The sequence below is a fragment of the Capsicum annuum genome, chromosome 12 (genome assembly GCF_002878395.1).
Source record: "Capsicum annuum cultivar UCD-10X-F1 chromosome 12, UCD10Xv1.1, whole genome shotgun sequence".
NCBI classification, from domain to species: Eukaryota; Viridiplantae; Streptophyta; class Magnoliopsida; order Solanales; family Solanaceae; genus Capsicum; species Capsicum annuum.
In genome coordinates, this window is record NC_061122.1 from 119,149,229 (window position 1) to 119,221,317 (window position 72,089).

The window sequence follows — 72,089 nt, forward strand, 5'->3', positions numbered from 1 at the left end:
TGTCTGTGACTTTTTAAACCTGATCGAGGAATTTCTATGGGTCTTCTTCTGACTTAGATCCTGAGAATAAGGAAGGATTCATCCGAGTGAAGTCTCAAATCCTGGCTGCAGCAGTATTGGTCACTGGGTTGGCCTGAACAGCAGTTGGCCATTCATTCTGGGCTGCTATGGAGTTGGCTAGGGTAGTGAATACAGCTCTGAATTTTGCATAAGAGAAATGCTCTTCCAGGGGATCTGCCTGAACGAGCTAAGGTGCTGACTGATTTATGGTTCCCTCTTCGTTAGTCCTTTTGGGAGGTATGTTCTGCAAAGGAAAAAAAGGAAATGGATTAGACTGAGAGTTTAACTTGAGCTCATGCTCACTCGCACGACATGAATACTAAAAGAAGGAAAATTATTTCCTAAAATATCTCATAGCCTCCTGTCCATAAGTGTGGAGCGCTATACACCCATGCACAAGACTCTACTAGATGCAGTTTTCAGATATTCTAGGACACTGTTGAACATTAGGCTCTGATACCAAGTTTGTAATACCCCGAGTTTATACCCTGATATGGTGCTTACGACCCCGAAGGACTACAAGCTAACCCATGACTGATATCAGTTGTAAGCACTGAAATATGATATTGTAATAAATACCGAAAAATAGGCTGAAATACCATAAGGTTTAAAATCTATAAATACTGATAAAGTGTATCAACTGAAATAACAATCTGTAAAACTGAACACTATTTGAAAACTAGTCTGAAAAGCCTCTAACTAAAACTGTCTGAAAGTAAAGTTGATAGGACAATCCCTTAACTAACTCCATCTATTGAAATTCTGAGTAAACCAAAATAACAAAATAAAAAAACATCCTCGAATGATAAGAACTCACTGCTAATCTACTGCTGCTGGCTGAATTTGAATCTATCTATGCGCGGTTGGGAACCTGAGCGTCCGAACCTATGATATGAGACATCATAGAGGAAATAAATAGTATGCATCAGTACGTAGAATATACGGGTATGCTAGATGGGGTAAAGCTGAATGCAAGGGTTCATATGCATGAACAATAACTGCCTGCATGATATAGAGTAACTGAACATGAGAATACATGGATAACTGATATTGCTTATGCACTAATGTGCGTATAAATAAATATTGTGACTAAGCTTGTCTGAAGCTAAGTCCTGAATTCAGATACTGAGTAACTGATATCTGAAGTTACTGATAACTGATTTACTGATAATGGTTGACTGTATCTGATAGTCCTGATTTTGTAGAACTGGACTGAGTTCTTTTCTGAAGACTGAAACTGAGACTGTGGGAGGTAATCATCTAACCGACATATCCCAAATAAGATAACTGAGTTGGGGTCTAACCTGTCACCCCAGTTGGAAGGGTGTTAGTACCGTGTCATGAGTAAAGACACTGAAGAGTTACCCTCATCTGGTAGGTACTCTAATGAGAATGGTGGAACCCTCATCTGACAGGTTAAAACACCTCATCAACCCTCAACTAGCAGGTTTGACATCTCAACCTACGCTGGCTACGTAGTTCTGGAATGTAAGGATAGCTTCTAAGGATCACACCCTATACTGGTAGGTGATCCCCCATCCATGGGTTCACTCGGTGCAGAATACTACTCCCAACTGAAAGACACTGAACTGAGTATACTGATCTGAACTGGACCGATACTGAGCTTACTGAGTTTTCCTGAGTTTGGTAACTGACTGAGTTCTACTGAGTTCTATAACTGACTGAGAGTACTATTGATCGTGACATGACTAAGATTCTGTAACTGACACTGGATCTAGGCACACGGCTAAATTATTGGATAATAAATACCCCCAATACTCGATAGCACAAAAAATAAAGCATAATATACTCTTGAAAATCATAACAATGTATACTTGTCCATAGTTCACTCATAGAGGCATTTAATCAAACACTTGTAATTCATCTACTTATACATGAATGGGGAATACATGCTATCATGTTATAATGGCACTATTGCAGTCACATAGGCATTTTATCAAACACATGGGGAGCATGCTTAGGTTATACAATAATCAAAACATATAGTTATCATGGCTGCATCAATCAACTTACAAATTGAAGGGTTTATCATGAAGATCATGTAATTCAACACATACAACGATTAATTTCATAAAAGCAAGCAATTTAATCATGGACTGAAACCTAACAATAACATGAACATGAATTCAATTCAATTCAAACATGGAAGTTCATAATTCTACAATCTTGTATTTTGAAAATGGATTTGTGGACTCTATGGGTGAAAGGAACCCATAGATGAACATCTAACATACCTTAATTTGTGAGTTTCTTGAAGTTCTTGGTGAATCCTTTGAGATTGCTTTTGGTTTCTTGAAGCTAGGGTTTAGCCCATTTTGAGAGAGAATGACTTAATCTTTGAATGAAGTGAATAAATGATGAGATAATGGGTTATTTAGGGGTAAATTTCACGTTTAGACTAATTAGGGCCGTGGAAAAATATCCATTTACCCCTGAGAATGACTTAAAAATTCATACTGAAAAACCCAATTTTTTGTCCTGGCACGACGCGTAGCTATCGCGTCAAGCCACTGAAAAATGACAACTGAGAATGTGGCTGGTGGCGCGACGCGGTGGAATCGCGTTGCAATACTTGATGGGGCCTGAAAGCTCGGCGCGACACGGTACAATCGTATTGGCTCACTAAAAATTGACAAATGTAAAAATGAGCTTTGGTGCGACGCACCAATATCACGGTACCTTACTGAAAATTGACAATTGTCATTTTGGCTTACTCCGTGGCGCGCTACTGTCCTTAATTACGGTGTTTACCGATTGAAAATAGTCATAACTTTTTACCCGATTATTGGATTTAGGTAAATTTTATATTGTTGGAAAGATAATTCAATTTCCTACGCAATGGCAGGATTTAAATTGAAAAATACTGAGCATTTCAAATTTTTTATATTGGATAACTCATGAACTGAGAGTTAAGTTAAGCTTGAGGAATACGGGGTATTATATGAACCCAACTCTAGTTTTTAACTTTTCACCACTCAATTACTCCTTATATTTGAGTGATTGCATTATACATAAAGTTTTGTTTTTAAATTTAGGGAGTTGGGTCAAATTTACCCTTCTACTTTGAAAAATTTGCTAAATATATTTTTTTCATACTTTGAGATTAAATTTACCCTCGTTGTCATATTTTGGGGCTAAATTTACCTCTCTACTTTGGAAAATTCGCTAAATATCTCCTTCATCATACTTTGGGATCAACTTTACCCTTGATTTCATACTTTGGGGCCAATCTACCATCATTTTTAATAAACTTGTCAGTCATACTCTTCCTTTAACAAAAAAATCCCAAATCAATATTAAATTACCCATTTTAAAAAAAATAAATCCCACCCTAATCTAATTCGCCTGATTCGATCCATAAAAAATACACAAAGGAATATACTCCTCCCTTCATTCTGTTAATCAAAATTTTTTAATGAACAAAAACATTTCTCTTTCAACATGCAATATTGGTAGGTTATTTACAAATGAACAAAAAGTAAAATGGAATATGATAAACTCTGGTCTTGTTCAATTATGTTCAAATTTCAAATTTTGATATGCAATTCTCTGTGCATTTAAATTCTAGAATCAGTGATAAGTTTTCGGGCCAAATAACATGATAAAAAATTTGTGTAGATCTAAATTATATATAAAGGCATATAATGAAGAGATGTCACTATTGACACATATGAAGACCTCTTAACTCAATCATCTAGAGAAATATCCAATGAATTTAATCTGTTGTTTGGACCGTCAAGTGTCTTTTTTCATGAGTTCTACACTGGTGCAAATGCATGAACTGAAACAGGGTATATTTCTTTGTATTTGCATTGAAGCAAATTAATTTTTCATGAGCGGTGTACTGATAAATATTCAATGGCTTAATGTTGTTGATAAAACTTAACCAATAGAACTTAAGGGGTTATATTTATTTGTGTCTTTTTTGTGGGTTGAGTCGGATCGGACGAATTACATTAGAGTGTATCTTATTTTTAAAAATAGAGCATTTGACATTGATTTGAGTTTTTCTGCTAAATCAAGGGTAAATGTGAAAAGTTTCTTAACAACGAAGGTAAATTTGACCCCAATATATGATATCGAGGATAAATTTAGCCTCAAAGTATGATGAAGGAGATATTTAAATAATTTTTCAAAGTAGAGGGTCAATTTGGCCTCAAAATATGACATCAAGGTAAATTTGACCCCAAAGTTTGACGAAGTGTATATTTAGCTAATTTTTTAAAGTTGAGGGATAAATTTGACCCTTTTTTCTTAAATTTATAAGATGTTTAGGTACAAAGGTTAAATATATTATGAACAAATAACGTACAAAGACATATTTCCAACAGTTCATAGCCAACTTTGACTCGAAGTACTTCCTCAGTAAATCGGGCCGTTTGGTAGATTGTATAAGAATAATGTTTAATATAGTATATTAGTAATGCTTGTATCAGTAATACTGGTGTTAGTTATGCTTGCATTAGTTATGTTGGTATTATTTTTTATACATTATTTGATTTGATGTATTAAAAATAATATGTTATATTATTTTTATAAATAAAATATTTGTCTATAAAAGTACTCTCTACACTATTTAGTTTTATACACTTTCTAGCAAAACATTGAGCTATCAGTAATCTTTCCGACAATCTTTTGCGAATCAATTGCCTCCCCTACCGTCCGTTGTTGATTCGCATGGAGTATTTTTCTGCGTAGTAGAAGATTGCGGTAATACAGTGTGTCAAAACATTCTCTTGGTTCCTCATAGTCCATCTTGACTGTTGGCTCCTCCACTGGGGACTGGGGTGGATAATAATTAAACCACATAAAATGATAGTGAAGGTGATGTTGAAATTAGTTGGGACGACGGTCATGATTTTGATGTTGGTGACATCAAAGAGGTTGCAGTAGTGTTACATTTTGACCTCAAGAAACAGAGAAATTACGAGTTCATAGAAGGGCAAGGTTGTCATTAACTAAGTTAATGCTCGTGTTGAAACTTTTTGTATCATGAATACATAAAAAATAGTAGTATTATTAGTGCATACTTCAACACACAAAAAAATGTCATTAATTATACATAAAATAAAAAATATATCAAATAAGATACTAATAAAATATTAAAATGACACATGCATTAATATTTAAGTCCTACAAAATTTAAAGGACTTTTTGTATGTAAGTTAAAGAGAAGTTAACTATGTTCAAATTATAAAAATTATCTTAAATAAGTGCTGTCAAAGCATATGATTAAGATAAAAAATTGAAAAATATTTAAATAGTAGTATTCGAATAGAAGAAAAAAAGTAGAGTAGTAATATTTTTGAAGGTAAACGCAAAGCTGGTCTCAAGATTTTTTTAAAAAGACATATTTATTGCAAAAGTAATTACCCAAGTTTAGTTACCCAAAATTCAGCTACTTCAAACAGCCACAAATGCCCAATCTGGTCAAGTGATGTTATGATTGTCCCAAATTCGCCGGCGAGAGTTGTATCTGGCAGCATCATTATATGGGATATACTAGCTCCATTTTAAAATAATTAATTCTCTTTTTTAAAATATTTATTTTAATTTAGTTGTTTTCTTTATGAAATTATGAAAAAATTATTATATTCTCATACTATCTCTATCATTAAATAACTAAACAAAATATATATACTCATATTTATATTTTCAAAATATAATTAGTAAGGCTAATTTTGATAAAATAAATTCCTAATAATATTTTCCTTGAAAAATATCAAGTCAATAAGGATCAATTATTTTAAAATGGAAGAGTAACTTTTTAAAGGTAATGTGGAGAAGTTTTAATAGTTTAATAAATTATGAATTTCTCATATTTATAAAATGTAATATAATTCTGAAATTTAAATTACACGTTCAAACACAATGTCAAATAAATTTTTACCTCAAATCAATAATTTCAAATTATAATTTCGAGTTCGTGTCCAAACACATGTAAGTTAACCAAATACCCGATAGATAGCTCATCATGTAAAGTATCTTAATAATTATTTTCACCAGTACTAGAATATTACTTTTTTAGAATTAATTTATCTCAATGAACAGTTTCTATCTTAGGATTAAAGTCACCCAATTTTGTTTTGTAACTCCAGTTTTATCTACAAGAAATAGTTTGAATTAGTTAAACGATTTATAGGTGAAATAAAAATAATTGATTGACTTTGTAGGTGAAATGAAAATAACTGAGTAACTTTCTATTACAAAATAAGTTGAGTAAGTTTTTGAGATACCCATTCATTAAGTGAGTGATTTTTGTGTTACAAAATAAAGTTGAATCACTTTTTGAGATAAAATTGTAAGTTGAGTAATTGTTTGAGATATTAATTCTAATTTGCATCATGATATGATATACATGTGCAGGTTTCGTTTGATACGAAATTAAATTATCATGACATTATAATTTCTAAGCCAATTTATTTCACATGAAAGATATAATAAATTAATACGAAATTAAAGTACATAATTAAACTAGAAATAAATTTATTTTATATTTAATTAATGATATAAACTTATTTCAAACTCAATTTTGAAATATTTCATCTTATCCTGCCTAAGAAATAATGTTCTAAAGTTATCTGTGGAGAAAGCTGTTTCTTGTTGGAAAACACTTGGACCTCTTTTTCAAAATTACAACAATAGGTATCCAACTGTGTACTCACGAACAAAAAATCACTTGAACAATAAAGTTGATCGACACAACACTGCTAGCTGCAATACTAGGAAAGGACATTGACTTCCCTTAGGGTCGTTTGTTAGAGTTTATAAGAATAATGCAAAATATGATGTATTAATAATGTTTGTATTAATAATGCTTGCATTAATTATGCTTATATTTTTCTTATGCAATGTTTGATTGGATGTATTAAAAAAATATGAATTACATAAATTTTTTTTAACATATACCCTCAATATATATATTGGGAAGGATACGAATTTTTTTTTAAGGGGTAATAGGATCTTTAAGCATGTTAATGCATGCATTAGATCCATTGCATTATTAATATCATAGATTTTGAGGTATTAGTAATACACACCTCAATACACAATAGAGTGTATAACTAATGTTTACATTAGTTATATATAGGATAAAAAGATATATCAAACAAGATACTACTAATACACATTAAACTAATGCATACATTAACATTTCAATACACTCTACCAAACGACCTCTTAATAAATGCCCTAGATCGCACAGGCCAGCCGGCTTCCGCTACTCTAATTCTACGCCGAGATATATAAAGGCGCTCAACCATATACCTAAGTTGGTCTAAGTACGTGTAGACTAGTGATTTTATTCGTGGGACATCGGAGATAATTCATGTTAGATCATCTCCAACCCTACTTCCTTTTTTGCTTCAAATGCCAAATGTCAAATTTGAAGCAAAAAATGTAGAACTACTCAATTTTTACTTCAAATTTGGAGTATAAATTTTTAAATATTTTATTATCATTTAATTTTATAATACTTTTAATTTAATATAGTATAAATTATAAGACTATTAATTTTTTTATATAATTTACTTATTATATTAATTTTGGGAATTTAAATTATAATTTTTATAAATTAATTTTCGTATATAATATTTTTATTTAAAATATAAGTTAATAAGTTAATTTTATTATAATTTATGATCGAGGATGAGTGTGAACCGAATGTGTAAATTCATGATACTTCGAAAGGTCCAACTCCAAAAGTAAAAATGGTGATAGATGAAAACTGTCGATTGAACAATTTTTAGCTCGGCATAAAAATTTAAGGACAAAAATGTTCATTTTGAACTTCGTAATGCATTAATAAAGCATTTATTGGAGTAATGTAGTAATCTTGATAATTGATGTGATGACCCTTTTCGTCGTTATGGGTAAGCTAGCGTGTCAAATTTGGATAAAGGTTTTTTTTTCCGAACTGAGAGTTAGAAATTTCAGGCTAGTAGTGTCGGACGAAATTTGAGCGTGGTATGATCCTAGGTGTAACAATCTAAAAATTTGATGAAATATGTGAAATTTATGATTTTATGTGATTTGACTATTTTACCTCTCTCCGTAGTTGCATTATGATATTTCTGAGGTGTGGGAGTGATTGACATGATTTTTGATGCATTTTGATACCATTTATGCGATATTGTGATTTTTAATGGCTTCGAGAGTCTTATTTTAGATTTATGGGAATATCTTTTAATCCGTATAACAGATGGATGAACGGACTACGCCAAAAGCTTTGGAATATCGATTTAGGCTAGGTTGACCTTTGGTTCGGGTCCTGATGCACCCGATCTCATTTCTACCTATTTATCAGAAAGTTGAAAAATTAAAAATATGGGTGTGGGACCCACATTTGATCGAAACAACCTCGGATGATAAATTCGACTTTACTAACAGATCCAAAAATTCGATTCTAGGGTGTTAGAATGTTTGGTATGATTTTACGGCTTTTAAATCTCATTTCGACCCTCAATTTGGAAAATTGAGATTTCGGATTTCGAGGATCAACTTTGTGAAAATGATATTTTTTTTAAAAAAATTCATATCGTCATCGCATCCAAAACGTCGAATATAGTATGGTTGCATAGTTCGTTAGCATGTATCAGACACCGAACAAATCCCGGGCACCCCATCGTAGTCCGAATTGAACAAAAAAAAGGAATTTTTCACAAAAGTTATGCAGAAAAATCTGCACTATTTATAGCAGTTTTGGGCCGATTTTGCTCTTTTTTCATCTTGTCTCTTGAGAGTTAAATCCTAAAATAGTATGAGATCTCAAAAGTGAAGCTTATGTGAGCTTGGGAAGCTAGATTAACACCTATTTCTTGATTTAATTTTGGATTTAAGGTAAGAATTCGTCATTTTCTTAGTAATTTCTTAATAAATTTCTCAAAACCCCCAAAATCTTAGGGCTTGATTTTAAACTTCAATTTCACTCTTTTTCACTTGAATAATGTTTTTATCTTATAATTACTAGTTTTTCATCAATTTAACCATCAAATCAATTTCGATTCTTGATTTTAACCCAGATTTTAAAGATTTTACCCAGTAAAGCTCAAAAATAATTTTTCTTCGATTTGAACCTCATTTTTGACTCGATTTAACTTGGGTTTTCAGCTGTAGGTTCCTAAAAATAGGGAAAACTATTTTTGAAGTACAATTTCAATTTTGCCCTTCTTTCTCAGAAACTCATTTTAGGGGTTCGTTTTGACCCTGAATCAAAAGTAGTCAATATGGGTATCGTTGATTTTATTTTGGCACGTAGATTTTATATTTGATATTTTTAGTGGAGTTCGGGATCGCTCGTGAAAAGAAAGGTCGTGGATTCAAAGTGTAGCGGACCTGTTTCGACTTTTGAGATAGGTTATGGCTTAACTCTTTTAGACTGACTGTGTAGTAAATGATGATACAAAATGCATGTTAAGGGTGGGAACTAATCATGAAAAATGGCTATTTATGTTGTGCCCATGTGAGGGCCTATATGTGATGTAATTATCAAAATTGAGTTATTATGTGATATGAGTGACCGTGTGGGGTCCTATTTGATATTAATAGCCTTGAATACATGTGAATAATTGTACTGTGTTGTTAAGATTCTTAATATGGTACCATTGGTGCATTGTGATTATATTCATACCTTATTTGACATATGAGATATGTGGAAATTCATGGATGAAACTGAAATAATGAGTGAATATTGGCTCACATGGTTGTGGAAATATATCATTGTGGTTGATTGTGAAAAAACTCATTGTGATTGGTTGTGAGAATTACATCCTCATATCATACTTATTCATGAAACATTGGTACCACCGTGGCAACATCTGAAAAACACTGACAATACCATTTTTAAAACCCTCCCGAGGGATATGCCGGTGAGGAGATATTGTAACACCTTATAAAATCCTTTTTGAGGGATGTTTCGAAAAGAAGATATAAGATATGTGAATTGTATATGGGTTGACGAACCCCTCATGGGTCCTGCATTGGGAGGCTTGCCTCCGTAGATGTATACGGGGATCGTGTGACGATCTCGGAGGTTGTGCGACGACCTCATGCATCATTATATTCATCATGATATACACTGCACTTACTTTATTGTGTTATGTTGTGTTGTATTGCGATATTGACTTGTCATCTATGTATTTATCGTATCTTCTTTTACTTGTATTTGATGATTTTGTATGTGCATGCTCCCCCTTGTTCTTCTTATATATGATATAATACTTTCTTTTATTCTATCTTGGTATGATGTTATAATATATGTGATATATTAAAACTGTTAGTGCAAGCGGTATGGGCTACCATTGTGGGATATCTTTTGATTGTAGGTGACGTGCCCTTAATGTATATTTTGTATGCTTTATTTACTACTTTGCTTGGTTGGCCTATGATACCTACTGAGTACAAGTGGACCTTAAGCATGCCTATTGCGCCATTTCGATGCAGGTCCTAGCTTGAGTGTACCTCAACTTGATTGACTCGAGCAATTGTTGGAGCTTTCAAGGTAGCGGTTGGACATTCATACGTGTAAAGTTCACCTATATCTTTCTACAATAGTTATGTCTTTATTAATATTCGGAGACGGATATTATTTCTTTGTGGTTATTTTTTTGGATATATTTGACTCTTGGATTGTATTAATAGTTCTTACACTATTGAAACCTAGTTTTGGGCATAATTGGTATTTTAGATAAGTTCTTTCTGCATTGTTATGATTACTTATATAGTTCGGCTTCATTCTAGAAGCCTTGTCTTGGAATATTTCTATCTTTTTCTCTTTTCGTATCAGTTTAGGTGATAGGCTTACTTGTCAAGGTACACCGCGATAAGTGTCATCATGACCTTTATTGTTGGATCATGACAAATTGGTATCAGAGCAGCTAGGTTTCATCAGCCTCGACAGTGTAAGAATGAAATGTCTAATAGAGTCTTGCGTATTGGTATATAGACAGTCGTATCTATCTTCGAGAGGCTATAAGACGTCTTTAGGAAACTTTCCTTATTTTATTCTTTATCATGTGAAGTTCTTTCATACCTTATGTTCTGAGTTGTGTTTCACTATTTCTGCATGAATGGTATGGCTTATACTACTATCAGTTAAGAGATGTTGTAAAAGATTAATGGAGATTATTTGTCAATTGTAGGCCTATTGATGCTCCTAAGTTATCATGGGATCAGTTTGTTGATGCCTTTCTGGAGAGATTCGTGCCTTACAGTTTGAGGGATCAGATATGGGATGAGTCAGATCGTTTAGAGAAAGGCTCTATGACAGTTGCTGAGTATGAGGCATGTTTCCATGCCCAGTCCAAATATTTTTATGATAGTATTTTCATTGAGTCTAAGAAGACTCAAAAGTTTGTGAAAGGTTTGGATGTCTCCTTTTAGTTGGCTATGTCTCAAATGGTTGTGCTTAGGGCTTTTTTTTAGAGTATTATGGATCATGCTAAGACGACAGAGGGTATTCTTCAAGTATCTCAGAATGGCTCCAAGAAGGTGCATTATTTTGTGAGTTCAGAGGCTAGTTTCCCCATGGTAGAGATTTTAGTGGTTCTCATGGATAGTGTAGGCCAGTGCAGGCGGGCTTACAGAGTTCAGGTGTTGGACCTTCTAGTTCAGCAGTTCAGGGTGGCCGTTCAGGCCTAGTTGTGCTTTCTCCTATTGAGATTAGTCGTAGAGGTTGTTATGTGCCTGATAAGACTGGCCATGTGGCCAAGAACTATCCTCGTCGTGTATTTAGATCTACTTTTATTTCAGCTGTGAGGGGTAGGGGTATTACTAGAGGTGCGAGGATAGTAGGTAGTGGAGCTCGTGAGGGGTGGCCGTAAAGTCACTTTAACAGTTGGTGGTCGTGGTCAATATTATGCTATACCATCCAGACCTGAGGTAGAGGCTTCTGATGCTATGATTATAGGCATCGTCCCCGTTTGTTTCAGACTTACATATATATTATTTGATCCCAGATCGACTTTCTCCTATGTGTCCATGTATTTTACTTTGGATTTTGATTTTATTAGTGAGCCTCTTACCATTTCTATTCATGTATCTACCCCGGTAGGTGATTTTTTAGTGGTGGATCGAATGCATCTATCCTGTGTTATGACTTTCGTTGGGCGTGGGACTTTGGTAGATTCGTTTGTATTAGATATCATTGATTGTGATGTTATTTTAGGCATGGATTGGTTGTCTCCTTATCATGCTATCTTAGATTATTTTACTAAGACTGTGACTTTAGCTTCACTGGGTGTGCCAAGGATAGCTTCGAAGGGTGTACTTTATTCCGGTCCTAAGAGGGTCATATCTTATGTTAAGGCTCGTAAATTGGTTAGGAGGGGATGTTTATCCTACTTGGCCCATATTCGTGACACCAGTGTTATTCTCCTCCTTTCTTGGATTCTGTCTGTGAGTTTATGGATGTATTCCCTATGGAACTTTCTGGTATGCCTCTGGATCAAGATATTGATTTCAGTATTCATATTGAGCAAGGCACTAAGACAATTTCTATTCTTCCTTATAGAATGGACACAGTAGAGTTGAAGGAACTGAAGGATCAGTTGTAGGAGTTGTTGGATAAGGGATTTATCTGACCTAATATTTTACCTTGGGGTGCGCCTGTCTTGTTTGTGAAGAAAAATGATGGGTCATGTATTGATCATCAGTAGTTGAATAAGGTGAATGTTAAGAATAAGTGTTCTCTTCTTCTCATTGATGATTTGTTTGATCAGCTTCGGGTGTTGTAGTGTTTTCGAAGATTGATTTGAGGTCCAGTTATCACTAATTGAGGATTAGCACTTTGGCTATTCTGAAGGTAGCTTTTCTGACTCGATATGGTCATTATGAGTTCTTGGTCATGTCCTTCAAGTTGACCAATGCCTCTACTGCGTTCATGGAGTTGATGAGCTAGGTGTTTCGACCTTATCTTGACTCTTTTGTTATTATATTTATAGCTGATGTATTGGTTATTCCAAGAGTGAGGTTAAGCATTTGGAGCATTTGTAGATTGTGCTTTAGAGATCAAGGGATGAGAAATTGTATGCTAAGTTACCTAAGTGCGAGTTTTGGTTGGAGCTTGTTTCTTTCTTGGGTCATGTAGTGACTAAGAAAGGTATTATGGTTGATCTAGCCAAGGTTGTAGCGGTTCATGATTGGGCTAGACCTACTTTGCCCACCGAGATTCGTAGTTTTGTTGGCTTGGGTCATTGTTCTTACTTTATTGCTTTATGTTGTGTTGTATTGTCACATTGACTTGTCATCTATGTATTTATTGTATCTTCTTTTACTTGTATTTGATGATCTTTTATATGCATATTCCCCCTTGTTCTTTTTATATACGATATAATATGTAATTTTGTTCTATCTTGGTGTGATGTTTTAATATATGTGATATATTAGAACTATTAGTGCAAGCGGTGTGGGCTACCGTTGTGGGTTATTTTCTGATTGCAGGTGACGTGCCCTTAGTGTATATTTTGTATGATTTATTTACTACTTTTCTTGGTCGGTCTATGATACCTAATGAGTACAAGTAGATCGTACTCATGCCTACTGCGCCCTTTCGGCATAGGTCCTAGCTCGAGTGCACCTCAGCTTGATTGACTTGGGCAATTGTTGGAGCTTCCATGGTAGCAGTTGGACATTCATGCGTTCGAAGTTCACCTCTATCTTTCTATAATAGTTATGTCTTTATTAGTATTCAGAGACAAATATTATTCCTTTTTGGTTAATTTTTTGATGTATTTGACTCTTAGATTGTATTAGTAGTTCTTACACTATTGACACTTGGTTTTGGGCATGATTGGTATTTTGGATAAGTTCTTTCCGCATTATTAAGATTACTTATATGATTTGGATTCATTCTAGAAGCCTTATATAGGGATATTTTTGTCTTTTCCTTTTTTTGTATCAGTTTGGGTGATGGGCTCACTTGTCAAGGTGCATGACTCTTGTTTTGGGTCGTGTCACTGGGTTATCTAGGAATGGATTAACTAAATATTAGATGTTTTGAGTTGATTTTATATAGCTGAGAAGATAAGGAATCCATAAGAATTTTCAAAAGTAATTTCGAATGAGTAGAACTCCTGATATCGAATTTGACATAAAGGGGATGGTTTGGGATGTCAAAGCCTAAGGGTGTGTTACAAAAATGACAAAACTAGGAGAAATTCTGAGTTTCTACCTTGCCTACCCTGCTATAGCGTATGTCAGGCCGCTACCACTACACCGTTATAATGAGATTTTTTGTTATAGAGAAAATTAGCTTTGGTCAATCTCGCCATAGATGGCAGATATCGGTATAGCTAAGCGGTTATTGCGGGATATGCCCTAATAATGCAGATAATACCCCCAAACTGTTATTTTCATTCCACATCTAAGAATTGGGAGAGGTGATTTTAAACGATTTCCACTTAAATTCCATTGCATTCCTTCATAAAGGTAATTTAATCCTTTCATTAACCAGTTTGTTAATTATTAATCCTTATAATCACTAGTTTATGAGTTTTGGAGAGGATTTAACTTGATCTAGGAGATTTAATTCAAAAGAAATGATTTTGTAAGTTTCAATAATTGAATTAATCCTTCTTCAAGAGTATCTATAAGGTTTTCTAATGAGACTTGAGTTCTCTAATGTGTTTTACTGAGATATAAGTTGACTTGTATTCCCTACTTGATTGTATCCTTGAGATTGATAATGTGACATGTACTTGAAAAAAGAGAAATTATGTACTTACTTGCTATATGTTGGTCAACTTGCTTCATTTATGCTTATTGTAATCGTAACTTGCCTAATTGACTAGTTATTATTCTTTAATATTATAAGAGAGTGCTTGGTTGTCAGCCCGAGAGTTTAGTGTGAGTTGTCTATGATTACTGGGTTGATCCTATATATGTGGGTAATAGAAAAGTAATGTAAATAACGGGGTAATAGTGATGGTTTAGTGTTGTATTGTGATAGATGGCATGAATTAATGGAGCTAGACTATACTAGTTGTGAATATAATCTCGTTAATAGAGTTGAAAATTGTAAATTATATAGACAAAGTTTTATAATGATATTACAACCTTAGTTGAATTATATTCTATATGAGATGTCATAATTTTTTTTCTTTGGTTCTATTTTATTATTACGTGGACAAACACTGATCGATCGATAATGCCTATCAGTATGTGTGTTTGTATTGATCCTACTTTTCTACATTCCTTCTTGGGGTGTAGACTAGATGCGGGTTAGTTTGCAATTACTAGATGGACGGTGATATTCAACACTAACTTCTGCACTTCCTTCCTGGTAGATGTGAGAGTCGTTGTGTTATTTATTTTATCATCAATCTATTTATAATGGTAGCTCTTGTACATATCTGACAAAGTCTTGGGATAGTGAAGGACAGTTATAAAAAGTTTTTGAAAAAATTTATTTATTGACTTGACATTCTGTAGAGTCGCTCTTATACTTATGACTTTCGAGACTTTGAATTTCAAAATTATCTTGTTCAGTTATTTTTCGAGGTTATACCGAGATATGTTATTATTATCAGTTATTTATCTGAATTTGTGATCCGTTGCTTTTATTTTGTTAATATCTATCACGGTTGAGTAAAATATGTGCCACCACAACCCATAAAATTTTAGGTCCTGACATTGTTTAACTGAATTAAGAAGTAACAGATAATTGAGATCATTTATAGATGATATAGAGAGCATTTATATGGATTCGGTGCCATGATATGCATAATTTTATTATTTTTACTTGTTTTTAATGGCTTAAGTCACCGACAGACCCTCAAAGTTATCCCAAAAATTCACTTAGACCCCTCAACTAAGGCCTGTACCTATCAGGCTCCTAACCCACCCGAATTTTGATCCATTTAGGCCTTTTTTTGTCAATAAGCTTAAAGCCAAAATATGTACAACACACACACGATGATTTAGCAAAACTGACCAATTAGATAAAAACACCTGGCAAGAAAATTATATATGATTTTTGTTTATTTTCTATTTAATTATCATTTAATAATAACTTTTTAATTAAAGAAAAAAAGCACCCCCACCCACCCCAGTCGTCGACTTCTCCCCCCTCTCCCCGCATTCGTCCTCACACATACAGACATATAGTCATCGTCTGTAATTTTTTCCCACACCCTCACAAGACCAGCACACAGCCACCCTTCCATTCTCTTCTCCATCAAGGATACCAATTTCTCCCTTTTCTGCAAGAAAATGATTCCCTGTTATATTGAATTTGAGATATTTAAGTTCATAAACATGTAATTTCGAACAATTTTGAAATTTTGAAGTTAATTTTCCGGCGAGTCTCACCGAAAAATGCATTTAAAAACGTCTAAAGAAGACGATGAATTAGGTCGTGGTTTGCAAAGGAACATATTTTGAAGATCATATCAATTGTTGACTTAATGTAACGACCCGAGACTACCCCCTAGTAGTCACGCTCGGTGCTTACAATTTTGAAGGACCACAAGTAAACCCATGACTGATATCTGCAGTGAGCATTGGATAATAATACTGAAATAAATGCGGAATTAGGCTGAAATGACATAAGGTTCAAAATCTAAAATACTGATAAAATATAACATCTATTAAAAAAATCTGAAAACTGAAATACTGTCTGAATTGGTCTAGTCTCAAAGCCTCTAACTGAACTATCTGAATATGGAGTTGATGGGACAAACCCCCAACTAACTCCAACTACTGAACTACTGATAAACTAAAATACTGAAATAAAAGCATATTCTCGATAGATGAGGACTCACTACTAAATCTGCGACTGCTGACTAGATCTATCTAAGCGCGGTCGGGAACATGAGCATCCGAACCTATGATATAAAACATCATAGTACAAGAAAGTATGCGTCAGTACATGGGAATATACTGGTATGCTAGATGAGGTAAAGCTTAATGCAAGGGTTCAAATGCATGAACAGTAACTGACTGAATGATATTGAATAACTGAATATGAGTATGTGGATAACTGAAACTGCTATAAATAGTAAGTATACAATATTGTACATATATGTATACTGTGACTGAGATTTTCTGAAGTACTAAGTTCTGATACTGAGTAACTAATAGTTTAAAGTTACTAATAACTGAATCACTGATACTGAGTGACTGTGTCTGATAGTCCTGATTTTGTAGAACTGAACAGAGTTCTAGACTGAAGACTAAAACTGTAGGAGGTAATCATCTAACTAACATACCCCTCTCTAAACTGATTTAGGTTCAACCTGTAACCCCATGTGAAAGGGTACTAATACCGTGCCATGGGTACTAATACTGGAAAACCAGGATGCTAAGACTAACTTACGGGTGACACCTGGGCGGAGCCAAGCCTAATTTAATGGGTGACCCCTAGGATGTATTCAAGCCTAGTCTGACAAGTAACCTCTCATCCTACGCTGGCTATGTATTTCTAGAGTACAGGGACTGCTACTAACGACGCTGCCTCTCTGGCAGGGAAGCCGTCATCCCTGCACTCACTCGCTGTTAAATCCTACTCCCAACTGAAAGACACTAAATAGAGTATACTGAATTGGACTAGACTGATACTAAGTTTTCTGAGTTTTCCTGAATTCTGTAACTGACTGGATTCTACTGATTGGGATATGACTGATACTATTCTGTAACTAATACTGGCTCTAGGTACATAGCTAAATTGTCGGGTATTAAATACCCCCAGGACTCCATAGCATAAAAGAAAGACATAACATGATCATAAAGGCATAACAATACTTGCTTGCTAACAATGCACTCATTTAGACATTTTGTCAAATACTTGATATACATGAACTTGTGCATGAATGAGATCACATAATAACTTATCATGCTTTCACTAGTCAAATCACATAAACATTTCATCAAACACTTGTAGGGCATAAGCTTGTACATGTTTGGGACCACATAATAACATGTCTTGATTCCACTATTTACTTCACATTGGCAATTTAGCAAACACTTGGGAAACATGAATTATTTACATGATAATGGTCAACACATGTAAGCATAAATACAACATTCAATTTCAATATCAAAGGTTAAGCATGCAATTCATATAATTCACCACATAACTATCCTAATTTCATGAGAACTTATAATTAAACATGAATTGGATCCCAATTACTATCATGAACATGAATTCAATTCAACTAAATTATGAAAATCATAAATACACAATCTTTATATTTTAAAAAATGGTTCTTGGACTTCATGGGTGAAAGGAACCCATGAATGAACACCTAACATACCTGAATATTATGGATTCTTGAAGTTCATGAAGGATTTCTTGAGGATTAGTCTTGATTCTTGAATCTAGGGTTTTTGCCTCTTTGAGAGAGAATGCCTTTTGATTTGGGAAAAAGTTGAATAATGAATGACTTAAAATGTTTTTAGTGATAAAATCCCATATCTAGGCATATAAAAATTATGAGAAAAGATAGTTTTAACCCTGGATAAAATATTTAATTTTCGTTAAAATTTTCTGATTTGGGCCCTTGGTGCGACGCGCCACTATTGTGCCAAGCCACTGAAAAATGATAATTGGAAATGTGGCTGGTGGCGTGACGCGGGGGAATTATGTTGCAGTACTGGATGAGACCTGGAAGCTTGGCACGACGCGGTACAATCGTGTTGCTTTACTGAAAATTAACAATTATGAAAATAAGTTGTGGTGTGATACGCTGGTATCGCGGTACCTCATTGAAAACTGAAAATTTCTATTTTGACATACTCCGCGACGCGCTACTGGCCTGAATGACAGTGTTTAACTACTGAAACTTAAAATAGTCATAACTTCTTACCCAGTTATCGGATTTAGGTGAATTTTATATCATTGGAAAGCTACTTCAATTTCTTATACAATGGCAAGATCTAACCTAAAAAATACTGACTATTTAGAAAAAAAATTATATTGGATCAACGATGTACTGAGAGTTAATCTAGGCTAAGAAAAATACGAGGTATTACAATATCTCCCCCTTGGGAATATTCGTCCTCGAATGAGATTGATTAAGTTGAGAAATACTGATATAATAAGTTTACACACTGAACATGTATATTTGATGCATAGAATACATGACTAAACTGATTCATGAATGCATGACTAGATATGCAATGGTAAGGAAAACCAAGTCTAAAACTGTAACTGAACATGGAACGAAGTAGAGCTAAGGAAGAATGTTGCCTTAAATTGAGAATATTAATGAACCTGAGATCATTTACTGAACGTATGAACGGGGACATGAGAACATGACTGAGTCTGAAACATGATATATGAACTGAACTAATTTTTTGAATACATGTCATATGGCTGAGATTTGGAATGAGAGGGTCAACTTATAAGTATCCATTACTCCAAATTGGATTTGTTACGTGAAGAGAAATTGAAAGGTTTAGGACATGAAATCTCAGGAGTTATATTGCATCTCCCCCCTTGGGACACTATGTCCCTTGAAGAATGCTAACTTGGCTGAGATACTAAGAAAAAACTGGGATGATGCATGAGGCACCTACAAACTGAATCGTAACTAAATATTTGGGATCTGAAACTGAGGCATGACACATAAACTGGGCTAAACTCGTAAATACCTGGTTGTGCCATTTTGGGGTAGTTATATTCATGAGATTCTGGATAGTACGACCAGATAGAAAGATGGGGAAAACATACGAACTTGCCCGCCTGACTGCTAAACTGAATTGTTGGTTGTATAAACTATCTCATCCTGAAAACTTATACTCAACTGGAGCATTTCTTGACACTCCTCCTATAAAGTTCTACTGGTTTTAGGGAGCAAACAAATCCTGGCAAGGTTTGAATAAGAAATCACCATAGGGCTAAAAATTTTGTAATATGGGCACTGATAACCATACCTACTGGGGTCTGATCTGGACTGAATTCTCTCACTATGTTTAAGCCTACTCAAATCTCCAAAATGCATTTAGCCCCTTACACATTATCATAACGTTCACGCCTATTTCATAACTATAGTCTCGTGTAAAACTAGCATGCAATAATTTTTTCTTAACATGAAACATCTACTCTCCCCTTTTTAAGCAATTGCTCATCACTACATTATTTCATAAGGAGAGTTCACTGAAGGTTAAAACATGGGGACCCGAAGCATGAATGAACACTATACCAAACTCGACACTCAACTGAGGCCTAAGAAATAGAACATCAACATCTTGAAATTTATTAAGATATCTAAACTAAGGATGTACATGAAGAAATCTGAATTTATCTGATTATTAGGAGTATAGCGTAAGTCATGGGAACTACATGAGTCATGAGCTACATGACCCGAGTTTGGATTTTCTATATTTATAGAACATGATTCGTAACACTGAGTGAACAAGAACTGTTCATACTACGAACTATAAGTATACATGATTTTCGATTATTTGCACGAATAGGAGTTATGATCATAGAACTGACATAGACTGCATGAGTAGATATATGATAGCTGAAGTGCAAAACTTTGCACTGAGATAAGGACGAGTTGGTCATCAACCTTTCTCACTGTTTCTCTACACATACTAACATTACTACTAAATTCTGAAAGTCTGATTTGCTTACTTGTTTTACCATCTCCCCCTTAGATTAAGGTCGTTATTCTGAGTCTGTGAGCTCTTTAATAAACTCTAAATTGAACTGAAACCACTTAACTCTAGAGTCTGAGATATGACAATACTCGTAAGCACTAAACTCATTCTGAATGACTACTCTTAATAATGTAAGGTCCACTACTAGTACTTTCTTTTGATACATGGTTCTTAGCTTTCTATTGCCCCAACAATCAACATATAGCAACCTCAACACTGACTAATGTAGAATCCTCAACTTCTCTTTCTACTAGGTCAATCGAGATATTCAAACTTAAATCAACTGAAAATGAGGTACTACCCCTTCATTACAGGACTATTTTATCAAGAACCTAACATGGAACGACTCTATTACTGAAATTAACGAAAGGGATTTTTTGAAATACTACAACTGAGCAATTCCTGTATACTCGTCTGGTTGGAAATAATTTTTTCCACTAAGGTAAGCACTAAGAAAGGTTCTGTTAAGATTTCTAGTCAGACTTAAAGTTGATTGTTATACAAGGAGTTATAAAAGATAGAGAATCTCCTGGATCTAATAAGGCATGAATATGTAAATAAAAGATCTGTAATATACCAGTGACTGCATCAGAGGAATTTTCCTGATCTTGTCTGGATAGAAGTGCATAAAACCTATTTGGATGTTGCCCACTGGTGGAACTGGAAGTGGAACCCTGTTGATTTGGGCTACCAAACTGAGCTGAAGGATGGTTGTACTGACCCTGTTGGCGCAAATCCCTTCCCCTATAAGCCATTACTCTAGGCTCCCACATCCTATGGCCTGGATTATCACATCCAAAACATAAATCACTGCCAACTCTACACACACTCAAGTGAAGTCTACCACATTCTTCACAAAGTAGATGGGTATGACCACTGCTCACACTACTCTGGGTTTTGGAGCCTGGCGCCCCATCATGAATGTCATTCCTTAACTTTGGTACTGGAGCACTAGCTGAGGACAGAGCTGAGACTAAAGATTTTGGATGAAAATGGGAACAGTTAGCGCTCTCTAACTTAGGCTGATTGAAATTAAAACTACCTATTCTATCTCTTTTATTCTCTCTCTCCTTCTTCTTAAGCTTCTGCTCCTCAATCTGTTAAGCATGGACCATAATCCTAGAGATGTCCATCTCCTTAATCAACATCATAGTTCTACACTCCTTAACCACAGTATCTGATACCCCAGATATGAACTTTTTTATTCTGGACCTACCATACCTGGCTAATTGAGTAAACTCAAGCGAATACTCTTTCACACTCATACTTTTTTGCCTGAGATTGATGAACTCTAACACCTTGGATTCTCTCAGCTCTAAGGGAAAAAATCTACCTAGAAAAGCAGTAACAAACTCTTCCTATTCTATGGGCTCTGCATCTGCGCCCCTGTCTACCTTTCACTGCTTAAACCATGTATGAGCTATATCTTATAGCTTATAGGCAGCTAAATCAGTACTCTATATTTGTGACTTTCTAAACTTGATCAAGGAACTCCTGTGGATCCTCTTCTAACTTAGATCCTGAGAATAAGAGAGGATTCATTCGGGTGAAAACCCAAATCCTAGCTGCAACAGTATTGGCCACTGGGTTGGCCTGAAAAGCAGCTGGCCATTTATTCTGAGCTATTATGGAGTTGGCTAGAGTAGTGAATACAGATCTGAGCTCTGCATGGAAGATATGATCGTCCAAAGAATCTGCCTAAACGGGCTGAGGTACTGACTAATTTCCAGTTCTTCTTCTGTTAGTCTTTTTGGGAGGCATATTTTGTAACTAGAAGGAAGAAAAAAATTAGACTGGGAATTTAACTTAAGATCATGCTCACTCGCACGACATGAATACTGAAAGAAAGGAAACTTTTCCTAAAATATCCCATAGCCTCTTATCTATAAGTATGGCACGCTACACACCCATACATAAAACTCTACTAGATGCGGCTTTCAGACTCCCTAAGACTCTGTTGAACCTTAGACTTTGATACCAAATTTGTAATGACCCGAGACTACCCTCTAGTCGTCAATGGTGCTTACAATCTCGAAGGACCATAAGCTAACCCATGATTGATATCTGCAGTGAGCATTGGATAATAATACTGAAATAAATGCAGAATTAGGCTTAAATGCCATAAGGTTCAAAATCTAAAATACTGATAAAATATAACATCTGTTAAAAATATCTGAAAGCTAAAATACTGTCTGAACTAGTCTAGTCTGAAATCCTCTAACTGAACTGTCTGAATATGGAGTTGATGGGACAAGCCCCCAACTAACTCCAACTACTAAACTGCTGATAAATTAAAATACTAAAATAAAAGTATATTTTTCATATATGAGGACTTACTACTAAATCTGCGACTGCTGACTGGATCTGTCTAAGCACGGTCGGGAACCTGAGCATCCGAACCTATGATATAAAATATCATTGCGCAAGAAAGTATGCATCAGTACGTGAGAATGTACTGGTATAATAGATGAGGTAAGGCTGAATGCAAGGGTTCAAATGCATGAACAGTAACTATCTGAATGATATAGAATAACTAAATATGAGTACGTGGATAACTGAAACTACTGTAAATACTAAGTATGCAATACTGTGCATATATGTATACTGTGACTGAGCTTTTATGAAGCTAAGTACTGAGTTCTGATATTGAGTAACTAATAATCTGAAGTTACTGATAACTGAATTACTAATATTGAGTTACTGTGTATGACAGTCCTGATTCTGTAGAACTGAACTGAGTTCTAGACTGAAGACTGAATTTAAAACTGTGGGAGGTAATTATCTAACTGGCATGCCCCTCTCTGAAATAATTGGGGTCCAACCTGTAACCCTAGCTGGAAGGGTGCTACTACCGTGTCACAGGTACTAATACTGGAAAACCAGGATGCCAAGCCTAACTGATGGGTGAAACCTGGGCGGAGCCAAGCCTAATCTAACGGGTGACCCCTAGGAGGTAGTCAAGCCTAGTCTGATGGGTGACTCCTCATCCTATGCTAACTATGCAGTTCTGGAGTTCAGGGACTGCTACTAACGACTCTACCTCTCTGACGGGGAAGCTATCATCCCTGCACTCGCTCGGTGCTAAATCCTACTTCCAACTAAAAGACACTAAACAGAGTATACAGAACTGGACTGGATTGATACTGAGTTTTCTGAGTATTTTTGAGTTCTGTAACTGACTGGATTCTACTGATTGGGACATGACGATACTATTCTATAACCGACACTATCTCTAGGTACATAGCTAAATTATCGGGTATTAAATACCCCCAGGACTCGATAGCATTAAAGAAAGACATAACATGGTCATAAAGGCATAACAATACTTGCTTGCTAACAATGCACTCATTTAGACATTTTATCAAACACTTGATATACATGAACTTGTGCATGAATGGGATCACATAATAACTTGTCATGCTTTCACTAGTCAATTCACATAATCATTTCATCAAACACTTGTAGGGCATAAGCTTGTACATGATTTGGACCACATAATAACATGTCTTGATTTCACTATTTACTTCACATAGGATATTTACCAAACACTTGGGAAGCATGAATTATTTACATAATAATGGTCAACACATGTAAGCATGAATACAACATTCAATTTTGATATCAGAGGTTAATCATGCAATTCATATAATTCACCACATAACTATCCAAATTTCATGGGAACGTATAATAAAACATGAATTAGATCCCAATTACTATCGTGAACATGAATTCAATTCAACTAAATTATGAAAATCATAAATACACAATCTTTTTATTTTGAAAAATGGTTCTTGGACTTCATGGGTGAAAGGAATCCATGAATGAACACACCTGAATCTTATGGATTCTTGAAGTTCTTAAAGGATTTTGAGGATTAGTCTTGATTCTTGAAGATAGGATTTTTACCTCTGTGAGAGAGAATGCCTTTTGATTTGGGAAAAAGTTGAATAACGAATGACTTAAAATATTTTTAGGGATTAAATCACGTATTTGGGCATATAAAAATTATTGGAAAAGACAATTTTAACCCTGGATGAAACATTTAATTTTCGTCAAAATTTTTTGATTTGGGACCTTGGCGCGATGCGCCAAGTCACTGAAAAATGACAACTGGGAATGTGGTTGGTGGCGCGATGCGGTGGAATCGCGTTGCAATACTGGATGGGACCTAGAAGCTTGGCGTGACGCAGTACAATCGTGTTGCTTTACTGGAAATTGACAATTATGAAAATAAATTATGGCACGACGCACCAGTATTACGGTACCTCACTAGAAACTAAGAATTGTCATTTTGACATACTCCACGATGCGCTACTAGCCTGAATGATAGTGTTTAGCGACTGAAACTTAAAATAGCCATAACTTCTTACCGGGTTATCGAATTTAGGTGAATTTTATATCATTGAAAAGCTAATTCAATTTTCTACGTAATGGCAGACTCTAAACTGAAAATACTGAGTATTTAGAAAAAAATTTGTATTAGATCATCAATGTACTGAGATTTAATCTAGGCTAAGGAAAATACAGGGTATTACACTTAATCAAGTGGTTTATTTTGCTTCTGATTTCTTTAAGAGTTGGTGTTACTGAACATAACTTAAAACCGACACCATGCTTGTATGAATACATTCAAATTGGTAGTTAATGCCAAATCTCTTACATACACTAGTTATTTTTACATTTTTTCATGTTGATTTAACTATAGTTTTGATCTTGCAGGTATGGATTAGTGGTGTTGGAGATTTCATTTTTAGTGGTGTTGTTGGAATGAAGAAACCAGAGAGAAGGGGTGTTGAAGAAGATGAAGGATGGGACGGGGTGGTTTTTAAAAAAAATTAAGAAATTATAATACAACAACAACAACAAACCCAATGTATTTCCACAAAGTGAGGTCTGGGAAGGGTAAAATATATGCAGTCCATACCGCTACCTCTGAAGAAGTAGAGAGGTTGTTTCCGATAGACCCCCGGCTCAGAATAGAGAATAGTACACAAGGTCGTAGTGAAACAAATTAAGAAATTATAATAATTAAAAATTATATTATTAAAATAATTTAAATAAAAAAATTTAATTAAAAAAAGTAAAATATTATTTAGTCTACTATTCACGCACCCAAGGAGAGTGTAACACACTATCCTTGCCAAATCAATATTTTGTGCCTGATAGGTACCAATTTTAGCACTTGAGGTGCCTAATAGGTACAGACATTAGTTGAGGGTTCTAAGTGAATTTTCGGGAAAACTTTAGGTGTCTGGCGATGACTTAACCGTTTTTGAATCATTTCGGGACTTGCGAGCATGTCTATGCATACGCTTGATTGATATGTGATGTATCTTGTTGACTTGATTAATGATTGAAATTTTACTATCCTATATGAATTTGAAGTCTGATTATAATGATATTTTGTGATAATTGTTACTGTTGTACATTAATTTGACATAAATACTTTTTACAAAATGGAAGTTGAAAGTAAAGATAAGGCTAAATGAACTTATTGATATATAGCGCTCATCGAGCATAAATTATGGGCATAAATTTGCTTATGAGGTAGGAATTCAAGAATTTTTGTATCGTGAATATTTTCAAATGGCCACAAATTTTACCTCATAAGTAAAAGTTTTTTTTATTACTTAAGAGGTCGAGCTAGCACTTTGATTAGAGGTTCAACATAAACGACTAACTTTAGTGAAAATCCTATGTTTTCTTAAAAATCACTTGATATGTATACATAATTTATTAGGAACACAATAACTTCTTCTCTTAGGATCTGAAACTTATAAATTCAAAATTCTAGCTTCGCCTCTAGTCTGTTATTTAATTATTCACAAGTCATTATACAACTGAAATTCCTATTCGATTAGCTTACACTTTGAACAATCTTCATAATATGTAACTTCTTAAAATGTCCAAAACTCTTACCACATAATAAAATTAACTTAGTACAAATTACATATATAATGACATGTTCACTAGGAAGTACTAAAAGTCCCAACTTTTTTAAAAATCTCGTAAAATCCCAATATTTGGCCATTGATGATACATGTTAATTAACTTAGATACATATAAGAGATACATATTTGAAGTATACTAACTTGCATTTTTTAAGGGATGTAACAGATAAATTAGCAATAAAAGTACAATTAATCTAACTAATTATGGTTAAAACAAAATTAAATCCCATGATTTGTGGCAATTATCTTATTATTCCACCATTCTAATTCAAAACAACATTCATAATCTGTTTGGAAATACCCAGAAATTTTCACGGCTTCTTCAAAAGTTTCAGACGTCCATTTTTTCTGATTTGTTAATTTTGTTTGGTTATTTGAAATGAATAAATAGTTTTAATAGGTTCATTCAAAAGAAAGGAAAATTATTATTCTTGAAAATGAATTCGTTATTCCTTCTTCTCTGTTATTTGTTGTTCTTTTTTTTTGACGATTCATAATAATGAATATTGCGTCTTATTAGTATATTCTGGTGTTTGACTGTCTGATGTCAAGCACGAAGAATACAAGATTGATGGTTGCAGTCGGAGATGTACCAGTGTCGATCTCAATTCATTATCCCTTCTTCTCTGTTATTTGTTGTTCTTCTTATTTTTTTTCGAAGATTCGTAATAATGAATATCATGTCTTATTAGTACATTTTGGTGTTTGACTGTCTGATATCAAGCACGAAGAATACAAGATTGATGGTTGTAGTTGGAGATATACCAATGTCAATCTCATTCGCTATCTCAAGAAAATCGATGAAGATTTTTCCTCACTAGTTGTTTCACTGTCAGATGTCACAATGTATGGAATTCATCCTTCATGAATACAGATTAAAAAGTCAGATTATAATCAAGAGATGTACTCATGATTTGTTTGTCAACTTGTTTATAATCTAATTTTAAGTTTCTTTTCTTAGAATTTTAAATTTTAAGTTTGTGGGTCAAATTACTAGTTTTAAGTTGTCAAATTACTCGTTTTTAGTTTATTGGATTATAGTTTATCAAATTGTAATTCATCATTGTTTCAATTTTAAAGCCAAACGTTTTGATAAACAAAAATTTGTATCTCTTGTTGGTTGAATTTAGCCAAAAATACAAAGTTATTTTCATGTTTAAGCCAAAAATATAACACAGAACAATATATAGTAAAACTATATGAACATAATATTATAGATACAAGATAATACAAATATGTATCTTGGTTGAAATACATGTATCTATTGATATGCTTAAATCAATAAATGTTAAACAATACGAGATACATATAATTCATAAACAGTGAAGCAGTAATCCAAAATAAGAGAAAATGTATCTATAAGCTTGTAACATATATCTATTGTTGTGTAATTTGAATAATAATTACAAAACATTGATACATATAAAAAAAATGTATCTAATGAAAAATAAAAAAAATGTTCACATTAAGAAGCTTAATGAATTTCTTATGTATTTGTGAATTCAATATTTAATTCAAAGTAACTAAATGATATAAAAAGATTTATCTGAACGTTCATTGATAAATTGCTTACATATTGCTCAAGACTATCGTTATGTAATTAACAATTGATACAATAGTAAAAAAATTATATCTATTGAAAAATATATTTTGTAAACAGTATGAAGAATATGAATAATTATGTTCAGCTCGAAGTAGTTATTCAATTTAGGTACAAAATGTCTTGCAAAGAAAAAAAATTTAAGAAAAAGAAAATTATGTTATGATTGAATATGAGATTTAATTGTACGATGTATCGTTATGTTGCATAATGTAATGTTGTGTTAGTTACTTTCATTACTGGACTTATAGTTATATATGTTTCAATAAACTTGATACGTATAGTTATAAATATGTATCTAATACAATGTAACAAAAAATGTTAAATATGATGACTTTGTAAAGTGTAATAAAAACGTACAATAAATAATAATATAACATAATCTGGAATAGTCATATGGCAATCATTGGTGATAAGATAGAATTCATGATGTTGAAAAACATCTAAAAAAATAATGACAACATGTACTAACATCATCAAACTATATAACAGTCAACTAGCCAATAAGTACACAACTACTTAATATGCAAAACACAGACTTTTTCTTTTTGTGTGAAGCTGCTCCTTGATCTTGGTGGATCGTCATTCTTACTAAAGTATCCTTTCTCCGCCTTTACAGAGCCATAATTGCATAAAAGAGTGGCATATCTCATGCGATGGTATTGAGCATCAATACCCGATGAGGGAATGACTAATCCCTCGCTCAGGTACTCGACATAAACAGCTACAAATACACCATAATTTCTACATAGCGATTACTAGTTAAATTAAAAATACATATATACTTGTATAAGATAGTGAAAACAATGGAAAGGTAATGTAATACTTACAAACTTTTACTATCTTGTTATGCTATTCCGGTAAGATATTCCACTTGGAATGGATCCTTAAAAAAATAACATTAGATGCAATAACTCTACAATAACACAAAACAATATATAGAAAAACTGTGTGAACATAATATTATAGGTACAAGTTAATACAAATATGTATCTTGGTTGAAATACATGTATCTATTGATATGTTTAAATCAATAAATGTTAAACAATACGAGATACATACTATTCATACATAGTGAAACAGTGATACAAGATAAGAGAAAATGTATCTATAAGGTTGTAAACATGTATCTATTGTTGAGTTAATTTAAATAATACTTACAAAACATTAGATACATATAAAAAAAAATTAAATATACAAGAAATTGAAAAAATATATCACGCATATATAAATATCTATCACTGCTAATTATTTTCCAGATCTGAACATGCCGGAGGTTCCAGATATTTTCCAGATATGACTTTGTTGGAGGTTTTAATTTATTTTTTGCTTCACGCAACAAATATTATTGGATTAGAAGGTTTACCTGAAGTATCGATAACGGAAAACCAGCCAGAAATAACCTCACCATGAACAATTTTCTGTGCCGAAATAGTAGCTTTACCCATAACTCGAGCACCAAAAACATCATCTTTAACACGAAACTCCAAACGATCAATTGGGTGAGCTAAAGGAATTTGATGTTGTTTAATTTGGTTTTGAGAAAAACCATTGAACATAATAAGAAGAAATTGAAGATAAATTTAGGAGAAAAAATACCTTAATTAAAAAAATGTGAAGAAGAAGAATAGGAGAAAATTGTGGGATAAAATTCTGACCAAAATTTTGACATTAATGTAGCCATTAATGTTGGAAGAGTTGGATAGAAATTGTTGCATGAATTAAGGCATACAAAGAGGAGAAAATGAGTTATTTTTTGTAAAGAATCGATTTCTTAGTTGTAGATTTTAACTTGTATCACAATTTTATCAAAAAGTATGAAATATTGGAATTTAAATAATTTTTTATAAGTAGGAAATTTTTAGAAGTCTAGAAACTTATGTTATTTATTTAGGTAATTTTTTCATTAATTTATCCGTACATGATAACTAAAACTTATGTCCAATGGATAATGTGGGTCATTGTTTAAAAATTTTGCAATAAATATTAACGTCGCTTTCTTCAAATCTTACTAAAATAAAATAAGATTAAAGCTCCTATCAAAATTAAAGATTTTACTTCTTTTATTTTAATTTATTTGTCTCATGAGTTACTATTTAGAAAATCTATTGATATATCATAATTTTAAAAATAATTTATAAATATTTTAAATTGTTAATGATAGTAATTTATAATACTCCATTCATCTAAATTTTATTTTAAAAAATCAAAAAATTATATACTCAAATTCACATTAAACATTAATTAGTTCGACCTTCTTACTCCGAATTGAAATTAATGGAACAATTCTTTTCTAATAAATCATACTCCCTCCGTTCGATTTTATGTATCATTATTTTCTTTTTTATTCGTCCAAAAAAATATCACTTTTTCTTATTTGGTAACTATTTAAACACTTAATTTTACTTTTATCTTTATTAGTCCCACTTATAAGGCCTCACTTAATTAAAAATAATATACTCCCTCCATTCCAAAACCCTCCCATTTTAAAAAAAAATGACCTACTTTTTTTTTAGTATGTTTAAAAAAATGATCCTTTTCTTTTTTTGACAATATTTTTAATTCAACTTTCCACGTGACATGTTTAAGACCACAAGATTGAAGGATATTTTGGTACAATTGACATAACTTTAATTTAGGATCACAAGATTCAAAAGTCTTCTATATTTTTTTAAATCTTATGTCAAGTCAAATTAGGTCAGTCTTTTTGAAACGGAAGAAGTAATTGAATTGTTGGGATATGATACAATCTTAAGAATTTTTTTTTAGGACATATATTGTAGGTTACTTTTCACTTGGTAAAAATTTATACACACTCGATGTATACACCAAACTAATGTCCTTTACTATGGTTAAGTCATTAAATTAAATAAAATACATATTAATTAACCATGGTCAAGTAATATGAACTCTAAATTCAAACACATGTTATGTATGTATTGACTTGGTGTATACATCGGGTGCGTATAAGTTTTAGCTCTTCCACTATTATTCTTAAATTGCTCTCTCAAAAAATGTGAAACACTTAAGAACCCCATTAAATAAAAGAGTAAAACTGAAAAAAAATTTTAACATGTCTTTTGAAAAATGAATAATTCATTTATTTTAGAAATTAAAAATTAGTTTAACAATTTATTTATTTTGAAATGAAAAAAGTATTCTTTTAATAAAAGATAATAATTTGATAAATAATATTAATATTTTATTTATTTCTTAAATTTCGTATCGATCAAAGTATGACACTTAAAATGAAAAGAAGGAAGTATTTTTTTTTTTTTTGTTTCCTTCTCGTATTGACCGGAGGTTTACCCAAATTTGAAAACCAAAGCAGGGTAAAAAGTCAAAAAAGGTGATGATGACTTATTAACACCAAAATTCTCTCTCCCCAAGCTAGGATCTAATAGTAGTAGTAGTAGCTGACAGTAAGAAAATAGAGTGGCTTTCTCTTTGCTTATATGCAGTGTTCGAGGGGAGAAGCCCTGTAGCTTCCTTTGTCTCCATTAACTTCTCTGCCATAAATATATAGCTTCTTCTGCGACATCACTAAAAGGGGTCGTTGCCTCATTGAAAGACATTACTTGTAAAATAGGAAGTGAGTGAAGAAGAGAATATGGAGGTTGGGGATGGAAGTAGAATATGCAGAGAGAATGGAGCAGATGAAAGAGGGAAGTCACAAAGCAGCAGAAGATCAGCAGTGGTGAGAGCTGCAAGTTTTAAAAAGGTTCAAGTAGTGTATTATTTATCAAGAAATGGACAACTTGAACATCCTCATTACATGGAAGTCACTCATCTTGCTCATCAACACCTTCGCTTGAAAGGTATAAATAATCTCCCTCCACTTCAATTTTATTGTGTAGTCTTAAATTGAAGATATTATAACATATCAGGATAACTTTTAACCATATGATCTTAAATATGAAGCAAATAAAGTTAAAATTAAAGAATTTTTTAGAATAAAAAAGAGATATTCTTTTTGAAACAAGGGAATAGAAATACCGTAGTAATCATCATTAGTTTATATTTTTTTCTTTCTTGATTCATTTGTGGTTTTTGTGCTCTGAAATATAATGAAATGTGTGGGTTCACTTTTTTATTTTTATTTTTGCACAGATGTAATTGATAGGCTTACTGTATTGAGAGGTAGAGGCATGCCTTCACTCTATTCTTGGTCTTGTAAAAGGTATGTAAATGCCCTTTTTTTAATCTTTAATTTGGTTCCTAAAGTACTTACGTATCAAATTATAATGAACAACTTTTTACCTAGTAATGATGCTTTATATTAATTAGTAGGCGAAGTGACATGATTGAGTATCAATTTCATAGAAGCTAGAAGTTGTGTTTGGATATGTGTATTTAATTCAGAAAAAAAGTGAAATTTTGTGAGTCGAAAAAAAAAAGTTCACTTGAAAAGCTTATCAAAGGCAATAGATTTGGTCATTAGAAGTTGGAATTGATGGATGTTATGTTTGGTCGTACTTCTTACAGAGGAGAGCATATATTATTTTATTTGAAATTTATGAATAATAAAGAAATGTATCTTGGGTCTAACTCAACTTCAAAAGTTAGCTCATGAGGGGAGGATTGTCCAAAACCATATAAGGAGATCAAAGACCCTTTAACCCACCAATGTGGGACTCCAACACCCCCCGCACGCCCAGGGCTGTATATCTGGAGTGTGGATAATATAAGACGGGGGGCCTAACATCAGAAACAATAAACTGGGTGGGCCTGACTCTGATACTATGATAAAGAAATGGACCTTGGGTCTAACTCAACCTTAAAAGCTAGCTCATGAGGGAAGGATTGCCCAAGACCATATAAGGAGACCAAAGATCCTTTAACCCATCGATGTAGGACTCCAACACCTCCGCACGCCCAGGACTGGACATCTGGAGCGTGGACAATATAAGACGGGGGGCCCAACATCGGAAACAATGAACTAGGTGGGCCTGACTTTGATACCATGATAAAAAAATGAATCTTGGGCCTAACTCAACCTCAAAAGTTAGCTCATGAGGGGAGGATTGTCTAAGACTATATAAGGAGACCAAGGACCCTTTAACCCACCCATGTGGGACTCCAACAAAATGGATTTGAAAAATAGGTTAGGTGCATATTTCCAAATTTGGTATCCAACTCCAAATAAAATTTGGAAACCTTATAACCAAATTCTATTTGGACCAGTTTGATCATGAAAAATAAAAAATATATTCATTTTATTTGCTATTTTTAAAGTTCAAAATATAGTTGAAGTTATATTTGGCCATAGTATTTTGAAAATGAGGTATTTTTTATGTTAAAAAAATATAAAAATGAAAATATATTTTAAAAGAATTAGAGTTTATGAAAATTAAGCTATTTTATAAAAATAAAAAAATTAATTTTTTTGAAAAAAATAGATTAAAAAATACAGAAAGTGAATTCAAAAATAATGAATTTCAAAATTTTAAATATTGTAAAACGTATTTCAAAATATTTATGGTCAAACAAGTATTCCAGAATAAATTTAAAACATATTCCGAAATATTGTGAATAATATTCTTGATCAAGCACTTACTAATTTTAAAACAAAGTGAAAAATGGTTCCTTAAATTTCATCTTTAGAAACTAACCAAAAATTATCTTAATGTATCAAACAGTATTATGAAAAATATTTTTTTAAAGGAAATGGAAAAAAATCATTTGGAAATATAAAAGAGTGAAAACTTTACGAATTTTAGAAGAAAAAGCAAACACTTTTAATATTTGAAATTTATGTGAAAGTGTAAGATACCTCTAACTAAAATGTACGAAATGAATTGAATTAAGGATGTGTTTGGCATGAAATTTTTTAACTTTTTAAAAATAATTTCTTATACACAAGAGAAATGAGTCTTACGTGTGGCAACATGATAAGAATCAAAGAAGGAAGAATAAGAAAAAGAGAAGACAAAGAAAAAAGGATATGTGGAATTATCAAGATTCGAATGGATTAACGAGCAATAAAGGACTGGATACCTTTACCTCTCGATTGAATCCAATCAAACAACAATAACCCCGACTCAATTAAAGACGAGACAATCAAATTGAGTCCACAAAAAGAAAAACTTGACGATTGATTAAGCAAAGAAAATTAACACGAGCGATATCGGGAATGCACTCTAATCACTCAACTACAATTAACTACTTGATTAATCTAATGCTAGGCTTCACCTAGAAACTACAAGCTTAAAATCTCTCAATTCATCATAAACATCATAAACTCAGGAAGAAAATACTAAAACAACTATTTATAGTTATTGTTTTTGCAAAAATAACTTATTACAAAAATAGCCCAAAATGAATACTTTAGGAAATAACCCACAACGGCCCTTCTTGATTGACCAATTAGCATCTTGATCACCTATAGCTTTGTGTCTTTATTGCTCCATGGCTTTCATCGAATTTCAAGCTATTATTAATATGTAGAAGCTCAGGATAATGTGCCCCACGCCATGCTTGTATCATCCTTTCCTTCTTCAAAAGAATTCGTCTTCGAATTCAAACCTTGCAAAAACATGAGAAGGACAAACAATAAACATATCCTCGTAGCATGAGGGTTAACACAGGGTTATTAGCCATACCAACTTGCTAAGGAGGGCACATATTTGAAATACGACCAACTATCTTTTGTATTGAAGATGATCCATTCATCATATAAGGTACTAAGGAATTGGTAATAAACAACATACATCATGAGACAAGGAAACCATAAAGGTCTTATAGCATCAAGAGCCCTAAGAAATGATATCACGTATGATTTAGGAGCCACAAGACGCAATTTTTTCATCGCCTCACAATAAGACCTCACAAAAATAGTGCAATCTCCCATAAGGATTCATTCGGGTCAAAGAAGTAAAAGACCCACATATCTCTACCTCCATACAAAACAAATCCTATACCATCATAGGTATGATCATAAGCAAAGAGGTAATAAAATAAGGTGTGTTAAGTTCACTATTCTCATCCAGGTCATGCAAAAAAATAACACTGATAGATAAGAAGAGACATTTTAAGCACAAAACAGCCCTCTCTATCAAGTATCTTCTCAAATAACAGAAACGCACTAACGAAGCCATACTACTAGAATGGTTGAGGGATCTATGAAAAGTCAAATCACTCCATATGAAATAACACTCTTAATGAAATGTTGTATCCCCAATCATAGTACCAAGCATGCCCCAAAATTCCCATTTGAAAACTCAACTTGTCCAGCCTTTGGAGGTGACTTGGAGTCCTTAGTATCCATGAATTCTCCCAAAAATAACTAAGCAATGTGGTATCCACTAATTGTGGTCCACACAACTTAAGTACAAGTGTGCCCAACAAGGATTCAAGCATATAAGAAACTCCAAAAATAGGCAATTACACATTTGCCTTGGGGTTCACAAGCATGAGACTACTTTTGAGCAAAGGGTCATCATATGCGTACAAGTAATAAAGGAAGCGACAAAGTGCATTCAACTCATCTCATGGATGTCCAGTTGCAAATACAAAATTTAAGGCTTGAATATTAATAAGAAGGTACTCACAATTTGGAATACAAAAGAACAAAATGACGTATTTTGAGTAGAATTCATTATCCTTTCTCAAACGTATTTTGAGTAGAATTCATTATTTTTTCTCAAATAAACTCCCACAAGGAGTGGATGAACAAGTGGAGCCATGCCTCTTGAGAGATTGAATGAGCTGTAGGATGCACTTCCTATGTTCACTAATCTTAACAGCTCCGAAGAATCCACCCTAATAGCTCAACTTGTCTAACCATATTAGTGTGACAAGGAGTAGAATACATAAATTGGACATCATGGATGGACCATGGATTCTTTTCCCAAACAACAAGTATAATTGACATTCAAAAGATAAAACTCACAGAACTTAAGCATAGCCAAAACTAACCATGAATACATTGAAACTATATCATCACTCTCACGGTAGTGTTTGTGGTCATACAATTTCAAGAACCTACCTACCATAGGAAAAATGTCATCATGATTCCGAGGATTGATTGAAATAGGAGAGAAAGGGTACATACCTAGGGAATAAGGGTTGGATCTTATTTTCTTGTCTTGTACACATGCTTTACAAGGATTGTCCACCCGCTTCTTTGTAGGAGGTTCCTTGGTAAGTAACACCCCTTCTTGAACTAATTCTTTCTCCCCCTTCTCAAGTTCTTCTCTCTTAAGTTCTTTCTGGAGCCCTTTCATTATCTTGTAGTCCGCACTTACTTGATAGGGTGTTCATGAAGCAAGAGTGTATTTTTGTCTTCCAAATAAAAATGAGTATTGTTTGATTCCACTTGATATCAAACACCTCAACCGACTAACCAAGGTCTAAAAAACAATATATGACGAGATTGCATGGTCAAAACATCACATAACACCTCATCTCGTTATTTGCCAATGCTAAAACTTACAACCACCTGTTCGATTGCCTCAATTTCATCATTCTCAATGAACCATTAAAGTTTGTATAGCTTGGGTGTCTTTATGTAAGAAGTTTCATTCTATCAACCATAGTACAAATCACCATATTAGTACTACTCCTACCATCAATGATCAAGGAACGTACCCTATCCATATTTTGAACCTTGAATTCAATAGGTTCACACTTTGATCAAGTTTTCTTTAGAAAGATCCCTCATGATTTGATTTAAATCACAAGAAGAGTTCAAGTTTTTCTTCAATTTCTCATCATCTATATTCGAGGTTGCTTTATCATGTCTAACCTTAGGCTCATCATAACCATTACTAACCTCATACTCTTATCATATTTTTAGCATAAGATCCATCACACAAGATCACATTTGACCTTCTTTGTGGACATTCTCTAGCAATAAGTCTTTCACCTTGACATTTATAGCATTGAATGATAGCAGGAGAAGAAGATTGAGGTATATCATTCTTATCTCCATAGGCTTGATCTTCTCCTTTTAAGTTGTAGTTAGCTTGAATAGTTTGACTACCATCTTGGAACATTGGAAGACTCACTATGTTGTTGCCTATCCCTTAATTTGAAACACTTTGATCGTCATATCAATTTCTTTAGTCTTCACACCTTCCTTCTCATCCCTATATCTATCATTTTCCTTAATATCTTATATCTTGGTTCATACTGAAGCCTTTGGGTCCTTCACACCATTCATTTGGGTGAACCTCTTTACACATTTCATCATAAAGAGGGTTTTGATAATCGATATCTTGGTAGGGTACTTGTGGGTAGTATTGTTGGGTTGGAACATAGGGTACATGCAAGGATGTATATGATACATTTTGTGGAGGTGCTTGGCTAACATAGCTCGGGTTCATTCGAAATGTTGTTTGAGGTAGGTTTAGTTCCAATTTAGTTGGGGGTAGTATAGGTTGGTTCTTAACCCGAGGCCCTTCTTATTTCTTCACTTTGACTTCTCATAGGAAACCTTCTTTCACTCATACTATCCATCCTTCTCTCCCTTTCCTTCGTACCTCCAAACTTCCTATTTGTTTTAACTACCCTTTCATTCACATGGGTCATTCTCCTTGGTACATTGGCATATGTTCCCATGTTGTTCATCGAACTTCTTCCTCCATAATTGTAAAAAAAGTGATTAGACATTGTAACTACAAAAATCAACACACGAGGTTAGTTATAAAAACCTCATATCACTCGTATGTAGCTCTCAACTCACCGCTATGACTTCTTCCCAAGATTGCTTGTGAATTAGATTTCCTCAATCAATTTAAAGTCACCTATTTTTTTGGTGGAGTAGATTCTTGCGACTCTTGAAATAAGGACAACTCAAATAAAGCTAAAAGGACTTGAATCATGAAATTATCTACGAATTAAGATGAGAACATCAAAGAAAATAAGTTACAAAAGTAGAAAAATTACTTGTGTTGCTTAATTTGATGAACTAAAGAAGTGATTCTATATTTAAAACTAGTTAACAAGTGATTAAATAAATTAATTACTTATTAATTAGTTAGAAATTGAAGTAGAAGAGTTTCAAAAAAGGATCACGAAAATTGAACGCTTAGAATTTTTTTGAGACCTTAAAGAAGTTCATCACTTTAAAGGATTTGATTTGATGATTAAAACTAGTTTATAAGTTATTAAAGATGTTATTACTTGTTAAATAGTTGATGAATCGAAAGAAAATAAAGAATAAAAAAGAATCATAAAATTTGAACACGTGGAAAAATTTTTGGATCCAAAAAACTTTTAGGACCCAAAAGAAAAACTATGACTAAAAGTCTGCACACATTGTGCTCTCTGAAGTTGTAGTACACATGCCATGTGGCGCAAGTGGGCTGATGGGCCGCTGACAGTTGTTGTGCTATTGCTGAGGTGGTTGTTGTGTGGCAGTCAACGATTGACTTTGACCGTTGATTTTGTTGTTTTATGGGTACATAAGAATCTTTATTTTGACAACAGCTTCAATACAAGTTCAAGTATAAAACAAGAACACTGATGAAGTTATGTAACACCCTCAACACAAGATCAAAAAGTTCTTTCAAAGAAGTGTGTTTTTCAGAAAATTAGATGAAATAGAAAAAGGCCAAGTCCTCCAAATTCACGGAGTGTCCTTAAGAAAATAATTTTCCTCAAGTACTCGAGGTTACGGAATTTTTCTTCCAGGATAAAATGGCCTGACAATCCGATTGTAGTGGTACCTCAAACGATCGGATTCTCTTCAAACTCACTCAACGATTAGATGATCACACGGAAAGTATTTCAGAAAGTAAGAAGTGTTTTAATGTAGGAAATTTTCGTACCTAAACCTGTGGAAAAATGCAGGTTTATAAAACACCATTAGGTGCCTTTTTCGAAAAGAGGCAATGGTTTATTCGGGGAGATGTATCCTCTGGAACAGTCATGTCTGTTCGTCGAATCAGCGTGTCTTTTTACTGGACAGTCACAACCATGCGAAAAGACACCTTTTTTTTTGAATCAGTGTGTCATTTTGTCGAAGAGTTGCATCCCTTCCGAAGCAGCATTTCGCATTTCTGCAGTTTCTGCACTGTATGCATGCATATTAAATGGAGGTTCAAAAACTACAAAGAAAACTAGTTGCGTTTCTCCTTCGGACTATTCAAATAAATTTTATCTAAAAAAATAGATCTCATTGATCGGTAGCCGAAGCCGAATGGCGGCGCCGAACTGCGAGGGACATCATGGTTCTTGCCTCAGTTACTATGTGGAGTAAGTGTTCCTTATTATACACACTTGAATGTTTCCTTCTCCCACCAATGTGGGAGAATTAGTAGACTTTCAATTTTTTAGTACACTTTTTATTTTTGAATGTTATCTCAATTTTTTCCTCCACTTGATTTCCTTCATTTTCCATTCACACTTTTGATCTAGAATCCAACAGATTGCTGACGTGGCATGTCTATGCGGAAATTAATTATTTTTTGCAATATTTTTTTCCTTTAGATTTTGAATTTTTTTTTTTAAAAGAAATTCACAAGTGGAGCCACTAACGCTTTGACCAGCTTTCACTTGAGAATTTTGGATCAATGTGTACCTTTTTTAAATCTTCATCAAAGAACAAGATGAAGATGCTCAAGAACACCAATATAAACCTCAATCTTCACACCTTCATATTTTTTTTCTTTTCAACTTCAAATTCGATGAAATTTTCACCCTCTTGGTCCTCTAAACACCACCAACAAATAGTAATTTTTGACCTTCAAAATGAAGAAAAAAATAAATTCACATTTTCCCAATCCACAAAGATTCAGAGCGCAAAACTCTTCGATGGATCTTTGAATTTACACCTCCAAATCAAGTGAAATTCGAGATATAGGCTCAAAATACACTAGAGAATCAAAATCTAATGTCAAAAATAACAAATTGAACTAATATTTTTTTCAATGTTTTTTGAGATTTTCGATTTTTATTTTGAATTTTGAAGAGATCAAAATCTCAAGATTGAAATTTGTGGAAACAAACCTTAATCCAAGCTCTTGATAACAAAATGATAAGAATCAAAAGAGGAAGAACGAGTAAAAAAGAAGACAAAAAAAAATATGTGAAATATATCGAGATTCGAATGGATTTACAAGCAACAAATGACTTGATACCTTCACTTCTCGATTGAACCCAATCAAACAACAATAACCTTGCTCAATCAAAGACGAGAAACCAAATTGAATTCACAAAAAAGGTGACTCTATGATGGATTAAGCAAAAGTAGTTCACACGAGCAATATCGGGAATCCACCCAAATCACTCAACTACAATTAACAACTACTTTATGAATCTAATGCTAGGCTTTACCTAGAAACTACAAGCTTAAAAGCTCTCAATTCATCATAAACATCATAAACTAAGGAAGAAAATACTAAGATGACTATTCATAGTTATTGCCTTTGAAAAAATAATTTATTATAAAAATAGCCCAAAAACAGCTACTTTAGAAAAAAACCCACTAGGGCCCTTCTTGATTGATAAATTAACATCTTATCACCTATAGCCTTGTGTCTATTGCTCCATGATTTTCTTCAAGCTCTAAGCTATCTTCCATATGTAGAAGCTCATCATAATTTGTTCTACGCTAACCATGCTTGCATCAATACAGAGTAGGGGAAAAGTGTTAACGGTCCACTCTGATTGTCTTCTCGTAGTTAACCCCCAAAGCCCCAATACCTCACCTCTTAACTCGATCCTATAATTTTTATTTTAATTATTTATAGACATTTTTTAGATAATATTTTTTGTGTTCTTATCAAACATCAAAGAATATAAGAAAATTACTTACATTAATTTTTTTCTTAATATTTGTAGCGTGCGGATCAGTTTTCGCGCATTTCGAGTAAATTCACATAAAAAAATTACTTTCATTAATAAATTATTCTCCTTCGTTATAAACGCCCTAAGATTAGTGAAATTATTGTTCTTTTCTTCTTTTGTGGTTACTTGTGTAGTTTGGGAATCAAGACAGACGTGCAATGTATTATAAGGTTTCTCTAGGGGGTAAATGATGCGACATTAGGAATATCAATATATGATGTTAAGGAACCTGAATAATTGAGCATGAAGATGCATGTCACAATTTAAAGAGTTATATACAGTCTTAACACCACTCATAATAATAATGTTAAATTGTCCGTTCCTTCAATTGGAAATTCTGATAGTATTCTTCAGAAAATACTGATACAATAGACTGGTAATTTGATTTTGTAGGAGCTACAAAAATGGGTATGTGTGGAATGACTTGGCTGAATACGATATCATCTGCCCCATTGAAGGAGCTGAATATGTTCTTAAAGGATCTGAAATTCTCCAAGGTTCCACAGGTAATTTTACAAGAAACATGCATTAAAATTCCCTTTTATCAATATTTTCATAATATTGTGAACATGTCCAAGAATTGTTACTCCGCAATAGAAGTAACAAGATGATCAAGTATCAGTTAATTTCATGACCTTTCCTTCAACAAGCAAAAAAGAACATTTTATTTTTATTCTAATAAAATACGAATCTGTGAGCAGGGGTTTATCAAAAACAACCTCTATACTTCTTTGGAGGTAGCAGTATGGACTGCGTACATCTTACCCCCAGACCCCACTTTGTGGGAATAAATTGGGTCTGTTGTTGTTGTTGTTTAATAAAATACCTATCTGTACTTCAAAATAATTTCAGCAACTTCATATGGCAGAGAGTCCACAGTTGATGAGAAATACCCAAGTTCAAGACTCGAGCAATTTCTTGCCAAAACGTAAATCAGGCGGCTCAAAACAACATGCAGATGAGCCAGAAATTGCTCAGAACAACCACAATTACATAGATGATAATGAAGATGAATTATATGAAGAGAAATCAAGTTATACTAGCTCAACTACACCCAATTCCACTTGCTCTAGAGGTGTTTGTACTGATGATCAGAACGAGTTAACTCGGAAAAATCCTACCAAGTTATCTCCTCCCTCAGCAACTTCCTCGTCGATCTCAGACATGCCTAATAACAACGCATGCACCACCATTTCCAAAAGGTTCGAAGACGGTGACCCCGTGGCTGCCACGGGGTCATTAATGACTCGTAACTCAGTGCTCTTCCAATTCATCTCCTGTGGCGGCTCAATGCCGTTTAAAGTGAAGGATGCTGAGACTCAACACCCTTCGCTCAATGTGAAGCAACAGAAACTTCCACCACTGCCATCGCCCCCATCTACAGTTGTGCCAAGGAAGAGTAGTAGTAGTAGCTGTGCTAGTTTTCATAAACGAGTATTGTGCAAGGCGGCAGAGGCGGAGGTGGAAGAGATAAAATACATGTCTGAGAATCCACGATTTGGGAATTTACAGTCGGCGGAGAAGGAGTATTTTAGCGGGAGCATTGTTGAATCAATGACGACGGAGGAGAGAACAGCTGCTCAAGTTGATCCACAATTGAAGAAATCATCTTCCTACAACGAAGAGAGGTGAGTTCTGTTGGTGTAATAATGCACCAACAAGTTCATTTTCCTTAATTTCGTCACTCTATAGCTTGGACAATACTTCGTTCATCAAGTTGGAAAAGAAAATGAGAATTTTGAATTAAAATTACCAAGTATATATATAATATATATTCGAAATGAACAAAATCGTAAAATAAAAATTGATGTGCAATACATTTACTAGATAATACTACTTGGAATTATTTAGTACACGGGCTAAATTATTTTGATATTATAATTTTGAGATTATTATTCCTGGGCTGGATTGATTCATTCCATCTAGAAATTGAGATAAAACGATCCTAAGTGATAAGGTGTACTCATGATTTAAGTTTGGTGTTAAATTTATACCATATTTGACTGATCGACGAAATAAATTAATATCGTCAACCTAATATACAATAAATTTTATCTGAATTTTAAACATGAGATATCCCACTTAATTTGTGGAGCAAACGACCCCAAGTCTACTACATTTATAAGAAACAATGGGCAAATTTATAACACATTTTTTCAAGTTTTTTTTTTTCTGAAAAAGAATTGGCAAAATGGCTCAGTGGACCCCTGTACTATGTCGGTTTTGTAAGTTGAACACTTCTACTTACATGTTTGTCATCTGGCACCTTAAACTCATTAAAAAGCAATATTTTAAACATTTTCTTGTGAGTGTAGCACACTCTCCTCACGTCAGCAGCCACATCAGCTGCCACGTTTGTCACGTCATTTGAATGTATTGCATGTAGTTCCAAGTCATTTTTTAAATGCTACATAATAAATTAAATATTAAAATTAATTTAATTAAATAAGAAAAATTTATAAATTGTAGAAAAATTTGAATAATCATGTTTTTATTTTTTCTCACAAATTAAACATCAAATTCATTTTGAATAATTAAAATTCTTCTCCAACTAATTTAAATTTTTAACTATAAATTCATATATACAAACATAATGAATTTTTGATGTTTAAATTTGAATATCTTTAACAATTTCAAATTTAAATTTTCAACTGTAAATTCTAATATACAAACACAATAAATTTAATTAAACATCAAATTTATGTCAAATAATTGAAATTTTCTCCAATTAATTTAAAATTTTAACTATAAATTCACATACACAAACATAATGAATTTTTATTTTTTATTTAAATATCTTTAACAATTTGTAAAAGTTACAAAATTAATCCTAAACAAAATAAAAAATTTAAATTGAGAAAGTGAATAAAAAAAATTAAAAAATTAAAACAATAACAATTTTTTTGTTTTGACAAAGAACAACAACAATATCAACCAAAGCAAATACCCTCTTGAGGGATATATATAATTTTATTTTATTTTTGACAATGAACAACAACAACAAATTAACCATGACAAAATTTTTCTTTTTTGATAATGAACAATAACAAATCAACCACAGCAAAGACCCTCTTGAGGGATATATATATAAACAACAAATCAACCATGGCAATTTTTTTTTTTTTTGACAATGAACAACAACAACAAAAAATCAACCATAGCAAAGACATCTTACTATTTTTTTTTTTTTTGAGAATTTGGGATATATGATGATGAAGAAAAAAAGACGAAGAGAGATCCTTGAGGCCGTGGGAATGGGGGCATTAACGGTGATGACCATGGATGGATGGAGGGACGGAGATGAAGGATAGGGTGGGGGTGGCTGGACGAAGAAGAGGGAGGGGGGTTGGATGGGGGTGAAGGGTGGAGTGGGGGGGTGCTAGGATGTGGCTGGGTGGGGTGGGGGTGCTGGGATGGGGCTGGGTTGGGTGGAGGTGCTGGGACGGGGATAGGGTGGGGTGGGGGTGCTGGGATGGGGCAGGGTGGGGTGGGGGTACTGGTACTGGGTGGGGTGGGGGAGTGGCTGAATAGGGGGAAGGGGTTGGGGGGTGGCCTTATTTTTATTTTTTTTTCTTTTTAAAAATATTTTTAAATTAAAAAATTGTAAAAAATTGAGTGCTTTTTTTTTAATTGTTTTAATATAAAATTGGCAAAAAATTGAACTCCACTTGCACCTCAAGCGTGTGTCCTAATCATCCATTTGAATGACACATAGGCTCGGTCAACGGTCAAAAGATGCAAAATGTTGCTTTTTAATGAGTTCAAGGGTCTAGATGACAAACATGTAAGTAGAAGTGTTCAACTTACAAAATCGATATAGTACAAGGGTTCACTAAGCTATTTTGCTAAAAAAATTTATAACACATTTTACTAATTGTAACCACGTACAAATTTATAACACATTTTACTAATTGTAACTTTTTACTACATTGGTAAAAGTTTGATTAACTTCAATAAAAGTAACAATGGAAAAAGGCCTAAAATGTCCTTCGACTATGTAAAATGGTTAAAAAATGTCCTCCGTCTACCTATTGAGCCTAAAATGCTCTTTCTGTCTAACTATGAGGCCTATAATGCCCTTCTTACCATCTATTGGGCCTAAATGCCCTTCCCGTTTATCTACTGGTTTTGTTTTGCTTTTTTATTTAGACAAATTACATAAATATATAAATAATAGTACTTTTTCAGTATTACAAAAAGTAAAAGTTTTTTCTAGATATATAGCCATTTAAAAAATCAGAAAGATGATTATAATTTCTAATTTAATGTTATAACTAATTAGCAATTCACTTTAATTTAATAAATATATTTTCGATCTTCAAATTAAAAGTGAAAAATATAATTTTTGCTTCAAATCTTTCTCCTCTCTTGTATTCAAAATTCAAATATGTTTAAATAAACTAAATATTTCATTATTTACTCGTGTATGTTTTGCTTTGTTTTCATGTATGTTAATCATCTAGTATTATTTTATTATCGTGTATTTTTAATTCTAATGTAATGAGTTAACCATACATTTTTATGAATAAATATTTATAAAATAAAAATCATGAAGTTGGAAATACAGATATACCATATATTTTTATTGTATAAATATAATTTATGTCAAAGTCAGATTATTATTGTATTTTTGATATAATATCTCATTATGTCAGAAGTACTTTTCTTGTTAACAAATTATTTATTAAATATAAATATATATTTCCAGTATTACATGGTATAAACTGTTTATATCTAAAATATATCATGTATGTTTGTCATATAAATATAATTTATATAGTATAAATATAATTTATATGGTATAAATACCATGTATTTTTATGATATAAATATAATTTGTATAATATATAAATATATCATGAATTTTTATGATATAAATATACCATAGGGAGGCATCGTGAAAGCAGACAATAAAAATGAAGAACATAAAATTTTGATATAGTATATAAAAAATGAATGAACAAAGGTTTCCATAAAAATATACAATAAATAAGAAATATGAGAATTTAATATATAATTATTTTTCTATATATTAGAATATGTTATAAAAGTAAATATTTATATGATATATCTGACAACCGACTAATACGGCTATGTGTATGTAATAATTTTTTAAAAATGACTATTTATGTTTTCTTTATTTATCAGATCAATTTAGAATGACGAAAAATTGATATTATGCATTATTTATTTGGTTAATATTAATAAAAATAATAAGGATTTTATGTAGTTTAATAAAGATAAGTTTTGGTATTATATAATTTTTTTAAATAAAAGGGCAAAATAGTTCCAATAAGTATATGAAAACGGCATTTTAGGTCCAATATGTAGATAAGAAGGACATTTTAGGTCAATAGGTATATGAATGACATTTTTGTACCATTTCATATAATTGAAAGACATTTTAGGCCCTTTTCGTAAGTAACAATGGACAAATTTCTCATGCTATGTGGGTGTCATCTTGAATTTGAAGTAAATGTTGCTTATATGCATGCAGGAGCTCAAATGCAGAGCTGGGAGAAGTAGCAGCAGAAGAGGAGGAATTAAAGAAGGAAAAGGCGGGAGTAAAAGGAAAATGCATCCCAAGGAAAAAGTCTTCTAAACACTCCAAAAGTTGACCTTGTTCTGTTCTTGGGACTTTACTAGCAACTTAGCTAACACTACTGCTTTAGACTTTAGCTCCTCAACACAATTGTTTCAATCTAGGATTTGTTATTGAACTCTACTTGATCTGTAAATCAACAACCTAAGTTTATTAGGCAGCTTTGTTTGTTTTTTTGATAAAACCTAATTTGTGCCCTAATATTTTTATAAAAGGAAAAATTTAAATGATACAAATGATTTTAGATAGAGGAACAACTATTTTGACGCGGATGTAGTAACAAAGAATAAAAATATCTTCTCCCTCTTCTTATATACATCATTTTGTTGTTTGCACGTTTCCTAAGAAAAATATTAATTAGATTGTAATTTGATTCTACTATCCTTATTTATTACTTCCTACTTTTTTTTTTAAAAAAAAAATTATTCTCGTTTTTTAATTTGATTAAATTTCAAAGCTAAATTAGATTGGATTAATTTAATTTTTAAAATTAAAATGTAGATATCATAAACTACATGAAAAATATTTTATATTACAATTTTTTTTTCAATTTAATTAAGAAATACATCTTAAAATATTGATAAAAGTTTGTATCGTTTGACTCTAAAAAGAAAAAGCAAGTATCCATATTTATTTAATATTTTTCTTTTTTGTATCATATTAATATCTCTTCATATTTATTACTAATTAAGAATAAAAATAAAGACAAACAACTAATTATGTCTTAATTTTATAAAATATTTAATTTTAGTAAGCGTGAAAGTTATTTAGAAACTAAGGGAATACTTCGCATCCAGGAGCGGCTCAAACATATTCGTGTCCTAAGGTGAAAATCAAATGTAGATCTTAAATTTTTAAGAAAAAATAACTTTTTTTTTAATAAACTCTATTTTAAAAATTATATAATCGATTTTTTCTAATTATTCTTTTTTAAGTAATAATATAATTAATGCATTTAATCTTTCTTGAGACATAATACTCTTGATAGATGAACTACTTCTTATAATTCTTTTCTCTTATATAAAAAAATTATTTTTTTTAAAATAATATTTATAAAAAATGAGGCTTCTGAAATTTGGAAGCCTAAGACGACCGCCTATTTTTTAAGAGGTAAAGCAGCCCCTGTTCGCATCTTCAGGTTCTTTATTACACAACGTTTGAAAGATTTTCATAACAGTTCCGGTGAAATAAATTAGTCCAATGTTTCTTAGTCGTGTCGTGATAACTTGTATGACTGTAACCTTTTCATATGAACTTTTAAGAGACATTTATCGATGCGGAACTCATTCCTTTTTTAATACTCTAGTTTGTAAAAGTGGCACTTTGAAATGGTACACATTGAGAAATTAGAGGTAAATTTCAATGGTCAAAATTCCATACTAATACAAGAATTACGATTGTCAGAAAATCAAACCTTCTGATGAGTGATAATTTTTTTATTCTCATTTTCATCTTTCTTAAAAAAATCCAATATATATACCCAATTAAAAGAGGATCAACTCTATTCGATCTAATCTCTTAACTTCCGATGAGTGATAATCCATCAAATTTGTACCACCTTCAAATGTATCTAAATGACGTATACTACATAATCCTTGCAAATATCTGTCCAAATTGATAGTGATTTTTGTCTCCAAAACCATGAATATTTGTATCTCCTTATGTATACATGTTATTTCCTTTTCTCTATCCCTCAAAAATCTCTAAAGGTTTGCCTCTACACCTCCAACCTAACATTAACTCACTCCAGTGTATCTCATCATCAATCAATATCATGTCATCCGCAAATAACATACACTAAAACATCTCATTTTGAATGTATAGTATGACCAAGACAAATGAGAATTAATTATGATTTAAACATGAAATGTAATTTAAATGCAATTATTTTACAAGAATAAAAACTCTACGGTAAATCTGAAAAAAAGAAAAGCGAAAGGGAAAGTGAAAAAAGGAAAAACAGAATTTTAAATGTTTTTCAAATATCCAATACTACTTCAAATTGTATCTAAATTCTTTTTTTAGAAAAATTCTATTTTTTAATAATTTTTTTTAAAAGAAAAATGAAAGGGAAAGGATAAAAACAATCACTTCGGCTGAAAGAAATGACACGAAAATGACTCAGGCATTTAAAATTTCATTTTGCCGCAACTTTCTTTGACTTTTTTTTTTTTTTTGATTTTATATTTTTTGTTTTACTTTTGTTATTGCTCTTTTCTACTTCTTTTTTGAATTATTATTATATAAAGTGTATAAAATAATTTATTGTCTTCTTCCATTTTTTTTTAAAAAATAATCAAATACAAAAAATATATTTTTTCAAATCAATTAAGAAAATAAAAATACGTATTAATATGATACAATACATATTGATACATATATATTGTAACCTTTTTTTTGTGAAAAGAAAAATCACTCTTTTTTTGATGATCTATTTTAAAAAGAAACCCTTTTTACTCTTCTATTTGTTGCTCTTTACTTAACAATTAAATAAGAAAATATTTTTTTCAAATATAATCAAATTTGTGCTAATCTTCTTCTCCCTCTTCTAATGCATTAATACAATCTCTATACACACACAAACACATACACACATATACACATTCTACACAGATACATATTTTATACAATTTTATACATATCTTATACAACTTTTAAATGAAATAATTACTCGGATATATATATTATACAATAATTACATAGTTTCTATAGAAATCACATACAGATACATATTATATATAATAGTAATACAATGTCTATACACATTCTATACAATAATTATAAAGTTTCTATACACATTTTATACAACTTTTGCTGGAATAATTATTCAGATTCATATTCTATACAAAAATTATACTGTTTCTATAGAAATCTTATAGAGATACATATTTTATATAATAATTATACAATTCTTGCACACATCCTATACAGTTTCAATAAAATTGTTATAAAATTATATATACTCTATACAATAATTATATAGTATTTATACATATCATATGCACTTTCTATAGAAATCTTAACACACATATATATATTCTATACAACAATTATACGGCTTCTACACACATCATATACAACCTATATTTCTTTAATTATTGAGGAAGAAATTAAAAAGGCGAAACGAAATAGATTCTTCATCCTTAACAATCTCCATCATATCACGAGGATATTTTAAAATTGCTAAAAAGTTATATTTATTGTTAAAAAAGGAATAATTACAAAAGACTTGTAACAAAGAAACAAAAAAGAGAAGAAATTTTGGCATAAAAGAAACTATTGTTTCAAAGTAGATAAAATGGAGGAGAAATTCTTGGAAACTTTTTGAAACAAAGCTTGTTGAAGCCTCAAGCCTTGGTGCTATGGAATGTATTAACCATTGTTTTGTCCCTTTTTCAATTGGAAGGGTTGAAATTTTTTTTTTTTTGATTTTTTAAACTATTTTAAAACTTTAAAGAAAATTTTGAAATAATGTCAGAAATTACAGAGTCGTCACTTGATTTTGAAAAGATATCAAGAAAAATGAAAAATATTCTTAAAAGATTCAAAACAGAAAAAATCTTTTTAAGTTTAGAATTTCCGAGTAAGTGGTTCCTATTAATACTCTTGGAAGGTTGTTAAGGCACCAATAGTATCCGCTAACTTGCGGTTATCCGAACTATTTGAAAATAACTTTTTTGACTAACTTTAGAAAGGAAAATTGATTTTGGAAAAGAAAACGATTAAGGAAAAATTGTCTTCAAGATTTGTGAAAAATAAATTTTGACGACTTAGCGGAGATTTTTAACTAAGTCTAAGAAAAATAAGAACAATTAGCATATTAAGGGGAAAGGGGAGACTAAATGACTTAAGCCATTAGGCCCAAATCCATAAGTCCTGTCCTAAGCTAATTTGGTTTTTGGCCCATCTTCACCTGTCATAATCTAAATACTTGGGCTTTTGGCCCATAACCTATCCTAAGCTAGTTTTCGGACCTTTGAGGCCCAAAATCCGCTTCACCTGTATTAAATTACAAGTTTGGCCTCGAGGCCCAAATGAATGAATAAATAAAAATAAGACAATAATAAAAATTGAGACTTTTCAAGTCTCTTAGCAACCTCATCAATGAGTTTTGACCCATTTTTCTTCTTCTTTCATCTCCTTGCACCTGTACCCCATATAATCGATTTTGAGTTTAAACTTCAGACTTGACTTGGAGAGGTGAGCCTCAATGACCCATTATGAAATGCAAGAGGAAATGAGTTCATTTGGACTTCAAATAAATTCATGCAAAAAAAATAGATAAAAGAAAAAGAATTCATGTGTTCAAAAATTCTATACGTAATAGATAAATGATGAGATGAAAAGATAACATTCTCAAGCATAAAGAAATAGTAGTAAACTATGATATCAAAGCAAACCAAATTATCCAACGAAAAAGAAATTAACCCATCTCTTAAACAATCTTTTAAAAAATTGAATCTAGCACAATATGATCAACTAGCCTTTGAAAAGAAAGACATGGATCCACAAGCATAATTGCTTAAAATTTAGATAAATATTCCCTATACATTAATAAATTTGCACCAAATACTATGATATGATATAGTCTAAGACATGTTTTCATTAAAGAAAGAAAAGGGGAATGAGCATATGATGAGAAAATCTTTTTGTGACATCTCAAATATGAAATACAAGACGTACTAATACAACAACACTTTTTAATACCAAATGAAGTCAATCAATAGATTTAAAGAGAAATTTTATGGTAGTATATGAATAACAATGGGACATCTAAAAGCACAAAATTACTTCAAGCAATAAATCAATAAGCGAGGTGAAACAAATATCATATATTAAACATGTTTGAGAAATTATATTCAAAGACAAGATAGAAAAAATAGTAAAAGATTAATTCTAAAAGAAAATATCCAATTATGCCAACTCCTATTTTAGTTCTATACCATTTCACCAAAATTCATAACCCTAACAACTTTTCAATCAAAATAAGAGAAAATCAAAGACTGTTTTGACCACGAAAATGAGTAAATCATGACTGCAAACATATATCAAAAGAACTTAGTATTTCATCGTGGCATGTAATCATGGAGAAAAATAATTCTTTAAACAAAAGGATCAAGGATTGATAAAGGAGTTAGATTTTAAAAGTAGCACTTAAATTGCAAATTTTGCATGTGAATAAGCTAACTATTATGTGTATGACAAAGCGGTCAGCTTCAATCTTAAGCGGTGATTTTGCAAATTACTAGGCCACAAACATAGCACACTATGATATGCCTTTCAAAAATAATATCAAATCTCTAGATACAAGTAACTCACTACTTCAAATTGAGAAACAATTTCAAGACCCTTAATAAAGCAACTATTCTTTTCCGACATAAAGGAAACAACTTTACATGCTAAAAGTGAACATATCCACTGATAGTGAATTTACACAATGCACGAGTACGTATTTTAATCAAGCAAAGATCAAAATTTTATCCATTAATTTATTAAGGCAAAACAAACAATAGTGACTATTCTTTTTTCGACATAAAAGAAACAACTTTACATGCTAAAAACGAACATATCCATCAATAACGAATTTAAACAAGACATGAGTACATATTTTAATCAAGCAAAGGTCGAAACTTTATCCATCTAATTTATTAAGGTGAAACAAACAATAGTCACTATTCTTTTTTGACATAAAGAAAACAACCTGACATGCTAAAAGTAAACATATCCATCAATAATGAATTTAAACAAGACGTGAGTACATATTTTAATCAAGTAAAGGTCGAAACTTTATCCATATAATCATAATAACCAAAGAAGAAAGTCAAAGAAACACATTCAATTATTGCTAGCTCATTTTACACAATGAACATAAAAATAGCCATAATATTGATATCACAACATCCTATGGCTTTTAAGGCCGTCTAGAACAAACAATCCCAGCAAACAAAATTAGAAATAGGAAGAAGAAGATGAAGAAGAAAATGATGAAAAAACTAAAAGGAAAAGACGTGTTTACCTTTTTTGGAGCAGCAAAATCGGACTTCAAGCTTTCTTCGGAGTCTTGATAACCACCAGAGAGTAATCTTTCGAGAACTCCGATTAGACTACAACTTGAAAATATTTACTAAAATAAAAATTTAACTCTTTGCTCAAAATTTTTCCCACTCTCTGAGACTTGATTTCTACCAAAAAATGGTGGTAGTATTTATAGGAAAGGATGGGCATTCAAATCTTTGAATCCACCAATGTAGGAGAAAAAACTTGGGCATTCAATTCTTTGAATCCACCAATGTAGGAGAAAAAACTTAAGGAGTGTTTTTGGGATTTTGAAATTGAGGGTAAGGTCTGAGGTGGAATTGTACAATTTAGTATAAATTTTGAATTTCAAATTAAAAAAAGGACAGGGTTAAGGTGGAATTGTATCATCTAGTATAAATTTTAAATTTCAAAAAATAGAAAACGGACAAGGTTGACATGGAATTGTACCATCTAGTACAAATTTTGAATTTTAAAGTGGAAAAAGGACAAGATTGAGGGGGAATTGTTCAATCTAGTACAAATTTTGAATTTCAAAATGGAAAAAGGACAAGGTTTAGGGGGAGTTGGAATTAATTAGAAAAATGGGTAGAAAGGTTTTTGGGGTTATTTAAAAAATATTCTCAATCAATTTAGGATTTAGTCATCTCATTGAATTTTCGGTCAAATTGAAAAATCAATTGACTAACTGCATTGCAATAATGACACATTTGATTTTAATTATGGCCAAATTTAATAGACCTACTAAATGAAATTAAAATTTAATATGAATTAATGCCTCATTTAACTCTGAACTTCTTGATTTAATAAAGATCAAACAAATATTTTTTCAAATAAACTATTGTAACCCCCCAAAAATGGTTCTAGAGATGTCACACGGTATTTAAGACTACGAGTAGCCTCAAGCTAACCCTGTAAGCGTTCTACTAAATCTGAAACTCATAATAAAGAAATATAGATATATAATCAAAGCTAAAATGCAGAATTCTGTTTGAGCTAAGCTGAAATTATCCGAATATGATATCTGAAAATATTAGATTTTAAAGTCGGAACAATCAACACTAGAAATTTGAATCATAACTAGCAGTCTGATAAGCCTCTACTACTAATAACTAGAGAGCCACTGGGACAAGCCCCCAGCTGACGCGAACTGACTGAAAATATGAATCAGCTACTGTAATAAACTAGAAATTCTGAATAATTGGGTCCCCAAACTATGAGGACTCACTAACTGTCAGGATGTAGATGGAGATGCTCAACATCACTGACGCTACTGAAACTAAGCACCTGAACATACATTATGAGACAATGTAACACATAGACATATATATAGATTAATACCTCTAGAATGTACTGAGTATATGGGGGTGAATGCATAAGTAAAATAATATCTCAACATTAGTGTAAATTTGCAAAAGGATGCATGCTAAGTATAGATGACTCACAATAGCTTGAATAACTGAAAACTGAGAATCATGATCATGAGTAATAAAGTATACTATATAAATCCATTGAGTCATAACACTTATTTCTAAAAGCTGTACTTGTATTCTATCTTGAAATCATACTTTCTAAGTGTAGAAAGGACTCACTTTTATATCTATAAACTGGAAGCTAAAATCTCATAACCAATGTCTTATATAAAGTAATATCTGATTAAAACTATGAGCCTTTATACTTAGTTTCTAAAAGCTGTTCTGTTATTCTTTTCTGTAGTCTTTTTTATTAGGCTGTAGGGAGGTTCTTCTAACCGATACAAACCATTTAAGCTAACATGGAGTCCAACGTCTAGTTCTCTTATGGGAAAATCTTACGTTGGGGAGATGTGTCATACTCTTGCCAAGGAGTATAACCTAATCTAAGTGATCACATATATATCTGTCATCCAAATAGAAATAAAAATAATTTGATAATCTTTACCTAGGTTGGTTCGTAGTTCTGGGGCATGTAAACATACACAACTTGGTGCTAAATACTACTCCCTTTAATCTGTATTCTTATTCTGTTAGAAATCCACTTTTAAAACTAGCATAAGGGTTTATAATGAAAACCAATTATGCATCTATCTGTTTCAAACTGTAAGCAAAGCTAAATCTGTTTTCTATAAACTGTAATAAAACTGTAAAGTGGATTCTATATCTTAACTGAGGATCGAAAGATCGAATCTTTATAAAAAATCTGAAAATCACTAATTATAGGATGCTTAAAGAATTGTCATTCTTGAAATATTAATGTTCAACTAGGGCTTAACAACCTATGCATCAAATTCATGTCAAATTATCATAAAGTTCATGCTTGATAATGAAAATATTGATAATTCAATTCTAAATCTAAAATTTTCTACAATACGCATAAAAGTACGAAAGTAGACATGCAATTAAATATCTAAATCTCTCAAAATCTCATAATCTTCAAATAGTAATAAGTGGGTATAAACCCCAAACTGAAATTCATATAATTTCATGTAAAAATCAACTTTAAAACTAATTTTGGGCACAAGGATGAAAGAATTATCCTTGTTCATAACCCCACACACCTTAACAGCTGAATAGATGAAGAAGATTGAACTTTGAGTTCCTATTTGTTCTCTTGAGGATTGATTCTTGAAGATCTTGAATTAGGAATCTTGAATTTTGGGTTATCTTGGAAAAATAATGGTGGAATTTGGATTTCTTGAGGATTAAATTTTGAGGTTCTAGGGTTTGTTGGAGAGTAATTTGATGAAAAATGAGCATATAATGCTTAGAATAGGTTAAATCTCGTGTTTTACATGATTTGGGGACTTGAAAAAAGACTAGGTTTCCCTTTGGAAAAATTAACTCGAAATTGGAATCCCGATTTTAGGCCTCAGCGCGACGCGCCACAATCACAGTGGATTACTGGAAATAGGACGTGTTCCATTTTGGCCTCTGGTGCAATGCGATGTAATCGTGTTGCATGACTAGAAAAGTAAGAGTGTCATTTGGCACTCCACCGCAATGCAGTGTCTGTCCCATTGAGATTTTTGGTACGATACCAACAAATTACGGTGAGCTACTGAAAAGGGACGAACGAGAATTCGGACTTCACCGCAATGCAGGCTAATCGCAGTGCCTCACTGGAAATTGGACAATTCGATTCTGCACCTCACCGTTGTGCAGTGCTCTACTATTTTTCACTAAAATCGCCATAACTTCTCAATCGAGTATCGAATTAAGGCAAAATTGGTATTGTTGGATAAATAATTCAATTATCTATAATTTGGTGGGTCTATAGCTGAAAAATCACATGTATCAAGAGTTATACATTTTTAAAGTTATCCCTTGACACATTAGGAGCTAAACTGAGCTAGGAAAAGTATGAGGCTTTACAATATCTCTCCATTGGGAACATTTTTCCCCGAATGAGACTAGTTAAACTGAAGATACTGAGGGACTAAGGCTTTATGCAGGAATGCACAACTAAAACAAATTGCGTGACTAAATCTAATCTAACTCATACCGAGTGACTGAACAAATCTGCAAATGGATGAATTTATAAGAAGATAACTATATGGCTGAATTTGAGACTGGAAAAGAACTGAATTAAGGAAGACTGTTACCTCAAGCTGAATCTAGGTTTGTGGAGAAGAGATGAGAGTACTTGGTTCGCATGTATGCTTCTGCTTTTGAAGTAGCACCCTCAACGGACTGATTTTTCCATAGAACTTTGACTAAGGAAAATTCTTTGTTTCTTAGTCTACGGGTCTGATGATCAAGAATATCTGCTGGAACTTCTTCATATGAAAGGATATTATGAATATTTGTGCTTTCTAGAGGGACTACAACAACTAAATCATCTAGGCACTTCTTCAATAAGGACATATGAAACACTAGGAGAACTGATGACAAGTCTGCAGGTAGCTCAAGATCAAATGCTACCTTCCCCACTCGACTCAAAATCTTGTAGGAACCCACATATCGGGGACTAAGCTTTCCTTTTTGCCAAACCACTTCACCCCATTCATTGGGTGAAATCTTCAAATACACAAGATCATCTACTTCAAACTCAAGATCTCTCCTTCTTACGTATGCATAAGATTTCTGACGACTTTAACCTACTTTTAATCTCTCTCAAATCAACTGAACTTTATCCATGGTTTTAAATACCATATCTGGCCCAATCAAAGTGGCCTCACCCACTTCAAACCAACTGACTGGTGATCTACATCTCCGTCCATACAGAGCCTCAAACGGGGCCATCTGAATGCTAGAATGGTAACTGTTGTTATAGATAAACTCGATCAATGGTAAGTGGTCATCCTAACTAACTTTGAAATTAAGAACACACGCTCTCAACATATCTTCTAAGGTATAAATAATCCTCTCTGCCTGACCATTTGTCTGCGGATGAAAAGCTGAACTGAGATGAACTTGGGTACCAAGACCCTTCTGAAAGGCTTTCCAAAACTGAGAGGTAAACTGAGTACCCCTATTTGAAATGATGGACAAGGGAACTCTATTCAATCTAAACAACTCTCTGATATACATCTTAGCATGATCTTTAGCTATATAGGATGCGTGTACTAGAACGAAATAGGTTGATTTGGTCTATCTGTCTATAATAACCCATATCGAATTATGCTGTCGATGCGAATGAGGTAACCCTAACACAAAGTCTATATTCACCTCTTTTCACTTCTAAGTGGGAATACGAAACTCCTCCAAATGTCCACCAGGTCTTTGGTGCTCTACCTTAACCTGTTGATATGTCTCATACTTGGCTATAAATTCTGTGATATCTTTCTTCAGACCATTCCACCAATAGACTTCCCACAAATCGCTGTACATCTTAGTGGCTCCTGGATGAATGGAGTAACGTGCACTATGTGCTTATGCTATAATCCACTGCCTCAAATCGTTAACACATGGCACACAAAATCTATTCTAGTATCTCAACACACTATCTACCCCTTGGGAGAAAACCTCTACCTTTTGGTCTTTAACTGACCCCTTCAGTTTGACCAAACTAGGATCCTTATCCTATTTTACTTTCACTTCTGAAATTAGAGAAGATTCTAAACTACTCTGCACCCAAATATTTCTATCAACTAAGTCAACCAACCTTATACCCAATCTAGCTAATCAGTGAACTTCCTAAACTAATTTTCTCTTATCATTCTTCACTTGACCAACACTTTCCATATACAATCTACGAAGGGTGTCTGCCACTATATTGGCCTTGCCCAAATGATACAACACACTCATATCATAATCCTTTAACAATTCTAACCACCTCTCTGACGAAGATTTAACTCCTTTTGATTAAACACATACTGCAAGCTTTTGTGATCTGTGAATACATCAACATGCACCCCATAAAGATAGTGCCTCCAGATTTTCAATGCAAAAACAACAACAGCTAACTCAAGGTCATGGGTAGGGTAGTTTTTTTCGTGAGGCTTAAGCTATCTAGAGGTATAGGCTATAACCTTACCTCTCTGCATCAAAACATAGCCCAGACCAATTTTAGAGGCATCATATTAACAATAAATCCATCTGTACTATCAAGTAGTGATAAAATTGGGGTTGAAGTGAGTCGAGTCTTCAACTCCTGAAAACTCTTCTCACAGGAGTTTGACTACTGAAACTTAACTTTCTTCTGAGTTAATCTTAACATAGGGGATACAATAGAAGAAAACCCTTCAACAAAATGCCTGTAGTAATCGGCTAAACCCAAGAAACTTCTGATGTCTAATAGAGAAATGGGTCTGGCCAATTTTCTACTGCTTCTATGTTTTAGGGATCAACTCTAATACCATCACTGGAAATAATATTTTCGAGAAAAGCTACTGATCTTATCCAAAATTTATATTTGCTAAATTTGGTGAACAACTGGTGATCTCCTAGAGTTTGCAACAAAATTCTAAGGTGATCTGCATAGTCATCCTCACTACGTGAATATATAAGAATATCATCGATAAAGTGTAATACCTCATAAAGTTTTCTTTTAGTCTGAACCTTAGAGCGTATCCAGTAAAGCAGAAAATCTGAGTCTAAAAGTTTCAGAAGTATCTTCCCAAGTATGAAACACTTTGAATCATGTTTAATTTACCTAATTTCTACGTTTAGTCATGTACATCATTGAACAAGCTTTCCATTGATACCAATTTTATTAAAATCCAACATCGGATGAAGAAGTTATGGCAGTTTTACTGAGCATTGTCGGAATCAGAGGTTTAACGGTCGATCTGATGGACCGCCAAGAAGGATCTAGAGAAATAAAGAACTCCTTTCAAAAGCCTTCAAGAAAAGAAATTCCCAGGTATGTAGATGTTGATTCTTAGGTCCCTTTCATCTAAGAAGCTCAAGTATCCTTTTTTTTAAACTTAAGGATTTTATGTTTTGTGATATTCCCTAATTTGTATGAGTTGAAGTTGATGTTACTTGTGTTGTTGAGTTTGTATTCATGATTGTTTGCAAGATTTGTGGTCTTTGACCCTAGTATGTGGAATTTATGTGATGTTGTGATGAGCCCTTTTGGAGTTGGTGTCTATGTGAGGTGTTCATGATATTAGTGTGTAGAGATGGTTGAATAAGCAGAGTATGCACCCCATAGGTTAGATGAAAAGCTGAGGTGAAGAATAAATGGGCATTGTAGTATGTTAAAGGGGAAACCCAAAGTTGTGGGCTAGTCCATGCACACCTAGTGTTTGATAAAATGCCTTAGTGAGTAGAATGAGCCATAATAATAATATGGAATCCCCGAGTAGGTGTAGAACTTGACATGTCTAGTGGTTGTCGAAAGACCGTAGTGAGTAAGTTGAGATAAAATAGCAGTAAATCTCCTAAGTGAGTGCTCTTTGATTTATTTTAAGTTTTGATACATGCTAAGCGGTTAGCAAGAGAGTAATGACATAATAGTGTGAAGTATTCCTGAAATTTTGTGATATCTAGATATATGTCAAGACCGATATAGGTGTGAATTACTTGATGCAAGACTTCATTGAATGGGGTATAATTTAATAGCATGTCTTCCTTAAGGTAGTTTGTGATGATGAATCGACATTGATGACCCCCTAAATGTTAGGAGTGATCCTTTGGTAATCATGATGGTGAATAGAGGTTTATATTTCCTAAATGATAGATACGATGCCGTAAGGTTTGTAAGGGGAAAGTATGTTATGATTCTGAAATGCTTAGAGTGACCCCTTGGTAGTTGTGATAATGAGTAGACGTTTGTGAATCCTTGGAGGCTTGAGGTGATGTTCTAATAATTGTGAAATTAAATATATGGCATAATTTCTGAGTTTCTTATGAATATGCCTGAATGATGGTAATGATGCATGAATTCTTGTGATGCTTGAATGAATGATGATGCTTTACTTCTATGTTATCGAGTCCTGGGGGGTATTTATACCCAAAAATAGAGTTGTTGTCTAGAGCCCGTGTCAATTTATTGATAATTCCAACCGATCCATGATTTTTAAAACTTAGTGAACTATAGAAATCTGAATCCCCAGACAAGTGCAAAGCTTAATAAATCTCAGTAATCGCAGTTATCTATGTAATCTCAATATCGCTAGTAATCTAGCCTCAGACCTGTACTCAGCCTAGTTCTAATGGAACTCAAGTGATTCAATTCTAATCTCAGAAATGATTTGAATAATCTAATCAAGCTATGTATCATCAGTCAGATCCCGCGATTCGATATTGTTTTTGTCAGATACGAAACCAAGTGATCTCAGTGTATTTTAGCCAGATCATTTGAGAAACGTGATTATGTAAACAAATTTAGCTTTATTGTATTTATTCTATGGATTCAGTGAGAGTCTTTTAGTTGGGAGTAGAAATTAGCACTGAGTGAGAGAAGGGATGGCAATTCCTTCTGTTAGAGAGAGAGAGATCAGAGTCGTTAGTAGTAATCCCTGTACTCCAGAACTACATTACCAGCGTAGGATACAGGAGTCCCCATCAGTAGAGGCTGTCACCATCAGAGAGGTTGACTATTATATTGCCTCAGGCCGACTTCCTACAAGGGGTTATCCCATCAGAGAGGCTTGACCCGAGAGTGAGTCTTTACCCATGGAACGGTATTGACGCCCTTCCAGCTGGGGTTACAGGTTGGACCTCACCTGTGGTAGGTCGGGGTATGTCAGTTAAGTGACTACTTCCCACAGTTGCAATTTCAGTATAAATCTTCAGAAGTCAAGACCGTATGGTACAGTCTTCTATCTCAGTAAAGAACTCAGATAGTTCCATTGACTCATGGACCATCCCATCAGATAGGCTTGCCCTCATATACAAATGCTTACTATCATTTTTAAAGATCTCCTATTAGAGAGGCTTGATCTCAGTCTCAGATTATGTTGAATATTATTATTATCATATTTAAAGATCTCCTGTCAGATAGGCTTGGTCTCCTTCTCAAAATTTATGGAGTATTCTTGTTGTCGGATTCAGATATAATGCTATTTTATTATCATTGATAAAGCTTCCGAAGTTATCTATTAGAAAATTTGAATCTGTAATTCTGTCGGTTGAAAGCGGTAAGCTCAGTACTCAGTCTTTGATATAAGTATACTCATATCCTCAGTTATCAATAGCAGATGAGTCAGTGGTTCAGTATCTTAGTGATGGTAATGAGTTTATCTCGTAGTAAAGCGGTATCCAAGGTCAAGTCTCTAGAGTTGTGATGATTATGAGTATGATTTATGCATTCTTGTATGCGTGCTTATTTTCGTGCGGTATTCTCATGATCATTTAGGTTATACATATTTTGCATGCAAGAGCCCCTGCATTTAGCCTTACCCTATCTACATACTCGGTACATATTGTGCTGATGCATTTGCGCTATGGTGTCTCATTTGACACCATAGGTTTAGAGGCATAGGACCTAGAGTATCACCAGCAGATCAGTCCCAGTCAGCAGCAGTAATAGTGAGTCCTCTTCTTTCGAGGTTGAGTTTCAGTTTTTTATTATTGTAATCAAAATTTTATTTACTTTCAGTTGACAGAGTTAGTTGGGGACCTGTACCATAAACTCCACAGTTCAGTCAGATTAGAGGCTTTTCAGATGGATATATTGTATAGTATTCAGTTTTATATTTTGAGTATTTATAGATGTGTTGAACCTTATGGCTAGTTTCTGCATTTATTCCAGATATTATGCAGTGTACAGTTACAAATATCAGTAAAGGGTTATCTTGTGGTCCTTCGGGGTCACAAGCACCGTGTCATATCTCAGGATAGGATCTCGGGGCGTTACATAAAGACTATGAAAAACATGTCCAAATACTGTTTCAACACTCTGTTTATCAAGTCCATGAAGGATGCTGGGGCATTTATCAACCCGAAGAACATGATTAGAAACTCAAAATAATCGTAAAGGGTTCTAAAAGCTGTCTTTGGAATCTTACATTCCCTTATTCTAAGCTGATGGTAGATGGATCTAAGGTCTATCTTGGAGAAGCAACTTGCACACTGGAGCTGATCGAATAAGTCATCAATCCTAGGAAGATGATATTTATTTTTGACTGTGACTTTATTCAGCTGATGATAGTCAATGCACATTCACAAAGAACTATCTTTCTTTCGCACGAATAGGATGGGAGGGCCGCATGGAGAGACACTAGGCCTTATGAAACCTTTATCTAAGAGGTCTTTAAGCTGCACTTTTAAATCTTTAAGATCAACTGGAGCCATTCGATATAGAGGAATGGAGATGGGTTAAGTATCTGAAAGAAGGTCATACCGAATTCTATTTCCCTATTAGGAGGTACCCCTGACAAATCTTCGGGAAAAACATCAGAAAACTCATTGACTACATGAACTGACTGAACTGTTAGAGCCTCAAACTTAGTGTCTTTGACTCAAACTAGATGATAGATACACCCTTTTGATATCAACTTTTTGGATTTAAGATAAGATATAAAATGACTCTTGGGAGACACTAAATTACCTTCTCACTCAAAATCTGGCTCATTTAGAAACTAAAACTTCACCACTCGGGTGCGATAATCTATGGATGCATAATAGAAATGGAGTCAATCCATACCAAGAATAAGGTCAAAGTCGACCATATCTAACTCTATTAAATCTGCTAATATGATTTTATGAAGGATAGTGATAGGACACTTTCTATAAATCTATTTGGCAATAACTGACTCACCCACTGGGGTAGAAACTAAGAAGGGCTTAGGGATTTTTTTAGGACCTATTTCAAAATTTACTGCAACTAGTGGAGCCATATAAGAGAAATTCGACCCACAGACTAAAAATATATAAATATCAAGATGAAAGACACGAAGAACACCAGTGACAACATCTGGTGAACTCCTGATGGGATGGTAAAGCATAAAACTAATTTTGGTACTGACCGCCATCGGTACTCGATGATATGCCCTGAGGAGGGACTGAGCAACCTAAAGGAGCTGGTGTGCTAGTAGCCTAAGTTTGGGGATGAACATCTATGTTTTCCTGCTTAGCATGCGGACACTCTTTGATTCCATGTCCTAACTTACCACAAAGGGTGAAAATAAACTACTGTTAATAAAGCAAATACTTTTAACTAACTTTGCCAAAGAGGGCAATATTGTCAACTTACAACCCATAAAAATAGAAATAAAAATTGTTCATCCAACACCAACTAAAAACCAATATTATTCAGATATATAAATAAAAGAGATGATGATGAAGAAGATTGATGACCAACCACCCCACACTTAAACATAACACTATCCCATGCTAGCAATTAAGCATATGGAAGGGTGGATAGAACTCCCTTCTCAGTCGAATATCACCATGGCCATCACGTCATCAATATCATCATCACCAAAATCATCACCTAAGTCACCATCATCAGACTGCTCCTCTTTCTTTGACTCATCTTTTGAATAAGCAATACGACTCTCCTTATCTGTAGGGATATCATCATAAATGAGCTTATCAAAGTCAGGCCCAATGCGCAGTAATGTATGAGCATGAGGTCCTAGTGGGTAGTCAAGCTCCACCACACGAATCTCCTGTTGGGTGGATGGAAGCCCCCCAGTACTCAAAAGCAGGATAGTTAACCCATACTGTGATCTCATCAGTGCGAGCATTACGCTCGGGCATATTCAAATTCACACCATGAGGATCTGATCCCTTGGTACGAGAAATATTGAGTTGCCTGTCACCTATAGATGGTAAATAGTATACATCCTCCTCAAGCTCACCATGTTGCCTAGAAAATCTTGTCAGCAATCTACCAAATCCATATCTCCTACCTCCTAAAAATTAGGCCTTTCTCATCATCGAGAAAATAATGTCACCCACATTCACATCCATGTTATTCACATCAAAGCATAAATAAGACATACCCTATCACGGGTCACCTTCATCATATGTTTCCCATGAACCGGGCAGGCATAGATGATTTTGGCCCATAAATGTGCCTCTTTGTTTAAGTGAGCAAATGGAAGTGAAACATGTGTACCTCCTTCTTTATGGCGAATCCACCTTGCTGTAGATCTAGTGCCATATAGGAAATGACGGATATGCTAATAGGGGGGATTAATGATCATTGTCTTCAATGGCTCTGGATCCACATAGGGTGCATGTAACAGCTCATTAACAATGTTTTTAGTGAAAGTTATCACATGACCACGTACCTCGACCTCAGAATCTTTCGGGTTCCAATTTGCATAGAATTCCCTAACTAAGCTTAAGTTGTATGGACTCAGCTACTCGAAGAGAAAATTCATGTGATGGGCCTCTATCTTTCTCACCATCAAGAGATATTCCTTCATAAAACTTTCCCTGTTGATAAATTGATCAGCTGAATATTTTGACACTTTGTGTTGCGAGTACCACTTTTGTCCTACGCAACTACAACCTTAGTTCCAAACCTCTTTTTCACCCTAGGACCATGTGGGGCTGCAGGTACCCGATTAGTTTTGCGAGTCCTCTTGTGCCTAGGCTTAGATGGTCCAGCTGTATTTTTACCTTTGCTTTTTTGTTGGTGGCTGCTCAATATGGTACCTATTAAACATAACAGCTCACAAACATATAAAACAAGCACCTTCAAATCTAGCCACCATTAAATGTGAAATTTACCCCACACTTAATTGCTAGCACAACTTTATACAGTAATGCACCAGGGTACTCAGACTTCCCCTTTCTAATTCACTATTCTCATAATCAGTCATTCAATGGTAAACACAAAAATGCATTTTGGAGTTGTTATAGTGCACACTTAAAGAATAAATCACTAATGACTTCTCAATTTGCACATAAATATCTTCAATCATAAGCACTCTGTCCTTTTTCCTTAACACTCACTTTAGTTATGCATAGCTACCACTAAGGTGTTGTGTCATGGTTAGTCACCACACACTTCGTTGCTATCACGTAGTGCATCAAACACATTCTAATTCATTAAGCTTTCCCCCATGATTTAACAAAACAACTCATTTGTTTTGAAACTAAGTCAATTTGAAAGTCCACTTTATTAATTTATCATTTACATAAACACTCCAATCCCTGCACATCTTATAGTCATTCATGCAAGTACACCATAACATTTAAGAGCGGTCAACAAAGTTTTAATAGTCCATCACCACCGATCTACAAGTTTTAGTTCAAACAAAACTTCCAACCTAGACAATTAGTGTCACTAATTCATCTCAACATGTCATTTATCCTCTCGAGTTCACAAAACAAAACCAAGTCATGCTCTTCATCACTAACTATTTAGAATTCTAAGAATTGTTTACCATATAAAGCATTTTGAGTAGAGAATAAAAAAAATAATGACTTACCTTGTTGACTTGATGAAGAAAAATAGGGGAATTGCTTTTTTTTTTTTACTTGAGAGAAAAAGAGGACGGCGGCGGCGTTAGGGTTAGGTGAGTGGTGAATGGTTAGGTTATATTTATAGAGGTGACCCAACATTAAAGGATCGATGTGATGTGTCAGGTATCGCGATGGGAATTAAACGTGATGCGTTGAGTTCGTATCGTGTTACTGGATTTTTTCCCCAAAAATTTATCCAAGTGTAACCTCATAAGCACTGACGCGACGTGCCGTGTAACGCGTTGAAGGTCAACATAAAACATCAGAATTGCGTTAATCTATTGGAAATAGCATTAAATTTTTTTTCTAAGTGTGGAATTGGTGCACCTCGACGCAGCATACCAAGATAGCGTCGAGCCACTGGAAATTACATCCTAAAAATTTTCTAAGGCTAAATTTCCCATACCTTATTGTATCTCTACTTACCCTTTACCTTTTTCTCACCATGTATCACCTATTTACTTATTCAAAGGCCCACGTTCATCATCTTCTCATCTTCTTTTTCTCCACCAAGTTTCTCATTTCTTCACATTAATCAAAAACAACAAAATCATGTAATTAAAAGTGGGTTGCCTCCCACAAATGCCTTATTTTTGGTCATGGCATGACTCATCTTTTTGTATTTTTCTTTTTGTTCTTCAACTACTTAAAATTGAAATACCTATTACATTACATTCGTGGGTTGCCTCCTACACATCACCTTATTTTACGTCGTGGCACGACTTAGCTCAATTTTACCCCTCAGCAAAGGTGATGGACTTCTTGTGCGCTGTCCATTCACCAGGAACTTCTCCATCTTCTCTTTATTCCATAACTCCGCAGCTCCATAAGGTATCATTCACACCACCTTAAAAGGTCTAGACCATTTCAATCACAATTTATCCGGGAACAACTTAAGCCTTGAATTGAACATAAAACAAGTTATTCGGGTTCAAACACTCTCTCTTTAATTTATTTATTATGCCACCTTTTTGTCTTCTCCTTATATAGCTTGGCATTCTTATTGTCATGAAGCCTAAACTCATCAAGATTATTCAACTACAATAATTGTTTGTCCCCCGCGGTTTTCATCTTGAAATTCAACTTTTTCACAGCCCAATATGCTTGGTGTTCCAACTCCACGGAAAGATGACATGCTTTAACATACACCAAGTGATATGGAGATGTCCCAATAGGCATCTTGTAAGCCATACGGTACGCCCAGAGTGCATCATCCAGCTTTTTAGCCTAATCTTTTTGATGCCCATTCACAGTTTTCTAAAGTATTTGCTTAATCTCCCAATTGGACACCTCAACTTGTCCACAAGTTTGGGGATGATACACAGTAGCACCCTTGCACCTAACACCATATTTAGCAAGAAGATTTTTGAACCAAGTATTGATAAAGTGCATACCTCCATCACTAATTATCTCCCTAGGTGTACCAAATCGGCAATATATATTCTTCTTCAAAAATTTTAGCACCACTCTTGCATCATTAGTTGGACTAGCTACAACTTTCACCCAATTAAAAATGTAGTCAACCGCTACAAGAATGTACAGATTGCCTTTTGAAGGTAGGAATGGACCCATGAAATCAATCCCCCAAATTCAAAGACTTCAAATTCTAAAATATTGTTGAGGGGCATCTCATAACGCCTAGATATAGTTCCTAACCTTTGACATTGATCGTAATTCTTCACAAAAGCAATTGCGTCCCTAAAAATAACATAGACCAAAAAAAACCTTATTGCAGCATTTTTCTCACAGTCCTCTCACCCCCATGATGTCTACCATAAGGAGATGAGTGACAATCTTCAAGCACCTTTGAAAATTCAGCCTCTGGAATACACCTACGAATGACTCTGTTTGGACCCTACTTAAAGAGATACGGTTCATCCCAAATATAGGCACGTGAATCATGGAGTAATTTTTCCTTTGTTGTGTGGTGGCATCATGAGGGTACACTTCACAAGCTATTAAATTCATAATATCAGCATACCATGGGAACTCAACTGCATATAAAAACAAATTTTCATTAGGAAACTCCCCCTTAATACTATGAGAGTCATCAACAATATGATTTCAACTTTCTAGCCATGACAACTAGTCAACAACTTGATTTTCAGCTCCTTTCCTATCTCACATCTCAAGATCAAATTCTTGTAGTAGTAAAATCCACCTAATCAGTCGTGGCTTCGCATCTTTTTTGTTCATATGATACTTAATGGAAGCATGGTCAGTATGAACAATGACCTTAGTGCTAACAAAGTATGATCTAAACTTGTCAAATACGTACACCACTGCCAATATCTCTTTCTTTGTAATCGTATAATTAATGTGAGCATCATTCAACACTTTGCTAGCAAGTAGATCAAGCAAAATACCTTATGTCTTCTCTGGCCTAAAACTGCTCCTACAAAAACGTCACTAGCATCACACATCAGCTCAAAAGGTAACTCCCAATCTGGTGTGATCAAAATAGGTGCTTCAGTCAACTTCTTCTTTAGTTTTTCAAAAGCTTCATGGCAATCAACCCTGAACTCAAACTTGGCTTATTTCTCTAATAATTTGCATATGGAGCTTGGAATCTTTGAAAAATCCTGAATGAATCGCCTATAGAAACTTGCATGTCAAAGAAAGCTTCGTACTCCTTTGACTGTGACTGGATATGGAAACTTTTCAATCACTTCAACCTTCACCTTGTCCAGTTCGAGTCCTTTGTATGACACCTTATGGCCTAGGAAAATTCCTTTCTTAATCATAAAGTGACACTTTTCCTAATTTAGCTCCAAGTTCGTCTCTTCACATCGAGCTAGGACTCTGTCAAGATTCTGCAAGCCCTTATCAAAAGAATTACCATACATAGAGAAATCATCAATGAATACCTCTATGAAGTCTTCAACCATGTTGTAAAATAACGCCATCATATATCTCTGAAATATAGCAGGTGCATTGCATAGGATGAAGGGCATGCGTCTGAATGCATATGTACCATATGGATAAGTGAAAGTGGTCTTCTCTTGGTCTTCCGGTGCTATGATTATCTAATTATAGATAGAGTACCCATCCAAAAAATAATAATACTCTTGTACCATCCATTATTTGGCCAATGAAAGGAATCAGATAGTGATCTTTACGAGTTGCTTCATTCAACATCCGATAGTGAATGCAGATCTTCCAATCGGTCACTATGCGTATGAGGATTAACTCATTATCATCATTAGTTACCACGGTTATCCCTTATTTTTTGGTACACAGTGCACTGTACTCTGCCATTTGCTATCAAAAATTGGGTAGATAATACCACTATCTAGCCACTTGATCACTTTTTTTCTGAATACCTCCTTTATCATAAGACTCAATCTTCTTTATTGCTGCACTCTTAGTCTGTAACCCTCTTCTATGTAAATATTGTGCATGCAAAATTCTAGATTAATTCCTATAATATCAGACATTTTCCAACCAATCGCCTTTATTCTCCTCTTTAGGACTATTATAGCTTCCTCTACCTGCACATCTATTAATCCTGTAGACAAAATAACAAGCTAAGTATCTTGATCACTAAGAAAAACATATTGTAAATAAGGAGGAAGAACCTTAACCTCCAATTTAGGAGTTTCTTCAACTGAGGGATTGGGCGATGGACCAATTGGCCTATTCAATGGTTTGACAAGCAATTTTATCATCTCAACCACTACCAAATTCATAACCTGTATAAATTCTAATGCTTCCACATCTCCATAAATATCATGACCCATCAAAGCTCACTCTAATGGATCATCAAATAACAACAAGTTCCAATCATAAACACGGTCAATAACCAATATAGATGACAACTTCTCATATATAGCTGGCAGTTTTAATGCCTTGTACAATTAAAGACTTCTACTTTATCATGCGCTTGCGTGGTCATTTTCCTGACTGCTACATCAATTTACGACTGCCCTGTTTCTAAGAAAGGCCATCCCAAAATAAATGGAACCACAGGATCAGCCTCAAAGTCAAGAATTACAAAATTCACTAAAAATATTAACGATCCTACTTGCACCAAAACATCTTCAATAATACCACTCGGCCTGGAAAGTGATCTATCTGCCAACTGTAAAATAATAGTAGTGGTTTTGGGACTCCTAAGACCTATCTTCTGGTACCACGATGTGGGAATAAGAGTTATGCTAGCTCCCAAGTCACTCAATCCACATGCAAAAATAGTCTGTCTAATGGTAATATACAAGGTGAAACTACCTGGATCTTTAAGCTTCATGGGTAATTTGTTTTGAATCTTGGACGTGCACTCTTGAGTAAGTGAAACTGTAGCATACTCGGCCAATCGGTTCTTATTCGCAACTATATCCTTCAAATATTTTGCATATTTTGGCACACTTTGTAGAATGTCAACTAGATAAAGATTCATTGAACCTGCTCCAGAAGATCTAAGAACTTCTTGTAACTTGCCTCCTATTGATGATTCCTTTCCCTTTAAGGAAAGGGTAAGGGAAAAGAGAAAGGGGAGAGTCTTCTTGTCCACTTAAATTTCATTACTCTCTACTTTTTGTTTGATTTCTTTCTCTGCATTGTCTTTAGGACTATCATCAATAATTATGGGACTAACCTGCTCCTGAACTGTCTTTTTAGTTTGCAGCCCACTCCTTGTTGTAAGTGCATTTAGCTGCTTGGTATTTGTCTCTGTATTGCTAGGTAGTGCTCCTTGAGGTCTTGTATTCTGTGCCCCTACAATTTGACCCAACTTCAACTCTAGATTTCTCATAAGCAATTGTTGACTCTTTAACTCAATTGCAAACTATCCCGATTGAGTCTTAATTTCTATTGCAAATTGCATTTGTTGAGCCATAAACTACTTCATCAATTCCACCATATTTCTAGAGTGAGTAGTCGCCTGAGTATTTTGAGCTAGCTGTGGATTTGGTTGTACTTGTCCCTTATACTGATTTGGATTATGCATCTAATTTATACCCCATAGAAAATTAAGATGGTACCTCCAGTTGGGATTATAAGTATTACCAAAATTTTGTTGTCCCTATCGATTTGCGTTCCCCACATAGTTGACAGAATCCAAATTAGCCATGAAACCATCAGCTATAGGTTCACCACTTTCGCAAACCTCACACCAAGAATTTACCTGTTGGAGTACATTTGCTGTAGCTGCTGCTGGTTGAGTAACATCCAATTTTATGTTATTAAGCTGAGTAATCATATAATTTTTCATAGCTATGATCTATTCTTGTAATATAGTGAAATGATCTACCTCCAATACCTCTGCGGCCTTTTTAGGAGTACTCCTCGAGTCTGCATGCTAATAAGGGTTTCTTTGTGAAATCCGATTTAACAGCGTGTACAATTCTTTATATGTCTTCTCAAGAGCCTGTCCACCTACTGCTGAATCCAAAAGAATCCTTGTGTTCGACTCCAATCCTTCTATAAAAGTATGTACAAGAACATCATTGGATTGATGATGGTGAGGGCAATTTCTGAGCATACCCTTAAATCTCTCCTAAGCTTGGTAGAGATTCTCTCCGTCTTTCTGTCTAAAACTCAAGATTTCACTCCTCAAGTATGCCATCTTCCTAGATGGAAAGAATCAAATAAGAAACTCTTGAGCTAGATCTTTCCATGTTGTGATGGAGAGTGGTGGTTCAAAATGTAACCACCTTTTTGCTTCTCCCATTAAGGAGAAGGGAAAGAGTGTCCACGTGACATAATTGGGATTTACTCCTTTTGGAATATATGTATCGCTGGTTTTCAAGAAGGTCTGTATATACTGCTGTGGATCTTCGTGTGAAAGGCCATGAAATTGCCCCATTGAATTTAGCAATTGCACCATATTTTGCTTTAATTCAAATTGTTCGGGCTTTAGAATACTACTCATTATATGGTTTGTAAGTGTGATTTCCAGCTCATGAATAGGTATAGCAGCTAGTTAAGCAGGAAAAACTAGAATAACAGGAATGATAGGAGGTGGAACATTACCGACATTTGGATCAACTGGTTTATTTCATTGTTCAGCCATTCTTCGCCTTTGTTGAAAGATTTGCTCTGGTTCTGCAAAAGGCTCTACTAGTTCTTTATCTCTTGCTAATCTTGGATTCAGCTAAACCTGTAGAAATTCTGCCACTAAGATCAAGTTGTTAACAGCTAAACTTAATATAAAAAAACCAAAAATTTAACAAATTCACTAATTATATTAGTCCCCGATAATGGTGCCAAAAACTTGTTGTGACTCAGACGCACTCGCAAGTGCACATGATCATTCAAGTAATATAGTGATTTAGACAATCAAATGTTGTTTACACAAGGACTAAACAACTAGAAATTTAAATAAATTTTAGTTTCAGACATTGAGTATTAGGTGTTGTATAGTATCAAGATGATTTTGAATTTGACAATAAAAATGTAAATTAATAAAAAAGAAATAGAGTTTTATGATTAGAGCAAAGCAAGCAACAGTTGTAAATAGTTATGATAAGAATTCCAGGGTTGAGGCTTCTCGAACAATCCTACAAATCTCAATTCTTATAGTAGTCTAATTGATTATCGGGTTGTTGGTTCGCAAGGTTTAGGCAACAATTTTGATCTCCCGACGTAAAATCTTTATCTATTGAATATTGCAGCTACAACTCCCGTAGAGATACAAT

The 72,089-nt window shown here is 33.5% G+C and overlaps 2 protein-coding genes, 1 long non-coding RNA gene and 1 other non-coding gene across 4 annotated transcripts; 2 read left to right on the forward strand and 2 right to left on the reverse strand.

Annotated features, from left to right (window-relative positions):
• Window positions 1–28,733: 28,733 nt before the first annotated feature.
• On the reverse strand, window positions 28,734–29,866 carry LOC107850048. The gene is made up of 3 exons (XR_001668425.2): window positions 29,600–29,866; window positions 29,064–29,119; window positions 28,734–28,977 (listed from the first exon to the last, which is right to left on the reverse strand). It is a non-coding gene; the product is annotated as an uncharacterized LOC107850048 (long non-coding RNA).
• A 1,700-nt stretch (window positions 29,867–31,566) lies between these two features.
• On the forward strand, window positions 31,567–46,811 carry LOC107851828 (protein SOSEKI 2). Its single transcript, XM_016696925.2, has 5 exons — window positions 31,567–32,051; window positions 32,344–32,413; window positions 41,419–41,531; window positions 41,894–42,653; window positions 46,523–46,811. Exons 1-5 carry the CDS (start codon window positions 31,844–31,846, stop codon window positions 46,641–46,643), a joined length of 1,272 nt encoding a protein of 423 aa, XP_016552411.1. The 5' UTR covers window positions 31,567–31,843; the 3' UTR covers window positions 46,644–46,811.
• Window positions 46,812–69,370: 22,559 nt separating this feature from the next.
• On the reverse strand, window positions 69,371–70,204 carry LOC107849193. Its single transcript, XM_016693836.2, has 2 exons — window positions 70,049–70,204; window positions 69,371–69,913 (listed from the first exon to the last, which is right to left on the reverse strand). Exons 1-2 carry the CDS (start codon window positions 70,202–70,204, stop codon window positions 69,371–69,373), a joined length of 699 nt encoding a protein of 232 aa, XP_016549322.2.
• Window positions 70,205–70,904: 700 nt separating this feature from the next.
• On the forward strand, window positions 70,905–71,011 carry LOC124889835. The gene has a single exon (XR_007048750.1). It is a non-coding gene; the product is annotated as a small nucleolar RNA R71 (small nucleolar RNA).
• The last annotated feature ends 1,078 nt before the right edge of the window (window positions 71,012–72,089 follow it).

Coding starts and splice junctions, on each gene's coding strand:
- LOC107851828 (XM_016696925.2), top strand. CDS start 31,844: ATGGAGGTTGGGGATGGAAGTAGAATATGCAGAGAGAATGGAGCAGAT. Junction 32,414..41,418: donor TATTCTTGGTCTTGTAAAAG/GTATGTAAATGC, acceptor TTGATTTTGTAG/GAGCTACAAAAATGGGTATG. Junction 41,532..41,893: donor AATTCTCCAAGGTTCCACAG/GTAATTTTACAA, acceptor TTCATATGGCAG/AGAGTCCACAGTTGATGAGA.
- LOC107849193 (XM_016693836.2), bottom strand. CDS start 70,204: ATGAGAAATCTAGAGTTGAAGTTGGGTCAAATTGTAGGGGCACAGAAT. Junction 69,914..70,048: donor AAAAGACAGTTCAGGAGCAG/GTTAGTCCCATA, acceptor CTTTCCTTAAAG/GGAAAGGAATCATCAATAGG.